This window comes from Phaseolus vulgaris, chromosome 9, assembly GCF_051622355.1.
Source record: "Phaseolus vulgaris cultivar YP4 chromosome 9, ASM5162235v1, whole genome shotgun sequence".
NCBI classification, from domain to species: domain Eukaryota; kingdom Viridiplantae; phylum Streptophyta; class Magnoliopsida; order Fabales; family Fabaceae; genus Phaseolus; species Phaseolus vulgaris.
Genome location: NC_143506.1, coordinates 12,870,707 through 12,940,830, shown reverse-complemented (window position 1 = coordinate 12,940,830; position 70,124 = coordinate 12,870,707). Strand labels below are relative to the sequence as shown.

At 31.8% G+C, this 70,124-nt stretch overlaps 11 protein-coding genes and 1 long non-coding RNA gene across 15 annotated transcripts in view; 3 read left to right on the top strand and 9 right to left on the bottom strand.

Annotated features, from left to right (window-relative positions):
• The window catches only part of LOC137822691 (gamma carbonic anhydrase 1, mitochondrial), a 9,012-nt gene extending 851 nt beyond the window's left edge, over nt 1-8,161 (bottom strand). Inside the window, exons 1-4 of the mRNA XM_068627636.2 lie at nt 7,941-8,161; nt 7,598-7,741; nt 7,253-7,378; nt 7,024-7,175 (exon numbers count right to left, since the gene is read on the bottom strand). Of these exons, the coding sequence (XP_068483737.2) occupies nt 7,024-7,175; nt 7,253-7,378; nt 7,598-7,741; nt 7,941-8,055 (537 nt within the window). The 5' untranslated portion in view covers nt 8,056-8,161. The remainder of the gene's footprint in view (nt 1-7,023; nt 7,176-7,252; nt 7,379-7,597; nt 7,742-7,940) is intronic.
• A 7,856-nt stretch (nt 8,162-16,017) lies between these two features.
• On the bottom strand, nt 16,018-17,812 carry LOC137822714 (phenylcoumaran benzylic ether reductase Betv6). Its single transcript, XM_068627661.2, has 5 exons — nt 17,581-17,812; nt 17,361-17,495; nt 16,803-17,046; nt 16,506-16,709; nt 16,018-16,427 (listed from the first exon to the last, which is right to left on the bottom strand). The coding sequence occupies exons 1-5, from the start codon at nt 17,761-17,763 to the stop codon at nt 16,261-16,263; spliced, it is 933 nt and encodes a 310-aa protein (XP_068483762.2). The 5' UTR covers nt 17,764-17,812; the 3' UTR covers nt 16,018-16,260.
• An 8,660-nt stretch (nt 17,813-26,472) lies between these two features.
• LOC137822784 (uncharacterized) lies at nt 26,473-27,541 on the bottom strand. Its single transcript, XM_090295331.1, has 4 exons — nt 27,323-27,541; nt 27,117-27,235; nt 26,912-27,030; nt 26,473-26,794 (listed from the first exon to the last, which is right to left on the bottom strand). The coding sequence occupies exons 1-4, from the start codon at nt 27,372-27,374 to the stop codon at nt 26,659-26,661; spliced, it is 426 nt and encodes a 141-aa protein (XP_090151457.1). The 5' UTR covers nt 27,375-27,541; the 3' UTR covers nt 26,473-26,658.
• A 7,608-nt stretch (nt 27,542-35,149) lies between these two features.
• LOC137822040 (uncharacterized) lies at nt 35,150-36,123 on the bottom strand. Its single transcript, XM_068626928.2, has 4 exons — nt 35,968-36,123; nt 35,746-35,864; nt 35,526-35,653; nt 35,150-35,437 (listed from the first exon to the last, which is right to left on the bottom strand). The coding sequence occupies exons 1-4, from the start codon at nt 36,017-36,019 to the stop codon at nt 35,314-35,316; spliced, it is 423 nt and encodes a 140-aa protein (XP_068483029.1). The 5' UTR covers nt 36,020-36,123; the 3' UTR covers nt 35,150-35,313.
• Nucleotides 36,124-36,597: 474 nt separating this feature from the next.
• LOC137822038 (uncharacterized) lies at nt 36,598-37,888 on the bottom strand. The gene has a single exon (XM_068626925.2). It carries the CDS (start codon nt 37,886-37,888, stop codon nt 36,827-36,829), a length of 1,062 nt encoding a protein of 353 aa, XP_068483026.1. The 3' UTR covers nt 36,598-36,826.
• An 86-nt stretch (nt 37,889-37,974) lies between these two features.
• On the top strand, nt 37,975-39,993 carry LOC137822039 (Cystathionine beta-synthase (CBS) family protein). Of its 2 annotated transcripts, none has more exons than XM_068626926.2 (6): nt 37,975-38,547; nt 38,869-39,140; nt 39,211-39,289; nt 39,431-39,504; nt 39,593-39,653; nt 39,746-39,993. In XM_068626926.2, the coding sequence occupies exons 1-6, from the start codon at nt 38,472-38,474 to the stop codon at nt 39,886-39,888; spliced, it is 705 nt and encodes a 234-aa protein (XP_068483027.1). In that variant the 5' UTR covers nt 37,975-38,471; the 3' UTR covers nt 39,889-39,993. The 2 variants fall into 2 exon arrangements, with proteins under 2 accessions (XP_068483027.1, XP_068483028.1); XM_068626927.1 differs by having other exon boundaries at nt 38,487-38,779.
• A 3,463-nt stretch (nt 39,994-43,456) lies between these two features.
• Nucleotides 43,457-47,757, bottom strand: LOC137821431 (uncharacterized). Of its 3 annotated transcripts, none has more exons than XR_016515724.1 (3): nt 47,620-47,757; nt 43,787-43,852; nt 43,457-43,676 (listed from the first exon to the last, which is right to left on the bottom strand). It is a non-coding gene; the product is annotated as an uncharacterized LOC137821431 (long non-coding RNA). The 3 variants fall into 3 exon arrangements; XR_011082797.2 differs by having other exon boundaries at nt 43,814-43,852; XR_016515723.1 differs by lacking the exon at nt 43,457-43,676 and having other exon boundaries at nt 43,720-43,852.
• LOC137821430 (protein RADIALIS-like 1) lies at nt 44,407-45,702 on the top strand. Its single transcript, XM_068626021.2, has 2 exons — nt 44,407-44,769; nt 45,487-45,702. The coding sequence occupies exons 1-2, from the start codon at nt 44,531-44,533 to the stop codon at nt 45,512-45,514; spliced, it is 267 nt and encodes an 88-aa protein (XP_068482122.1). The 5' UTR covers nt 44,407-44,530; the 3' UTR covers nt 45,515-45,702.
• LOC137821429 (uncharacterized) lies at nt 47,010-48,176 on the top strand. Its single transcript, XM_068626020.2, has 2 exons — nt 47,010-47,459; nt 47,558-48,176. Exons 1-2 carry the CDS (start codon nt 47,161-47,163, stop codon nt 48,015-48,017), a joined length of 759 nt encoding a protein of 252 aa, XP_068482121.2. The 5' UTR covers nt 47,010-47,160; the 3' UTR covers nt 48,018-48,176.
• Nucleotides 48,177-49,710: 1,534 nt separating this feature from the next.
• On the bottom strand, nt 49,711-51,864 carry LOC137822209 (uncharacterized). Its single transcript, XM_068627107.2, has one exon. The coding sequence runs from the start codon at nt 51,687-51,689 to the stop codon at nt 49,779-49,781; it is 1,911 nt and encodes a 636-aa protein (XP_068483208.1). The 5' UTR covers nt 51,690-51,864; the 3' UTR covers nt 49,711-49,778.
• Nucleotides 51,865-52,611: 747 nt separating this feature from the next.
• Nucleotides 52,612-57,489, bottom strand: LOC137820316 (DNA glycosylase superfamily protein). Its single transcript, XM_068624343.2, has 2 exons — nt 56,153-57,489; nt 52,612-53,014 (listed from the first exon to the last, which is right to left on the bottom strand). Exons 1-2 carry the CDS (start codon nt 57,238-57,240, stop codon nt 52,990-52,992), a joined length of 1,113 nt encoding a protein of 370 aa, XP_068480444.2. The 5' UTR covers nt 57,241-57,489; the 3' UTR covers nt 52,612-52,989.
• A 5,800-nt stretch (nt 57,490-63,289) lies between these two features.
• Nucleotides 63,290-64,080, bottom strand: LOC137821064 (protein RADIALIS-like 3). The gene is made up of 2 exons (XM_068625482.2): nt 63,742-64,080; nt 63,290-63,516 (listed from the first exon to the last, which is right to left on the bottom strand). The coding sequence occupies exons 1-2, from the start codon at nt 64,008-64,010 to the stop codon at nt 63,492-63,494; spliced, it is 294 nt and encodes a 97-aa protein (XP_068481583.1). The 5' UTR covers nt 64,011-64,080; the 3' UTR covers nt 63,290-63,491.
• Nucleotides 64,081-70,124: the final 6,044 nt, after the last annotated feature.

The window sequence follows — 70,124 nt, the reverse complement described above, 5'->3', positions numbered from 1 at the left end:
AAGGAGTGCTTGCCATCCCACGATAAAAATTAATAGACAATGAGATGAGGAATATCTAGGATAACCAACATTGGGAGTTAAATATCTAGCCCAAGCAAAAACTTGTAAAATTAATAAAATTCCACCAACCAGGTCCTAAATTCCACACCACATTCGGAGACTTTCTACGCACTTCACAATAGCACAGTACATCTGCGGTGCAAGTTATAAACTCAAGCCTAATAGGATGTAAAGTTAGAATTATATTATTTTCACCAAGCAATGAAAGTTTTAAATAGTTTGAACCTTATGATAAAACTCAGTACAGTATACAAGGTCACACAGTTCAAGAGCCAATGCAAGAATCATGACAGAAGCAATAAGTAAAAGTTCAAGACAAGTGGTATATGGCACTGGGTTGGGGCTAGTTGATAAGGGAGAGAGTTAAGAATCAAAAGTATTCCCCATAAAAGAAATAAGGTTTTTGCTATGGTCATAACTGAGGTGCCACGGTGATTTATTTATTTTTATCGGCATAGGTGTTGTAGTGATAGGATTGGTTGATGCAATAGAGGTGTTCCTACAAAGGATTCACAAACTTTGTTGATCGGTGAACAAAGCCACAAGCTAAGAAAAAGGCATTAAATGGACTTGTATCAGAGCTTTGGGAACGTCAGAATTTCAAAACATGATCACGGTGATCAAGTACTTTCATTATTGTTTGCACATCAGATTAGGTTAGTATTTGTTTTAAATTGTGTAAGAGTTATAATTTGCAGATTTGCGTATCCTTACTTCCCTCATTTACTTAGTAATATTCATGATTGTACACGTATATACAATATATAATTCTTCCTGTGCAATCAAGTGATAGAGAATTTTGGATTAGAAAAGACCATTAGATTTAATTTTCTACCGTTCTTTCATATTCATGAACTTGTTTGATTCTTTTGGTATTCACCCAACTTATTAACTAGGTAATTCCATCTAGTAACAGCGTTAATTATCCATCTTCTATACTAAGACAGCTTTCGATTTAATATATTCCAAGGTTCTTGCTTTAATTAAGCAACAGTTCACAATTCTATCAATTCCTTGTAGTTATACCAAGTTTCTTAATTTGACAAGTAACAGGTCGTGGTTTGATATATACCAAGTTTTTTATTAAGCAATGGGTAGAGTTTCTTTCTTTCATTACCAAATTTGTTTTGAGTGAGCATATGAAGTTTAGTCTGGTTGTTGAGATCCAATATCACTTCGGTTCAAATTAGTGGTAGTGGAGAAACAAAAATAGCAAGACAATAGCTTTAAGTAGGGTGGTCTTGGATTGGGATTTTTCAAAATCCAATCTAGATACAATCCAAATCCAAATAAATGGATTGGATTTAAAATCCATATCCATTTTAACTATAGATCAAATTTATTTGAATTTTTTTAAAATTTATTTAAAGTGGATTAAATCCACTTAACTTGGCTAATTAGATTAAATCCACTTTGTTAATTAGATAAAATCCATTTTGATATGGACATAGACTAACTTGGCTCGATCAGGGGCCTAAGCCGACATTGGCCCGGGCTCAGACAAATGGATATCAGCCAAGACCCAAACGACTCAACATAGGCACCGGGCCCGCTCAGTTCGACATCAACCCTAGGCCCGCTCGACTTGACATCAGCCCTGGCCCGTTCCTCTAGATATCGGCCCGGGCCTGCCTGACTCGATAACGAACCCGAAAGACTCAGCTCGACATGGGGCTGGATGGACACGACATCGGCCCAGACCCTGACCACTCGAAATCTCGGGCTTGGACGACTATCAACCCAGGCTTGTTCGGCTCGACATCAGTTCTGGCCCCGCTCGACTCGATATCAGCCTTGACCCGGTCATCTGGATATTGGCTTGGGCCTGCTCCGCTCGACATCAGCCCAAGCCCGTTCGGCACGACATCAGCCCGAGCCCGCTCAACTCGACATCGGCCCGGACGACTTGACATCGACCTGGGACCGCTCGACTCGACATCAGCCCTGGCCCGGTCGTCTAGATATTGGCCTGGGCCTGCTTGACTCGATATCAAACCCAAAAGACTCAGTTCGACATTAGGCTAGACCGGCTCAACTAGACAATGGCCTCGGCATTGGCTCACACTGACTCGATTCGACTTGGCCCCGAATGACTCGGTCGACATGGACTTGAGCCGACTTTGCTCAACCTGGGCCCGAATTGTCTTGGCTCAACCTAGATCGGGCCAAGTCAAAATCCAATCCAAAATGCAATTTGGATAATCCAAAAATGAATCCAATCTATATCTAATCCATATCCAATTAAATGGGTTGGATTTAAAATCCAAAAATATGGATTTGGATTTGAGATAAATCCATTTAAATGGATTAAAACTAATATGGATTTGGATTTTGTAATTTGGATACTTTGCCCACCTTTAGCTTTAAGGAAAAACAAGTGAGAAACGGCTTAGAGGAAAATGCTAGAAGCAGTTTCGATTTTAGAGATTAATGTCTAGTTTAGATGAATAATGAAGAGACAGACATAGACTTTGCTCTTTGAGAGTTATACCTTCATTATTATTACTCTTAATTGTAATTTATTGAGATTTTGACATGTATATAAATATTGATGCAGTGTAATGCTTTTTCACTCAAGCATTACACCATTACGACGTGGTATAAGAGCAGTTTAATTCCCGTTCTGCCTGTCTGCTCTTATGGTCAAGCTGCTAGCATGGCATTGTCCACAATTGTCAGCTGCACACTGTTCCCATACATGCGGGTTAGAATTATCTCAATTGTTTGGATAAGCAAGAATGTTGGAAGCAGAATATAAGAATGTCTTCATATTAAAGGCCGCCACTAACCAAGTTAAATCATCTTGAGGCACTAATGCCTCAATTGTTTGTGTCTCTCAATTTACAAACGGACAAAATCCATGGATATTTTATTAGAGTTTCAAACTACATTTCTGGTAGGGTGGTCATGGATTGGATTTTTCAAAATCCAATCTAGATCCAATCCAAATACAAATAAATGGATTGGATTTAAAATCCATATCCATTTTAACTAGATCAAATTTAAATGGATCTTTTTTAAATCCATTTAAAGTGGATTAAATCTAGATTCAATCCATTTTGTTAATTTGATTAAATCTACTTTGTCAAGTATATTAAATCCATTTTGATATGAACACAAACTAACTTGCCTCGATCCGGGCCTAAGCCGACTCAACCTGAACGCGGACCAACTCAAATCGACATCGGTCCGGGCCCGAACGACTCGACATCAGCCCGAGCCCGGACGACTCAACATCGGCCCAGGCCCGGACGACTCGACATTGGCCCAAGTCGAGACGACTTGACATCGGCCCAGGCCCAATCGACTTGACATCAGCCCAGGCCCAGACCCACTCCACTCGACATCGACTCGGACGACAAGACATCAGTCCGGGCCCGGGAGACTAGACATTGACTCCGGCAGGCTTGACTCAACATAAGCCCGAGCTCATTCAGCTCAACATCGGCTGGACCAAATCGACCTGACATCGACTCTGGCATGCTCCACTCGACATCGACCTGGGCTCGTTTGGCTTTGCATCGACCGGAGCCCAGGATACTCGACATTGGCTAAGTCCCGGTCGGCTCGACATTAGCCTAGGCCCAATCGACTCAACATCGAACCGGGCCCGGGAGAATCGACATTGACCCGCGCTTGTTCGGCTCGACATTGGCCCGTGCCCAATCGATTCGACATTGACCCAGGCCCGCTCCACTCGACATGGGTCCTAGGAGACTCGACATTGGCTTGGGCCCGTTCGGCTCAATATCGGCCCGGGCCCATCGACTCGACATCAGCCAGGGCTTGCATGACTCAATATCAACCCAGGCCAGCTCGACTCGACATTGACTTGGGAATGCTAAGCTCGACAACGGCCCGGGCACACTCGCCTCGAAATTGGGTCGGGCCCACTCAGCTTGATATGGGCTCGGGACTGCTCAGTTAGACATCGACCCGAGCCCCCTCGGCTCGACATCGGCTGGATTGTCTTGGTTAACTTGGATCGGGCCAAGTCAAAATCCATCTCAAAATGCAATTTGGATAATCCAAAAATGTATCCAATCTATACCTAATCCATATTCAATTAAATGGATTTGATTTAAAATCCAAAAATATGGATTTAGATTTGAAATAAATCCGCTTAAATGGATTAAAACTAATATGGATATGGATAATTATGGATTAGATTTTGTAATTTGGATTTTTTGCCCACCCTTAATTTCTGAAGATGGTTCTTTACTCTCCTCCATGTCCACTTCTAAAACTCCCCATATCATCATTACCTTCTAAATGGATCTAAGGGTACAACTTATGGGTCAAGTTCCACTATCTCATTCATTAACTTAAATTTGTGTTTTTCTATTAAAGTTCTTAGAAGTGACAATGTCAAAGAATATTTTTTTTCTGACCTATTGCATCAATCTACTTGTACCCCCATACATACATAGTAAACCGCATGCTTTCTGCATCTGTTTTCCTAAAGAGCCAATGTTTTATATCACTCTTGTTGGAAATTAATGTCTAGACTAGATGAATAATAGACAGTGACTATGCAGATAAATAAACATAAACTTCACTCATCATTGCTTTTAGGGAGTTGCACTTTTCATTTGCATTACTCCTAAAGCAATTTTACTTTATAGATGCTGTTAAGTGCTTTTCCACTTGAGCATTTTACAAAAATCTAGCCTTCAACTGAAGGAATAAGAGCTTTATGTTTCAAAACCTATTAGATACTTACGTATCACGGAACATATGGATTAAATTAAAAAGCAAAATAAAAAACTTAAAAAAGAGAGTAAATAGTAAGTACACTGTCAACCAATCACTATGTATAGTAAGTATGTTGACTTTAACAGTAACAACTTCAAAAATAATACCAAAGATGATGTCTATCAGCTGATAGAGTAACATTTCTATATGGCAGTGCTTAGAAAATTAACTCAATCCCCAGAAATTCCGTAAAAATCTAACAACGATAAATGAAATAAACACCAAATTGTAACAATGAGCTAAGCAATATCTAGGATAACCAACCATGGGGGTCAAATATATAGACCAAGCAAAAACTTGTAAAATTAATAAACAATGAGCCAGTAACTGTCTAAGATAGCTTCAGTTTTACAATTGCACCAATTATGTCCTAAATTTAACACCTCATTCAAAGACTTTCTACACGCTTTAAAATACCACAGTACTTTTCAGATGCAAGTTATAAAGCTCAAATTAATAGGATGTTAAGTGAGAATTCTTTAAATAGTTTGAACCTTGGCAAAACTCATAGGTACACAAGATCATGCAGTTCAAGAAACAATGTAAGAATCATGACAAAAGGAATACGTAATAGTTCTAGAGAAGTGGCATATGGATTGGGGCTAGTTAATAAGGGAGGGAGAGAGTTAAGAACCAAAAGTATTCCCCATAAAAGAAATTAGGTTTCTGTTCTGGTCATAACTAATACGTGCCACAGTGATAGGGTTGGTGGATGCAATACAGTTGTTCCTAAGAAGGAATCACAAACTTTGTTGATCAGTGAACAAAGCCACAAGCTAAGATTTGGACTTGTATTAGAGCTTTGGGAACATCACAATTTCATAACATGATCAGTGATCAGGCACTTTCATTATTATTGAACCAGATTAGGTTAGGATTTGTTTTAAATTTTATCAGGAGTTATAATTTGCAGATTTGACTCAAATTTCATAAGAATTTGCTCGTATCTTTACTTCCCTCATTTACTTAGTAATATACAATATATAATACTTCAAGTGACAGAGAAATTTGCATCAGAAAAGACCATAAGATTTAATTTTTTTTTTGGTTCTTTCGCATTCTTAAAATTGTCACAGATTCTTTAGGAATTTGCCCAACTTATTAACTTGGCAGTTATCCATATTCTATTCTAAGATTCTTGTTTCTATAAGCAACAGCATAAAATTTAATACATACCAAGGTTCTTGCTTCAATTAAAGAACAGGTCACAATTCTACCAACTCCTTGAAGTTATACCAAGGTTCTTAATTTGACAAGTAATGGGTTGTGGTTTGATCTATACCGAGGTTTTTACTAAGCAACGGGTAAAGTTTCTTTCATTACCAAATTTGTTTTGAAATATCTCAGCTAAGCATATCAAATTCGTCTGTTGGTTGAGGTCTAATATCCCTTCTGTTCACATTACTGTTAGTGGGAACCATAGCAGTTGAATCGTGATACAAATTATGTATCGGATAGCTTAAATTTTGAATCATGAATTGCTTCGTATAGTGAATTGTGAGATTCATATACATTTTAAAAACGTAACCTATTAAATGTACGACATAAACATGCAAAGATACACTTAATACCAACCACATTCAAAAAGAGTGGTTCTATCTATGTGTATTTACTGCACTGCAGCAAAATGTGTTGATGAGGAGTGGAAGGGAATATAGGCCACTAACCAAGTTAAATTATCATGTGCTTCTAATGCCTCAACTATCTGTGTCTCTCAATCTACTAAGGGTCAAAATCCATGGATATTTTATTTGAGTTTCTGACTACATTTCTGGTGATGGTTCTTTATTCTCCTCCATGTTCACTTCTAAAATTCCTCATATCATCATTACCTTGCAAATGGATCTAAGGGTACAACTTACGGGTCAAGTTCCACTATCTCCTTCATTAACTTAAATTTGTCTTTTTCTATTAAAACTCTTAGAAATGACAATGTCAGAATATTTTTTTCTGACCTATTGCACCAATCTACTTCTACCCCGTACACACATAGTAAACCGCATTGTTTCTGCATCACTTTTCCTAAAGAGTCAATGTTTTATGTCACTCGTTTTTAGTTGTGTTTGTTTTATTTATAATGTCTCCAACAATATTAGATAAGCACTTGTAAGAGCCATCAAATGTGTTTTTCTACTAGCATGACCAAAACACTATCCTAATACTCTTTATTTGAATGCGTGTAGCCAAACAGTAAGCACACACACATACCTCGCCAGAAGGAATCCTTGTATTCTGCCTCACAAGGGCTCCAGCAGCAACCATGGCATTTTTCTCAACAACTACTCCATCAAGTAATACGGCACCCATACCAACAAAAGCCTCATCCTCAACAGTACAACCATGTAAAACAGCACTATGACCTGTTCAGTAAAATCATAAATTCCAATTAAAAACAGAACACAGAACCATTCTTAGTCGTTACAAAAATGTTCCTCACCCACAGTAACATTATCCCCAATAACTGTAGGCAAGACCTTCCCACTTAAATTTGACTTTGCAACATGCACCAGAGAGTTATCCTGTATGTTAGTTCCACTTCCAACTCTGATGCTGTTAACATCACCTGTTCATAAAATGAATTTGGCACAAGATTAACACATTTATCAACAGCGAAGAAAAAGCAAAAAAGGTCACGTTGAATTTACATTAAAAGAACACAGAACATGAAATCTGTTCAATAATAAAGAATGGCATGTTATTCCGTGAATACATTCATTAGCAGAGAAGAAAAAAGTATCTTTGAAATGTTACCACACGTAATTGATCGAATGGGACAGCTTACCTCTCAAGACACATCCATACCAAATGGATGATCCTCTTCCAACTTGAACGTCTCCAATGACGGAGGCACTTGGCGCAACAAATACATCCTTATCAACAACAGGAGCCTTATCAAATATGTTCATGAGAGTTCGATGCCTGGAGACTGAACAGAACAAGGAAGACGATTAATTCAATTGGTGACTGCCTCGTGGAATCTAAGGAGCGTAGAGTTGAAGTGGAAAAGAAGAATGTAAGTGCCGAATCATGAAGAGTGATCAAAGATTGTAACGTGAGAATAAAATGGCATAAATTAGGGCATGGGAATGAGGGAATGAAGAAAAGTAAAGGGGAAAGAGACAAACGCTGTTCTTGAAAGAAGTAACCGCCCTGAAGGCGGGAACCGAGACGATCAATGGCCTGTCCAGTTTCGCGAATCCAGAAACCAACGCTGTAGATCGCTCTCCCAAGGGTTCCCATTTCCTCTACTGCTCTCTGCTTCCGCTTCCACTCCCAACCAAAATGGAACACCAGACTAGAATATCCCTCTTTCCTGGAGAGGGCATTTTGGGGTTTCCATCACTATAACCAAAATGAGCCCGGCCCATCACTAAAGGGGCTGGGCTGGGCTGGGCTGGGCTATTTCCACCACCTGGGCTATGATCATACTTTTCCAATCTTCTTCGGGTATTTCTTCCTGCACCCCTATATTCTATGTAATACCAGAATCATCCTTGATAATTTTGGATGATTCTGAAATAAGGGTTTCGTAAGCAAAGGTATCGAGTTCCGTAAGCAAAATGTTTTTCTTGTATAGGAAATTTAACGGACAAAAAATCATTTCAAAATATTCTTTTTGGAACATATACTTTTAATTTCCAGAACGATAAATTTGGAATTCATAAAATACGTTCTGGAAATATGTTCCATATTTTAGAAAGAATAATCCATAAGTTATTTTTAAAATGGGTAAAATGGTCTTTTTTTATAATGATGGAGTGGAGGAAGTCATTTGATGGGATGCTGGGATAAACACCATCTTCTTCCTCTCTTTGCATAAACAATTTTACTGCTTGCGTTCATGAGAATTTGGACTGTTTTTTCCTACACCTTCATATGTTTTTTTGTCATCCTATATAAAACATGAAAATACCTTTATATCGTGACCTTATTTTCTGAATTACAAAATCTATAAGTTAATCTCGAATTGACAAATAGCTTACAGATTATATAATCTAAAATATTTTTTTTTAAATGATATTTTGAATTCTATAATCCGAAAGTCTGAATTTGTGAGTAGCTTCTGCGTTATGTAATTCGGACATGTATTTGGAAGAAGGCTTCTAAATTACAAATCCGAAAACTAATTTCATATTAAAAAAAACTTTTGAATTATGTAATCTGAAAATTAATCATGCATTTGGAAAAAAATTTATTATATAATCTGGAAGCTAATTACGAATCTAGAAAAAAATATTCAAAATTATGTAATCTAGAATATTAAAAAAGGACATTTTTAAAAATATCAAATATTTATGGAGAGGAGAGAAAAACCCATGGAGGAGGTGGAAGAGGAAACAGTCATTAGAAGATAATGATTGCAAAAAATATTCAGTCTTGCCAGAGAAGCCACATTACCACCCATTAAGACAAAATAAAGAATATCACGCAGTAAGTAGTACAATGCACGCTGCCAAAATTTCTCTTGAGGAAGGTTAGTACCGAGCAACTAACGCTTGTATTTATTAATGCAATTGGGATGTTTCTTTCCAGCTTTCCTTTTTATTAGCTTAATGTTTATCAATTACTTACTTTTTGGGAATTATTGAGGAGCATTCTGCATTGCAATAGTTAAATGAGTGAGATTTGAAATTATAGGAATAAAGTTATTTTTAAAGAAAAAGTGATCCATAATGTGAAAATATTTGTTGTGATTCAATTAAAAGTATGATCTTGATTAACTTTTAAGGTACTAACTGTTTTTTTTTATTGGTGTCTTGATCCTTTGATTTGTATGAAGATAATTGATTGATAAATTGTTTTGATAGGTAACTATGTAGATGATTTATGAAGTTTCTGAAATGTTAGTTGAAGGTTTTTTTTTTGGATTCATGTTTTTTTAAGAATTATTTTTTTATAAGAATTGAAACACTCTTAAAATGATTTTTATTTATTTTTAATAATAATATTTTTTAAAAATTATTTATTTTCCATCTTCTCTAATAAAATTGAGGGATGCATTTCTTTGTTTCTGGATATAACTACACAGTAAAGTAGAATGACTTTTCACTCGGGGGTTTCGAAGAATTGATCGATGGATAGAGCATGTGCGTCTAGTTATTTAGTTTATGCAGTGCAGTTTTTATTTAATTTTTAAACTGTTACACTTTATGTTGGAGGATAATAAAAATTAGAAATACTTACTATAAAGTCGCTGCTACCTTATTCAGTCTATCCCGGCAGTGCTTAAACGGAGTCAGAGGTGAAAATACTTGTGTTTCCGCTAATTAATATATATATATATATATATATATATATATTCTCTTTTTTGTTAATAAACTTTAAATTATTTTTTCACGTCTAAAATTGGCTTACTATAAGAAGGAGAAATATATCCATACATAAAATTTGTATAAATTAATATACATAAAAAATATAACAACATTTACCGTACCCTTTTTGATATAAACTCACAATACAAATCTTATTCTAATTTTTAAATGGATTCTATCATAGTATATCAATTTAAACATTTTATATTCTATCTATTTTACAAGTTTTATGGTATTATAGAAACATTTATATTTTTATAAATGTTCCGACCTATATTATTGTTAGAATTAATCACTGCATTTAAGGTATTATTCAATGTTTGTCATGGTTTTGTCTTTAGAAAATATCTTAGTGAATTATGAGATAAATGTGTATTTAAACTGTCATTGATCTCATTTCTAGATTATATTAAAAATAAATAAAAGCTTTCATGTTATGTATCACTATGCAACTTAAGATATCAGTTAGGCTGAAAACTTTTACAACTTTAAAAGTTATTGAAATATTGAAAATGGTATTATAAAGATGATGGTTGACATTGAAATATTATTTTTATTATTAACTTAAGATTTTTACTATTATAAGAAGGAAAAAGATTTCTTTAACACCTAAACAAATAAAATACATACACTTGATAAACTATTATAATAATATAATAATAAATTAAATTAAATATAATTAAAATATTAGTTTATTGGAGTGTGAAGTATATGGTGTTAAACTATCACTATCCTTATAAGAATTAAGTTATAAATTTAAGATTGTGAATTATTTAATGAACAAAGAATAAAGCAATATTATAAAAATGAGTTGGTAACTTGTATAAAAATATGATCACAATTTAAAAGTAGTAAAGTAATGATGAAGGGGAAGGAGTGAGAGAGCAAAGTATTGTGAGAAGTGGACAATGGTAGATGACTAGAATGGTGTGCCAATTGTGCCAAGCCACCAAGGATGCTTATATATTCTACACCCAAACAGATCAATTGCTGTAATAATAATAACAACCCTCCAACAACCGCAAAACCAAATCACAAGTTTAGTTGTTAAAACTTGACTTAGTTTACGCTAATAATAAAAATTCAATCACATTGTTGAGTTTGTATCATTCATTTATTCTATTATTTGTTTAGCTATTTGATTTAAACATGGCCAGCTAATTTGATGAAGGCACCACCATTGTATTCAACGCCTATCATCTTCTACCCAAAAGTTATTGTCATACCTAAGAGGTGCATGAAATTGGTCTAGTTTTCACAACAAATGGATGAAAGAACTCTAGTTCCAATATTCATCTTCTGGTCTTTCCTTACAATAATCACTCCTACACTCATTCTTTTGTCAGAGAATTCAAAGGCAGACTTCGATTCAAATGGTAAAGACCCTTTTAAGTAACTGCTACTTCTCCTCATTTCTCAGAAGTGATAGTAAAAATTGAGTAGTTTTCTTGCAATTTTGTTGTTCTCACTCTCTTCAATGTGTATATCAAATTTACAGGAAATATAACTGAGGGAATGAAACTAGGAAGAATGATTGGGCAGACAGAGAACTATATCATAAAAACAGCACCAAAGTTGGCCAAGTTTGAAGAGGAATCAGCACCAGCCCCAGAACCATTACCAACTCTGTCACTCTCACATCATAATCATACTCTTATACACAATACAACCCATCATGGGCTTACTCTCTCTTCTCGCAGAATACACTTCAAAGTCAAACAAACAAATATCAGATAAACAACTACTCGGTGACAGTCTGGCTTCCAGGATTTGGATCTCAGATTGTTGTGTCCTCACTCCTTGTGGAAGAAGAACAATTTAAGTTGGTGAGAAACATGATTAATTCATTACATTGTAAATATCTACATATGTTCATACCATGATTCGGAATTGATATAATTTGGTTGGGGTTGGTTGTTCGCAATGAGTATATTTCTTCTATTGTTGAGGTCAAATCAAAACGCTGGTCCCAAGACTAAGTAACCCATTGGAAGATTTTATATGTTTGGAAATTCTATGTATGTAGTAATGAAATGATATTAAGTGTCAATCATATCATCACGAGCAATAGCATTTTGTACAAATACAGAGTTTAATCAACAATTCTGCACTTGCACCGATAAATTCTGATAATTTAATTAAAAAAAATTGATTATCCAGTTTTAATTCAAATGTTTGTGCTTTGATCACAATTGAGCACACCATGATACGTTTTGCTTGCCGAATTAACTGTTCCTTCCTTCCCTCGTCGAAAAAGAAATTCGGTTTTCAATACATAATTGTAAAAGTTTGTTGAACTGCAGCGTAATACTTAAGCTTGCGTGACCATCGATGACACTTTCACTTTCTGATCAAGCATCCATGCCATGATTCTTGATAATTTGAAAGAGAAAATGAGTTGTGATAAAATAATAGTCACCATAATTCATGCTTGATAGCATTTGCCTTAAAGGGACTAGAACAAGGCCCTGTCTGGTACTCTAATGACAGGTATGGTGATGTACCACATATTTCTTAAAGAAGAAATTGAGAGGCAAATAAGGGCTCTGTTAACCACATATTTTACCCATGAAAGTGGTAGCTATTATTCTTTTACCTTGTTCTTGATGAAGAAAAAGGATGGCTCTTAGAGATGTTGCACTAATTTCAGGAAATTTAATGCCTTGACTATCAAAAACAGATTCCCTGTACCCTTCATTGAAGATTTATAGGATGAATTAAATGGTGCAAGTTATTCTCTAAACTGGACTTGAGGAGCAAGTATAATCAGGTTAGAATGGCAAAGATTCATATTCATAAAACAACTTTCAGACTCATAGTGGACATTATGAATAGATAGTTTTACCATTTAGATTTATTAGGTTATTTACTTTCCAAAATGGGTTGATGAATGATATATTTATAAGGCTATTTACTTGTTACCTGGGACTTACCAAACAAATGGATTGATCATTTGTCTTCAGCTGTGTGTTATGGGACGCCGAATAGTCGATAAAACCGAATGAACTTGAACGCAAATGATAGACCACGATTAACTATAATTAAGTCAGTTTAATCATAAACCATAATTAAAGGACAAATGAACCTTCGTCTGAGCCTAAAAGAAGGTCATGACAGCTGAAGTCCAGTATAAGGCTATTAATATCAAAGGGGATCCTGTTTCAGAGGTAATTTTTCTGATATCTAACACACCTACATATTATACTCGGACTGACTTGAGCGTCGGAGCGCCTCCGCAAGTACCACACAACGCCGTTCTTGGAGAAAGACTTGCAGAACGAACAAACGTCGAACACAGGAACCGCAAGAACGAGAATACAAAATCTAGAGGAGTCATTCTTAGAGGAACTCGACCTTGTAAGAACATTGAATTATGGTACAATACCAAATTTCACACAACAACTAGAATGACGCCATTCAAGGCATTGTATATGGTTATCCTCCTTCAATGCCCAATATCACTTTGCAGGGAGATTCTGTAGTGGAAGCGGTTGATTACACCATAAAAACTAGAGAATAGATCGCTAAAATTTTGCACCGCAATTTAAAAAGCTCAAAACAAAATGAAACTATATGCGAATCGGAAACATGTATATAAGGAATTTTATGTGAGAGATTTGATCTACTAAAATATACAACCCTATAAGAAAATGACCACACCATTCCATCCATAACTTGGCTGCAAGATATTATTGACCTTTTTTAGAAAGAATTGGTACAGTAGCCTTTGAGCTCGAACTTTTTACTGGGAAAAGCATGCATGAAACCAAAACTCAATCATTCACAAGAAAATAAGTAGTTACCGTGAAGACAACATTCATGTACCAAAAACAATTTGTTTATTTTTTAAATTTTTAATATCTTTAAAAAATAAAAAATTAATTTAAAAATAACATGATTTATGTAAGTAAATATTTGTGCATGGAACTGAAAATACTTCACCAAAAGAAAAAAAAAATAGCAAGATAATCATACTAAAGAAAAAGAAGTTTATTTACATAACGGGTATAAAATATGAATTACCAGACATTGTTTGTAATATGTATAAAGCCTCCCAAAGAGTTAAAACACACATTAAAGCTGAGTAATTAAATAACAAAAAAGAATTGAATCTAGAGAACTTTTACAAGTTCTAAAGACATTAAATATTAAATAAAATCATACCTAGCTTTTTTTTATGGATATACAGTAGTGAGACTGACAAAATTTAACTATTATGAAAAGTCATTTAAGAGGGAAACATTTTTTAACAAATTAATTTAGTAAAAGATCTAAACTTATATTTGTTATTGTTCCTCTACTCAATTAGATTTCACCTTGATAATCTATGTTAATTTGTATTGCATAGATTCTTCAAATAAAGTTTCAATTCTAATAAAAAATAACACTTAAAGTACCTCTAAAAAACTGCATTAAATTATCTTAGAAGAGAAAATGTGATTATTTGTTACCGCAGAGACGAGGAGATCAATGGTTTGAGGATGGGTTCTATCTAGTGACAATATCTACGTTGCACGAAAAGTTGTCTCAGCTTATTCAAACTCTCATTTTTTATAGACCAAAGTGGGTTCTCTCAGTCACGCACTAAATTCACATGCAAGGTTCACAGGTTGACAGGTTTCCTTTGTTAGAATTGTAAGCCTTAAACAAGAGGGAGTGAATAGTTTTCAAACGTTTTTTCAAAGTTTTGAAGATATGAAGAAAGTCAAAGAAGAATCACAAGGAATCAAAGAAAAGAAGATAGAAATCATTTTTAGTTGAATTTCATAAATTCAACCGGTTGTTTTTATCATCAGAGTATAAAAACAACTAAAAACAGATATACTAGAGTTACGCATGAACCAACAAAGTCCTTCCAATGGACCGTGGGAGAATTTTTCCACAACCATGTATGTGATTAGCGAATTAATTAATGAATGAACTAACAAAAACTATCTACAATTTGCAATTCATTGAATGCGCTTATTCACTTTAGCAAGGCAATAAAAAGATTTTCATTTAGATTCCGCGAGTGAATTAAATTCAACAATATTAGTTTTTGGAAGGCAACTAACTATTTCAGTAGAGTAATACCAGTATCCTTTTGTATATCTTTCTAATTTTAATACCTATCATAAAAAAAGTGGATTATTAACAAAGTATTATAAAAGGATTTATAATTATTCAAATCCATAAAAAACATGAAATATTGCTGTTCTTTATAGGTTTATTGGAAAAGCGAAAAATAAATCATGTTTTAAAAAATACAGTTTTTGCTTTACAAGAATACATTAAAATTTATGTTTAACAGACACCACTTTCGCTTTTTATATGTTATCATGTTCCTTGTAACGCGCAAGAAATGCAATCAACTTGAAATCAACTAAGTGATATATGAAAGTTCACAAAAAATAGCTTTAAAATAAGAGATTGTGGTTAACAAAATTACTTTTGTTACAAAAAAAAGTAAAAAATTATCATAAATAAGACATTTGATTAGTTTAAACATTCCATCCTTGAGAGAATATCTGAAAATTCTCAAAAAGTTTATTCTATTTTACAGGAAAAATGATACATTTACAATCTTGCTTTAGTATATACCTTTTTTTTTTCTTTCTAAAATTTCAATTTTTTATGAAATGAGAAAAATACTTTTTTTTTATATCCTGAATTAGAAATTGTATAGTAAAACATATTGTTATATCATCCTCATTTTGCAGGGCATATTTTATTACAAGAGAGTAATTGTTTTTCGTTATATTCAGAGAGAAATTGAAAATTTTCTTTCTCTTAATAACTATATTTTGATAATCTTACACGAGAAATTTCAGTTATCTATATTAGTTTTGTACTATTACTCTGTTACTGTTACCCAACAGAAAGAACAAAAGCAGAGGCAGAAACACAGTAGTTAGCGCATGCATATGGTAAGTATATATATTATTTTTGAGCTACTCGAGTAGTTATTAAAAAGTATGAAGATAAGACTGATGGAACATTTGACATAAAACACAATCTTCCACTCTCCTCCCTCTTTTTAGATCTGGGGATGATACATGGTAAAACATTAATCAACAGTTTTACAAAGCAAAATAGCAGCAACAAGTAGCAGAAGGCAGAGATAAAACTCCAAGCGACTTTCTTGTTTTAATTCTCAAGCGAACTGACCAAGGATTTCTTCCACGGTGGTGTACTTGACATCGGGGTACAACTCAGAAGCCTCAACCCCAAAAGAAGGCTCAATCTCAAAGTTGGTGTGGTCACCCTTCACAAACACAGAGTGGTTGATGGATAGTATCACATTGATTGGAATAGGCGCCTCTGCAACAAAAGAGAATATCAACATCAATACGATACATCAAGGATCAAATATTTTGCGCATTTATATTTTGAACACACCTTCAATGTCCTTGAGAAGCTTCTCCTCTGGCACGTAAATCTTTTCGAGGGTCTTGCCAATCTTCTTCTCCCACAAGGCCACAAGCTCGTTGAATGAGTAGGTGTTCTGAGGGGGCCTGAGGTAGAGAATCTTGTTCAACGTCCTAGGGTCATCCACGGCTCTGATAGTGTAGGTTCCAATGTCCTCTTCCTTGTTGAAAATTGCTACGAGTATTCAAGAAAATTATACACGTTAACTAACAACTAATGATATTTTTTATGTATGTGGTGGTAATAGAATGTACGTAAGTTAATTACCTTTAGGGTTTCCATCACCGAAGATAACGACTTTGTCTTTAGGTGGAGGTGGAGCGAAGACTCCTGGTTGAGCTAACGTGGGCAGAAAATAGCCTGCGAAGTAGTTGCTGGAAACGTACGTGTAGGGGATTCCTTCTTCCTCAATGCTACGCCGAATTTGGACTTTGATTGCGAACGCAGATTTTGCAGGCTCCACTGCATGCACACGATCCACATCGTTCCCGAATTCAGAAGGGAAAAACCTCTGCCAATTCAAAAATCATACACACTTGATCAAAAAAGTTAATCTATTCACCAATAATTATATCTTTGCATTAATAACGTTCTTGTACAATTTCATCCTTAGCATCTGAATCTTTGATGTTATAGTTAATAATATTAATAAGCGTACTAGAAAAATAAAAGCAGAGTGGGAAAGTTCATGCTTCTAAAAATGAAAATATTTCACTCACCAAAGGTTTTTTTGTTTGTTTAACAAAAAACATAAAGAATAAAAAGAAAGAAAGAGAAAAAGCATATAAAGAAACAGGATGTAGAGGATTGGAGTGGGGAGAGAACCTTAACGTTGCCAGCCTCCTTAATGGCAGCGATGATCTTGACCTGATCGGCAAGTTGCAAGTGACCCACAGTGGATATGACCACATCTACCTGCTTTATGGCTTTCACCAAGGTTTCATGATCGTACAGATCCCCCTGCCATTGTCATATCAAACGGTGGTTAATTAATCAAATAACATTGTCAGTGAAGTGAACAGGAGAATGAAGGATGATATCTTACAGGGACCAGATTAACGCCCAGAGCCTTAAAATGGTCGATGAGTTGAGCCTTGGCGGGGTCAGAGACGGTTGATTCTCTCACCAAAGCAAAAGTTGGGTGCCCAGACTTTGCGCTTGCTTCCACAATATGTTTACCGATGTAGCCGGTGCCTCCGATGATCAAAATCTTGCTTTTCTCGGCCATTCTTCCACTTCTAACTCTCACTCTACACCTTTACTTCACTTTGCTTTGCAACATGCTTTGTGCTCAGCCTTTCTTTAATAATACCAAACCAACACCGCAAATTACGTTACTACCCTTTTCTTTGCAACTACCACTAATAATCCCAAAATCCACGTCTTTCCACTGCTTAGCTATCTGTGATAAAACTCAAGTATTTTCATAATTAAATATACACTATGATTTTTTAATTCACAAAATAACTATTTTTTCAAAAAACAAAAAACCTGGTGCCTGTAAAAATAAATTATTTTGATTTCAATCATTTAATTTCTTTTTCTCTTTCTAAAATTAAATATAATATTTTTATGACACTGGTTAAAAAACTGAAATTAGGGACAAAAAAAACTTTTCCAAACACCCCGCACATGGAGCGAACAGTAGGATGTGAATTTCGTTTTAGATTATACTGGTCTTTTATAATTTTTTTATTAAATAACAAACAAGTCAATGGAAGTTAAAATTATGCATCCTCCTCTAACTTTTAAAAAATAAATAAAGATAACAAATTAATTTAATAGAAATGTATTTAATATACTAACTTTATTTTATAAAAAAAATTAAGGTTTACATTATAATCTTCTGTCCATACGTGATCCTATAATTAAAAAAACTTAAATTTTTTTTATAATATACTCAAAATGGTTATGATACTATATTAAAAAAAATAATATAAAAAACAAAAAAGTAAAATAAAAATGAAGAGAACTAAGCATATGGTAAATATATACCAACATCCCAACTAAAAAAAAATGTAAAATAAAAAGTTAATAAAGTTATAATAAAAAAAATTGATATTAATTTTCCTGTAAAAGTTTTATATTTATATCATTTCATAGATGAAAAAATTATTATTTAATTCTGCCAAAACTAAGAAAACGATGAATTTTTTTTAAAAAAAAAAATCCTTTCAGGAGAAGAAATTACTAAAGTGAATAATTTAATATAAAAACTAAATTTCTGGATATCTAGAAGTATTGGTATATTTTTCTCCGAAAAGCTATCTTATTTTCTTTCTTTCATATTTATTTTCCTCCTCGTGGAAAGAAAGCGTTAAACTATCTGTTTCATTGAGCTAAAGGATGACTAAAGTAGTCTTCATTCTGCAGTGGGTGTCATCCACAGAATCTTCATTTCAAAGCAAAAGGAGTTGGTGGGTTTTAGTCCTCACTCGAGGTTGGTGGAATACCACTTTTCATTTCAATATTTCATAACCACACCTTTCGGCACTATATATTAATCATTTTTTCTCTGTATATACCCAACAAATACATCAACAGCATCTTCGAATCAATAATCAAACTAAAGTATAAATGTATACAAAAGAACAAAAACAATGTTAAGTTAATTGAAAATAGACGGGGTTTTTTTTTTTCATAAGTGGTGTAATTTTGATACTACATCATATAAATGAATAAATTTTATAAGAATTATATAATTGGGAAAGTTGTCCTTGCAAAAATTACTTTAAAATGAAAAGTCGTACTTACTACAAGTTCAATTCAAATTATAAAAAAAAATGGTCTCATTTTTTTTTTCAATTTTTGTTATGGAGTTATACTACCAAACATGTTTTTATTAATTGTGTAATTCTTTTATGATTTATTTGAAGTAGTGTTTGGTAGTAAGTGTAATAATTTTTTGGTGTGAATTTAATTTTAAAAATTTAAAACAATATCATTAAAATATATGTTACTGAAATTATATTTAATTCACATAAATAATTTCATTAATTAATAAAGCTAACTAAATATTTAATTATTTTTTAGAAAAAAATACTTTAAATATATTTAACTACATTAATATTTTAAGTTATCCAAAATATATTCAATTAACATAAAAATAAGTAAATAATTACATCATTTAAATTTATAAAAATTGAAAAACATAAAAAAAATAAAGAATAAGAAAATTAAAAAAAAAACAAAACATTAGAAATCATGCTAAGAAGCACAACTTAAAAAAAACGTACTATCAAACATGACTTCACATAAATTTGAAAAAAAAAAAAAAAAAAACATGTTTGATACTACGACTTTAGCGAAAATCAGATTTTTTTTTTACAAAATTGCACTAGAGCTTAAGTAGGACTTGTTCATTTAAAAATATACCTATCCAATTATATAATTCTTTTAAAATTCATCCATTTATGTAATTTAGCATCAAAATTACATCATATAAAAAAGGTCAAAAATAACATGTAAATGCTACACAACAATAAAAAAGACAAGAGCTGGCGATATTTGACTATTTGCAAGAGACACAAAGATGGTTATGCCAATTCTTCATTGACTCTAAATTTTAATCTGTTATTCAAAGAAATCTAACAGAGGTAAGTAAGAGAACTCGAGAGGTTAAAAAATACAGGATAATTTGGAAACAATTCTAACTATGTTTATGTTAAACCAAAAGTTAATATATTTAATTTAAATTTTACACATTTCCTAATTCTCAACCTTCCAAATTCTTTATAAAAAAAGGTTTACTATTAGAGATATAGAAAAACCAAAAGGTTTTCATAGATAATTTAGTTTTTTAAAATGAATTATACATGTGTTCCGACCTCAAGTCATTGGGCAGCATCACTAGGATCAATCACCGCATCTGAGATATTGTCCGCTTTGGAGGTCGGTGCTTCGTCACGGTTTTGCCCTTAAAAGGCGCCTCTAAAAATGAAGGGAGGAGGAAATATATAAACTGTTATTGGCCTCAATTCCTGAGCGATGTGAGACTGTATTGGCATACGGGAACAACATGAATATAGAATCATAATCGAACTAAATAGAATAATTTTATAAAGATTTTAAATTGTTTGGACCAAACCGTTTTACCAAATGATTAATGTTATAAAGTTATTTGATTGAATTTATGCATGATTCTCTTGGTAATAGTTTAAAAAACTACTTCACCGTTTTTATTTTTGTGTGAATAAACCACCAATTTCATCCTAATATAATATTCTCTATCTTAAATAGAAATTAAAATAAATAAATCACATAAATAATCTATAGAACAAATTAATGAAGAACAAATTAATGGTCTATTCTCCTTACATATTGGATGATAAAGAATTAGGAATCTAAAAAATATAACAAAAATAACATTGAATTGGAATTTTAAAAGTTTAAACAGCCATATTTTGAACATATTTCATTTATAGTGGTTAACCTTCAATTCAACTTTCAATTGGTGTTTGTTTGATGGAGGGTCCCGTAACTTCTAGAAGGAAAACAGGGTTTCTTAGGTTCAATGTATGTGGACAGTTTTAGGATCAAAGGAAAATGTGTTTTTTTCTAAGGATCAGAATGTGACACAACATTGAACTGGTCATGATATATCAAATATTTTATCATCATTGTCCCTAATAAACAAATACAGAGGAAGTAAAGGATAAATCAAGGAAGAAAAACATTTAAAAGAAAGGTAAAAATGAAAAATATTTAGCTTAAGAAAAAAGGGAAGAAAATAGAGACTTATAATATTTTTTATTGTATATTTACTATTATTATTATTATTATAATATTTAAATGTAAAACAAAAAAAATTGTCATTTAATATATTATAGAAATATGTATTTTTTTTTATGTAATTAGAAAACATTATCTGTTGGATTGTAAGGAGGGTGGAAAATGAAAGAAAAAAAAGAGAAAAGGAAAATAAAAAAGGTTATTTGAATTAAAAAAAAATAGTGAAAAAAAGGGGAGAGACAACTGGAAATTGATGTAATAAAAATATATATAAATTTATATAGAAATAAATAAATATATATAATATCAAATTTTGAATTAAAAATATATATTATTTATTATTTAAATTATGTATTTTATTATAATCAAATTCTAAATAAGATTATATTAAAATATAATCGTAATCGATTATACACTTTCCTCTCCTATCTTTCTTCATTTAAGAAGAAAGTTCCTCATCAATAACGATTTTTGTTTTTCATGATTGTAATACTTTATTGTCTCATTTTTTTTAATTTTATCTCAGCACAGTATTTCTAAGTGTTTCTTGGTCTAAAAGCAAATTATTCATAAATTTATAACTACCCAGGTTGTATTTTTATATATTTTATATTTATAAATTTATCATATAACTCATACTTGTTTCTCAAAAATATTTTTGATTAAACAAATTTGTTATTAATTATTTGAATTCAGATGTTTAACTGCAGCTGTAAAGTTTTATATTATATATATATATATAAACTTATATTATTGTTAATTATATAATAGTACATCATTCAAATATTTTCTTATATGTTTTATATACTTTCTTATTTATTTATTTTTTTTTTGAAAAATAAAGATTAACACTTTCCATGTTGACAGGAAGTTTAAATGCGATGATAAAATTGATATAATCTTTACTATTTGTAACATCCAAAATATATCTAACTATATATCTAAAGTGTTATCTATTTTTATATAAATTTAGAATTTTTTTTCAAAACATTCATAATATATTATTAGAATTAGAAATATAAATATTTATAATTCATAGCTCAAAATAAAATTATAAAGTCTTATCGATTCTAGTGGATCTTTATGATCATTTGTTTGTGTATATAATACAATCATCATACTTTAAACACAACAAGAAAAAGTAAGGGTAAGTTAGTTTATTTTATCGACAATAAAAAATGAATTAAATATGAACCACTTGAGGAGTGGTCCAATCCTTATACATAAACACAACTTTTAACTTTCCTCAATAAACATATTTCCAAATATGTCTATACAGAATACTCCTAACTGAACCCAAAGAGAATCACTTAAGACACTCAAGCCTACATCTACAAAGAATACATCATGTGACCATTCCCATACAAACCAAATGATCAATACACCAATCAGAAAATAAGCTAGTGAAAATAAATCTTATAATATACACAATTCAATCAAAAGAGCAAACCAAATTACATTGATCAATTTTTCAATTATTAAATATTCTTCAAATTCAAACATAAAACAATCACATAGATCCCACATGGATCTACATATCCAGGATATTCAACAAATAAAACAACGTCTTCCAGAAGACTCGTATTAAGTCCTACCAGATACTAACATCTGATTCAACACCTAAGACGAATTTACTCTATTTGAAAATCTGATCGGTTAAAAATGTAGTTTGACTCCTCAACTAATACAGAGACATTAATAAAATGTTTTTAGCTTGATTTGAGGTTAATAAAATTTATGATGAAATAAGAAATTTGACTTATTCTAATTTTTCAAACAAGTTTCTCTCAATGTTTCAATGAAGAGATTGAGAAATTAAGGAAGCAAGATTACAACATTGATAAACTTACTTTATGTTCCTCGTGGATATATGAAGCCGCATTATATAAAGATATTATTGATAATTTAAAAGTGTTGTATTTATCATGATAACATCAAAATGGTTAATGGATAAATTTTTGAAACATACAAATAGGCTTCTTATGCTTATGCTTTGGAACTATTGATGAATGGTAAGAAATTCATTCATGCGATAAAATAAGCAAGTCAATTTGCTTATGAAAAACAACTCTTAAGGTTATTTGTTATGTTATTGGTGATGGATACAATGTCCAAATCAAATGTAGTTTTGAATTATACTTTGAAGTTATTGTTAGATGGAGTTTTATAAAAAAATGGAGTTCAATATGTCAAGTATTAAATTTATTAATGTGGCAAAGTCTTAAAACTTTCATAAAATATGAAATTAAATACATCCAAATGTAGTGAAAGTGAATTAGATATAAAAAAAATTTCCTTATTGGAATCTAAAAATTGAAGGTGGATGAAAATGGTGAGGACATTGTCGATATACCACAAAATCTTTTACTTGAAAATAGTGAATCACCTTTATTATCACTGGTTGAGTTTGTCTATCCTTGACTTTTGTATAATATGGTGTCTTCTAAAAAAATTGATTATGAAACAATGTTTTGTCCCACAATTAAATTTGTGGAACAAGTTAATGATGTCATTTTATCTTTAATAAGTGGTCAATTATTTTGTTGTTTAAGTTCAAATACGCTTTGCCAATCGGATGAAGATTGGAAAATTTAAGGTCCATCGAAATTCTTAAATGAAATTAAATGTTTAAGGATACCAAATCATCATCTAAAGTTGAAAGTTTGTGTACCTATCATGTTTTTAAAAAATATTAATCAAGCAAATGATATTTGTAATGAGACAAGGTTGCAAGTTAATGATTTGGACGAAAATATTATTTATGGTTACTGATATTACATAGGAAAAAAATTATGAAAATATATTTATCCCAATAATGAATTTAGTTCTTTCTTTCAAATTTCAAATAAGACAATTTTCAATATGTACCTGTATGGATGTCAGGGGCTGAGTAATATTGATCCACGTCGATACACAATGGTTGCCGTGTCTTTAGCTTTCCAATTCTTCAACTCTCTCTTCCTTTTCGCGTGCTTCGATCGGTCGGCGAGGGTACCTGCGATTGCACTCCGACGCTCAAGTCAGCGCTAGTGCTCAATGAGATTCTTTGATAGTATGAAAACGTACCTTTCCCCCCTCTCAAAAGTTCTTTTAGTAAGTTGACTTGGGCCTTAGCTCTGTGGGCCAAGTAACCAATTGCTAAAGACATGCTTAGTGGTCTCTGGGTCGTGCCTGGTGGCTTCCTGATATCTAGGGAGTGCTCTACAAAATGTGTTTGACTTATTCAACGAAAGTTGTAACCGTTTATTTTCCACCACGTGTAACCATGTTCATTATTTAATTAAGTCATTTAATGTGCAGCCTTTGATTGTTCGGTGCAGACCGGTACACTTGTGTTTTTCAAGAATCAAGAATTAAGGTCCATTGCTTTCCAAAGTTTGAATTTATCTTTTGCAACTAATTTTCACATGATCAACTAAATGCTATTATTTGTAGAAAATGATAACAAATACTTATTTTAATTTAAAATAAAGATAACTAACATATCTAAAAACGCGATGTATAACAAATATTTCAAATTCTTTAAAATCAAAGACATATAACATTCAATCACATATATTAGGTATATTGTAATTATAATATATTTATTTTTTATTTATTATACTTAACTTCGTAATTACTTATTCAATGAAATACAATTTGATGAATTTCACAATGATTTTGAAGTTATTCATAATTTCTTGGATACAAATAATCAAAATTTACATTTACTTTTGATCAAAGTAAATATTTGTTAACTAGACATTGTTAAGATAAAACATTTTCAATCACTACCGGCGACATTATTCTTTCTATATTATTTGTTATTATTCACATTATTAGGGAAGTTAAATTATTTATTACAACTAATGCACAATAATATTGTTAGACAGTTAATTTATTTGTTCAGTCTATTCAAAGCTCAATATATTGCATTAAGTTAAATGATTTTGGAAATAAAATTTGAATAGTAATAAATACTATTATAGATCATTTTACAGTGTATTACTTTTTTTTAATTGCTGTTGTTATCATTATTATTATGATTGAAATAAAAAATAATAGACGTTATTAATTTTTTTAAGTGATATAAAAACTATTTTTATTAGTAATCATTATTTTTCATTCTAAAAAATATTGTGCGTCGCACAAATAAAAATACTTGTTTACATTTGTAAATTTGTCATATAACCTATACTTATTTATCAAAAATACTTTTATTAACAAATTTTTTACTAATTATTTATTTTGAATTAATATGGTTAAGTGCAATTATAAAGTTGTATGATCTATATTCATATATTTAAGCTTGCATTATTTTACTTATATAATAAAATATAATTGAAATATTTTCTTTTATTTATTATTGTTATTTATTGTTTTCTCAAAAACTAAAACTAAGATAAAATTTGAAAAACCAATTCAACTTAAGACAGGTAACTTAAAATTTGGGCAAAAGAAATTAAATGGGAAATTAAAAAAAAAAAGATTATATTAAAATTTTATTTTTTAATGAACTTATTATTGGTTGTGCCTACTATCTTGTCAACCAGATCCAACTTGGACTAAGGTGACCCATTGTATCGGCTACATTATATTGGGCCTGTATCAAGTCCAAATCTGAAGGTTTACTGGCCCATTTATTTGATGGTTAGGGTTTGTATGAATAAAATAAGTTTTTTTTCTTCTATAAATCTATAATTTCAATTTTACTTTCATTAAAATATTTTTCTCTCTAATTTTAAAATATAATGCTTTTAAATTCTCTAATTTTTTTTATAAAAGAAACAAAATTTATTTAATTAGTATTTAAAGGACAACCTTAAAATTAAAGAAACTAAACTTTACATATTTTAAAGAGACAAAACCCATTTCATCTTATTCCATATTCGTGAGTTCTGCATGTAAAAAAAATGTTTAGTTTTAATATACTGATTTAAATTTATTTTAAGTATAAATTTTAAAGTACTTCTAAAAGTTAATGATTTTATTTAATATCATCATATTTTCCACGTATTTTGATTAAATTTGTTTATATGATTATTTTTTATTATTATAGTGAGTTATAATAATAATAGTTATTATAAAAATAATCAGTATCATTATTAAGTATAATTTATTATTATAGGAATAATATTATCAATATTATATTTTTTATGATAATTATTATAATATATTTGAAAATTTAGTATTTTAACTTATAAAAAAATACTAACAAATCAGCAAATAAATAAAATGACATTTTTTTTATAACAAGTCATTTAGGTTTATATATATCCGATAAAACAAAGAAACACAGCAATGTTTCCTTAATCACAAAGTAAACCAATATTGTTTTTTCAGACAAACCATATATATACAGTTGTTATGACAAAACAGAAAGCATTACACAAAACATTAGGAAATATTGATATCACGCCCTAATTCCACTTCTTGTATTAATTTTGGATGATCCCAAGTTAGCCACCTCAAACTGTGAAAGATACTTGTTTGAAGAAGCTTCCATCACTGGTGCTTCATTCAGAAATGCCCAGCTGCTCTTTGTCCACCTGCACTCAAACCAATCATTTTCTAACATTAAAAATAGTACTCCAATTCTGCAATTACAATGCAGTTCTTATTATTATCTATTTTATTAAACTAGTTAATGTAGCAATTTAATTTACCAGCAACTTTTGTTCATAAGCTGCTCCAAACTGCTTGTGTCAACATTCATGCCTAAGGACTCCTTAATGCTGCTGCCCAAGGACTTCTGAGAATTCTCTGAATCTTTGAATGCGTGGCTCTGTCAATTATCCATAATAAACATAAATCTCTGACACTTATTGCAGAGGTGAAAATTAATTGATGTTGTAAATTTAGAAGTAAAACCTGAGTAGTCTGGGAAAATTTGGAAATAGCTCTCAGGTGTTCTAACTCTGTCTCCTTCTTTGCTGTCCAGTAAGCATTAATTTCTTCATTTGTGAGTGATCGATTCCTCTTTATTGTTGCTGAAACAGTAAAAAATAAGAACCCTAGTTAGAAAAATCACGTGTGTAAGTGTAACATAGTATTATGATAACACTTAGTATGCGTACCCGATTCAGGATCCAAGGTTGGAGAATCCCATCCTGCCATAAGAGAACCCATTGTTGCTGAAATTCTTTCTTTGTCTGTCTTTTCCAAACGACCTAATTTCTTGATATGAAGAAAGTTGTATAAGGTATATTATATATATATATATAAGTGGTGGTTTAGTGTGATGACAAAGCTCCGACCTGTTTATCTTATCTCTTGGCAGGTTTTTTATTTGTGATGACAATTGCCAATGTGTCATCCAAAAGTTATAGTTGTTCAGTGATAACGATCATGAAAATCAGCTTCTACACACGCTTATAATTTCAGTGTAAATAAATAAATTCACACAGTTTCAGACAGCACACAGACTTTAGAAAACAAAGCCGCCATCATCGCCGCAGTTTTTTTCTTTTTGAAAATATACTAATTTCTGTAGTTTTAGTTCTTCCAATGTTTTTTGTCTACTCTTTCAACATGTAAAATCTCCCTACTTCACAAATCAATGAAATAATATTTTAATTAATTTACTTTTTAATTTTAAATATTATATTATTATTATAATGTGATGTCAAGAGTATTTTTTATTGTGTGGGAATGTAAAAGAATCTTTTCCCTTCCAAAACAAGTAAACAAGTATTGAGAAAATTAAAGACAAAAAAATATTTATCATTTTTAAAAAAATATAAACTATTGCTTTTAGAGGATTTAAATAAGTTCAAGTACTACATCAATTTTTAAAAATTATTACTTTAATAACTACACAGACATAAGTGTATTTAAGTGTATATATGACTCAGACATATACATGACTAAGTGTAATTTCAATATTGTTTGATTTCAATTAAAAAATATTTTTTTCTTTAATTATAATCTAATATAAGATTCTCAATATATCAACACATTGTAAGAAAATCATGGAATATAAACCAATTTTTAGAAACAAAAAATAATTAGTTGTTATAGTGACTAAATTAGAGACTATTTTATAAACTAAAAAAAAATTGGTTTCTAAATTAGTTTCTATTATTGTTAAATAGTTTTTAAATTGATATCTAATTAGCTATACCAATTATTTAGATTTCAAATTTGGTAGCAAAAACCTTGGTTGTTAAGTAGATATCAATTTAAAAATCATCTAACAATAATAGAAACTAATTTAGAAATAATTTTTTTAGTCTATAATTTAGTCACTAGCAACTAATTATTTTTTGTTTCTAAAAATTGGGTTCTATTTTATGGTTTTCCTAATATTTTTTTTACAATTGTATTTACTTTATGTAAAAAATATTAATAGGTGATAAATGTTTATATTCAATACAAGAAAATCATTAAATAAAAATTAATTTTAGAGATAGAAAATAATTAATTGCTATAGTAATTAAATTAAAGATCATTTTAGAAACTAAAAAAATTATTGGTTTCTAAATTAGTTTCTCTTGGACCATGGAAAGCAATTCCTCTTGGAAATGGTTTCTATGAGTTTGAGTTCTACTTCTATAGAAGACATGCGATGGGCCCTCGGGATGGGTTCCCTGAAGTTATCTCCTGGTTTATTGAGACTGTTTGCCTGGACAAAAGACTTTGTCTCAGCTACCATGAGGAGTACCAAAGCTCAGACCTGGGTTAGAATTTACCATTTGCCTTTGGAGTATTGGAAACCAAGGACAATATTTTCCATCGTCAGAGGCCTTGATACTCCTTTGTCTTTAGATGAGCATACTATGAGAAAGAATAGGGGTATGTTTGCTAGAGTGCTGGTGGATATTGATATGTTGTCCCCTCTTCCTGATCACCTCTTGGTTGAACGTCCAGACTTTGCTTTTGTAGCTGGTGTGGAATATAAATGGCTCCCTCCATTTTCCTCTTATTGTAAGATGATTGGGCACGAGCTTGCTCAGTGTCGGGTGATCCATGACCAGGGTCGTGTTCTTGGGCCTCAACATAAACCTTCTCAGAAGACACCTTCTAATGAACAGGAACAAGGGAGGACCACTATTTCGCCTACCATTGCTGGAATTAATTCTGATCATATTGAAAATCAGGTTGTTTCAAAATTTTGGGCTGACTCTAATGACATGAAGGAGGATGACAGTGATAATGGGGAGGAAACAATTCACACTAAAATAAAACCAGGGAGACCACCTAAGGGGACTGGTAAATCCAGGAAAACTGCTAAGGCAGTTCTCTCTACAACGTCGCAATGAATGTCTCTTCATTTTTTTGGAATGTCAAAGGATTGGGAAACCACAAAACTGTGGAGATGTTGCTTAGTTTACTTAACCTACATAAACCTCTCCTGGTTTTTCTTGTTGAACCCATGATGTCGTACACTAATGCTTTCGACGTCCTTTTCAAATCTATTAATATGCATTTGGTTGCTACGTCTCCTATTGTTAATAAAGTTGCTAAGCTTTGGTGTTTGTCGGTTCCTAATCTTGTCCAAAATTTCTTGGTTAATGATCAATTTATCTCTGTAACTTGTCTTTTGCAGGATAAAAGTTTTAGCTTTGCAGGTGTTTATGGTGCTAACACATACTTGTCTAGACGATTTTTGTGGAGGGATCTTAGTTTCTTCACAGGGCCTTGGTGTATTCTAGGAAAGAAAGTGCTAAGATGTTATGGTTCAAGGATGGAGATCGAAATACCGCTTTTTTCCATGCTGTGGTCAAAAGGAGAAATAATTCTAGTGGGATTCATCGTCTACGGATTGATAATGAGGTTACGGAGGATCTTAAAATCATTGAGGATCATATTTTGGACTTTTATAAAAATCTTTATGCTGAGTCTATTTCTAATGTTCTGGATACTGATAATATGGAAGATTTTATTGGTATTTATATTCCTACGATGGTTTCCTCTTAGGAGAATATGATGTTGATTAAATGTCCTGATTTTTCTGAAATAAAAAATGTTGTTTTTAATCTTAACGGTAATAGTGCTCCTGGTCCTGATGGTTTTGGTGGTGTTTTCTATCATTCTTGCTGGGAAATTATTGGGATAGATGTTTGTAATGTTGTTCAACAGTTCTTTAAACAAAATTGGGTTCTCCCTGGAATAAACAGTAATGTGGTATCTCTTATTCCTAAGATTCAGGGTGCTGATTCCATTAAAGATTACAGGCCAATTGCTGTTGCTAATTTCAAATTTAAAATTATTTCCAAGATACTGGCGGATAGGCTTGCTCTTGTGGTTGCTAGAATCATTTTTCCTAATCAATATGGGTTTGTGCAGGGTAGACAAATTCAGGATTGCATTGGTATTGCTTTTGAAGCTATTGACATGCTTTCTAAAAAGGTTAGAGGAGGTAATGTGGCTTACTAAGTTGATATTCATAAAACTTTTGACACTATGAGTTGGAAGTTCTTATTATTAGTTTTTAAACGCTTTGGTTGTCACCCCTCGTTTGTCAGTTGGATTAGTACAATTCTCCGTTCAGCTATGCTTTCTATCATAATAAGTGGTAGTTTGGTGGGTTTTTTTCCTTGCAGTCGAGGTGTAAGACAAGGTGATCCATTGTCTCATTTACTTTTCTATCTTGCAGAGGAAGTTCTTAGTAGAGGTATCTCTAAGCTTGTGAATGATAAGAAGATTTTAAATATGGCTAGTCCAAAAGGTTATCTCACTCCCTCTCATATTTTGTATGTTGATGACATTTTTATTTTTGTAGGGGGGATATTAAGTCTCTTCGAAATTTGAGTACTTTTCTTAAAACATATGGTGATTTTTCTGGTCAATATATTAATAACTCTAAAAGTAGTTTCTTCACCATGGATAATTCTCCAAGATTTGTTACAAAAATTCAAAATATTCTTTCTTGTAGTCATGGTTGTTTGCCTTTCAATTATTTAGGAGTGCCTATCTTTGTTGGTGCTCCAAAATGTCGATTTCTTCAACCTTTGGCTGATAAAGTCAAATTGAAGCTAGCATCTTGGAAAGGTAAATCTCTTAGCATGATGGGTCGGATCCAGCTGGTCAATACAGTGATTACTGGATTTCTAACTTATAGTTTTAATATGTATAAATGGCCTGTTTCACTTATTAAGCAAGTTAAGCAGTGGTGTCAGAATTTTATTTGGACTGGTGATATTATGAAAAAAGGTATCGCTACCGTTAATTGGGCGAAAATTTGTTCACCTCTTGAGGATGGAGGCTTGAATATTATTAATCTTCATCATGAAAATAATGCATATCTTCTTAAGCTTGCTTGGAACTTTGCTTATAGCAAAAAACCTTGGTCTTTACTCTTGAAAGCCAGAGTTCTTAAATCAAAATACGAGTTTAGAATGGTTTATAGATCCTCCTCTCTTTGGCTTGGAATTAAGCAATTTTATTCTATCATACTTGATTATACTTTTTGGATTGTTGGTACAGGTTCTTTTATTAATTTCTGGAATGATAAATGGTGTTCTACTACTTCTTTAGCAAATATTGCAGGGTTATCCGATGGGGCTAGCATTCCGGATACAGTCTCTCAATTTTGGTCAGGTTATGATTGGAATATTCCCTTATCTTTACAGCAGATGCCGCAGTTTTTTTAATCATATCATGGTTAGAGAGGAACAAGATATTCCTAATTGGACTCTAGATGAGTCTGGTCGTTTCACTCTTAAATCGGCTAAGACTTTTTTCTTGGAACCAGGAGTTCCATGTGGTTGGGGTAAGTTCATTTGGTCTTCATCTATTCCGCCTTCCAAAACTCTAGTACTTTGGAAAAATTTTCATGGGCGACTTCCTACAGATTAGCATATTTAGAATAAGGGTTTGCATATATGTTCTATGTGTACGCTTTGTGAAAAGTATGAAGAATCTATTCAACATCTATTTTTTGAATGTTCTAATGCATTACATATTTGGAGTTGGGTTCGACAGATTTTTCTTACTTCTCATTTCTTTAATAAGGATGATCTTCTTTCTTTTATTAAGAGTGATGGTAGTCCTTTGGTTAAATTGATTAAGCTTGTTGTGACAACCTTTTCTATATGGATGATATGGCGTATGAGAAATTATGCTAGATTTCAGGATAAAATTGAGGTTTCTAAGGCTATTTCGGTAATTAAACATTTAACTTGTCTAGTGGGAAATTCGTCTAAAGCTTCAATGAAGAATGATATGTTGGATTTCAACGTTATTAAGTTTTTTGGTATTAAGACTCGTAGTGGGAAAGTTCTTCGTCCTCTTCCTGTTAGATGAGAATTTCCTTCACCAGGTTGTGACAACCTTTTCTATATGGATGATATGGCGTATGAGAAATTATGCTAGATTTCAGGATAAGATTGAGGTTTCTAAGGCTATTTCGGTAATTAAACATTAACTTGTCTAGTGGGAAATTCGTCTAAAGCTTCAATGAAGAATGATATGTTGGATTTCAACGTTATTAAGTTTTTTGGTATTAAGACTCGTAGTGGGAAAGTTCTTCGTCCTCTTCCTGTTAGATGAGAATTTCCTTCACCGGGCTGGGTTAAAATTAACACGGATGGGGCTGCTAGGGGTATCCTGGTCTTGCTACTTGTGGAGGTATTTTTCGTGGGAGTATGGGAGAATTTATTGGTGCTTTTTCAGGGTTTCTTGAAGTTCAGACTGCTTTGGTTGCTGAGTTTTATGGAGTTATACATGCTATGAAGGAACCTCAAAAGATGGAACTTACTAATGTTTGGCTTGAATGTGATTCTATCTTGGTTTGTGCTGCGTTTACTGCTAGGACTAATATTTCGTGGATGCTTCGTAATCAATGAAATACTTGTCTTAATTACTGTGGGACAATCAGGTTTAGGGTTACTCGTATTTTTCGTGAGGGGAATGCATGTGCTGATAAATTGGCTAATTTAGGGTTCATTCATAGAGAATCATTTCATTGGTATAATAGACTTTCATCTAGTCTGTTCTTAGAATTCTTTATGAATATATATAGTCTACCTATGTATCGTTTTTGTTAACATGTGGGTTTTGGTCTAGTCTCCCTATATTTTTGTATTTTCTTTCCTTTTCTTTTTTTAATAATACATTTTTCATGTGATGACAGATGATTGTTGTTACTTGAGGTGTCAGTCTAGCTGAGATGTCAAGTTACATAGTGATGCCTAACATGAAAGCTTTTATAAAAAAAAATTAGTTTCTATTATTGATAAATAGTTTTTAAATTAATATCTAATTAGCTACCAAGATTATTTTTGTATCAAATTTATAATTTAAATAAATAGTCTCTAATTTAGTCACTATTTAATGATTTTCTTGTATTGATTTATTGGTGTAAGTCACCTATATTTACTATTTGATCAGTCCAATTTTTTTATTAATGTATGATTATTACTTCCTTAATAGTTTGATTACTGATTAAAGTCTTTAATTAATTGCTTAGTGGTTTAATTACTGATTAAATTCCTTAATTAAAACTTACGTTGACACATAAACAATGAATATATGTATCCGAGATGATTAGCAAAGTGTTTGTATTGTCCGTAACCAGGTTCTTTGGTTTAAACAGATTAGTTATGACTATCCGAAGCATAAAGTGTTTGTAGAACTTTGACTTCGATAATCCAATTCACTTATCATTTGATTATTGCAATACGTTATTATGTAAGAATAATTATACTCGATAAAATAATTAGAAAACATAATAATTTTTCTCTCTTGCAGTGAAAACCTCATCAATTTTATTGTGAAAAGTGAATGCTTTGCATGACAAAAGAGCACTTGTTAAAGGAAACATCATTCTCTTCATTATTTATTATCAGATAAAACGTAGGCTTGTAATATTTTTGTTCGTATTTTTCAATAATTTTAAAAAATAATCTGAGTTATTATTAAATATTGTAATTAAAATTTTATAGAAATTACAAATTTAAAAATATTTTTTAATTCTTTTCTTTATTTATTCAATATAAGAGCTATTATAAAATAAATTCTATAATGTTTTAATTTAATTTTAGTGAGTTTGGAATGTGTCACATAACTTTTTTTTTTTCAAATTTTACTCTAACGCAAGAATTTCACAAGTCTACTTTCATTAATATTTTATTTGAATATTGACAAAAATATATATTTTCAAAACAGAAAACAAATTATTCTTGTAATCAAATGATATAAAAAGATATTTTCAATGCAACAATATTCAATGATTTTGGATATTTAAATCACAGTAAAATATTAATTAACTTTATTGAAATTGGAAAAAAAATCATTGAGACTTTTAATTGATATGAAATTTCAGGATAATTTTACTTTAATATAGTTTGAAAAAAATATCAAACATGTTAACATAATATTTAATAAAATTGAGAGTTGGTTTCCATATTTCAGCTAAAATTGAACACATCTTATTTGTTATTAGTTGATAATGGCGCTGAATAATTTGTACAAACAAACCTTCTAACTAAAATTTGAAATATTGAAGACTTTCATATTTTAAAAGTTTAAATTTATATTAGTCTTTTATTTATATTATTATAAATATAAATAAATAAATTTAACCTTTTTATGTTTTATTTCGCAAACATATAATAAAAGGAAATAGGGAGTGAATATATACTACAATCGATAGACATTGAAAACATTCTTAATATGGAAGAAGAAGAAGATTAAAACAAAGCAGTATTCAAGTCCAGCTAATTGAACTGAAAACTGGAAAAAAAATTGTCAGTTCAATTTGTATTAGTTTTTATGGGGAATATTAAATCAAGCTACACATATTGTTATATTGATTTTATTTAATGATATTTTGACAATAAGTAGTGCTATTATTCTAACAAACATTGTTAAATATCATGTGGTGAACAAATTGTATAGGTTACTGAAAAGACTTGTTAATGTTTAGAATAATTTTAACTAAAACATTTTGAACAAAAATGTTTTAAAATAATATACCACAATAATTATATAAATTTAGTAAATAGATTTTACATCTGTGAAACCCAAATTACAGTTCTTATGGAGAATTGTAAGTGTGACAAAATAGAAACCGTTACACATGTGTAGACACCAACTATATATACAAGATAACTGAAGCACTAATTTAATTTGCGGTTTTAAATTTGGTTGATCTGAAGTTGGCTACGTGAAACTGTGAACCATAGTTGTTGGAAGAAGCTTCAATCACTGGCGGTTCATTCAGAAATGCCCAGCTGCTCTTGGTCCACCTGCACTCACTCCACTTATTATTTTCCATATAATTAACCTAACTTATAATTCACCAATTGAGCAATTACAACATGTAACATAATGTACCAGCAATTTTTCTTCACAAACTTCTTCAAACTGTTTTCGTCAACATCCATGTCCAAGGGCTCCTTTTTGCGGTTCAAGCCCACGGTAATTGACACACCACAATTCTCTGAATCCTCCAATTTGGGGGTCTGTTCAGTATCCATAAATATATTGGTAGTTCTTCTATATTCAAATTTCTGGAGTGGTGAAATTTGTAGAGATGTTAATTTAAAAGTGAAACCTGAATAGTTTCAGATAATTTAGGAATAGCTTGGATGTGTTCTGACTCTGTCTTCTCTTTTGTTCTCCAGTAAGCATTAATTTGTTCTTTGGTAAGCGATCGATTCCTCTTAATTGAAGCTGCAATGGTAAAAAGTAAGGCTCTTTAAAAATCACAAGGGTTTTATTATTTCAACACAAAAGGTAAAGTGCATAATATTAGTATAGTAGTTATTATTGGTACCTGATTCAGGATCCAAGGTTGGAGAGTCCCATCCTGCCATAAGAGAACCCATTGTTGCTTAGTTTCTTTCTTTATCGTTATAAACACAAGCTCTATAAGCTATATATATAAGTGCTGATAATGCCTAAGCTCCAGCTTGTTTCTCTGTTTTGTTCTTATCTCTGGGCAAGTTTTTTATTTGTGATAATGGTTACAAATGCTAACGATGAGAATGATCCTACAAAGGACAAACATTACCGCTTGAAGTTCGGGTAGGGCACACACTTCAAGTTTTTAGATACCTCATTAACTGATAGGATAATGAAGACATTCAAATTTTGCCACAATTACTTTTTTTTGATAATTTCAATCTTAATTTAATCACAACAGTCTCATCAATCTGGCGAAGGAAACAAATGTAACTAAATTTTGTGTTCTAAGATTCTTCATATGGGATGTGAAATGCTCGTGCTACCACTTTTTTTATTTGTTGAAGATCCTTCTCAGCGTGGTTTCGTGATTATCAAATTCTTTGGGCATTTTTTCTCTTTTTAGTTTTTAGCGATTAGACAATATACTTTCTGCGATTTGGCTGAAAGATTTTTCAATCAAAGGATAGTCACATTCCTTATGTTTTCTTATTGGAAAGCATTTCACATCAACCCACTGAATATTTTTATCCCTTTGCTGAAGCAGTGCTTTGAAAATTAACACTAAAACAGCTTGTTAACGACTCTATGAGTGGTCATTGCAAGTTACCCCAATAAACAAATATACAATTAAAAATTAACAGCACAAATGCATGGTGTAGACACGAAATTCCAACACAAAAATCCTGGAATGGTACCACCTTTGATGTAAACAAGACTCTGTTTTTTGCTTATTCCATTGCAGTGTCCTTATCATTTGAATTGTCTCCACATCTAACCTTACAACCATGACGACGGGGTTTGTCAGGGTTATCGTGTTCAGAGTCACTCGGTTCAAGAAAAAGTCCCCTAAGACATCTTCTTCGAACCACGGGCCTGTAAGGCACCCTCTCTACCCGGTTTATGCTTACTTCAGCTTTGGGTTTTTCCAAGCACGGTTCTTTCACATCAGGTTGAGGTTGTTGAGGGAGAATAACACGAACACCAGGGTCTCTTCCATTGATAGTACCATGCGACATGATCGAATTGTTGATGCTCTGAATGTTACTGTTCACGTATGTCTTACCCGCTTCATCTTTCTCCGTGGATGTGCTCCTCTTCCCTTCGGGATTGGGCCTCGTTGAGTGAGAACCCGCCACATGCATTGTCACTCCTCTGTTGTCACCGGCCAGAGTTACCACACTCACTGTTTTGTCGTCCACCTTCAGTGTTGGGTTCAGAGCTGAAATGTCATCATCCTTGGTGGGATTTTCCTCGTTGGATAATGATATGGTTGAAACGTTCTCGTTCGTTGGATGTGCTGATGTTGAAGTTGGTGGCACGACCTTTGTGTCTTTCGCGCTGGGAGTCGACGTGGCAAACATCATCTTGCTCTCTGTTGGGTTGGCATTGGATTTAGGCTGGTGGGGTTCGGTTGGTGTTTCTAAAGGGGCGTTGAAATTCTGAGTAGGAGTACTCTCCAACTCCAATTCCTTCACATTTTGCTTTGAAGGTGTTGGAGTTGATGGTGTTGAAGAGGATTCTGAGAGAGAGGACACTGGCGAATCAATGGTCACAGAAGGTGGTGGTGAATGTGATGATGGAAGAGAATCTGACACTTGTTGAGGTTTAGTTTTTGGGGTTACCTGAGGAAGGGGAGGTTGTGGTGGGGTAGAGGCTATTCCAGGAGGACGAAACGGTGGTCGACGAGTGGAAAGAGATTTTGATTTTTGTTTTGGAGGAGAATGAGGTTGAGTGGAAGGACCTGTGATCCAAGGGATCCTAAAACCACACTGCTGTGTTTTGCGTGGCATGGATGTTGGTATGGTTAATATCTGGTGGAAAAACAGATGAGTTTTTTACAAGGTCTTCTATTCTGGCTGATCTTAAAATCCGAAGATTTTACTTCTTGTGTATATATACTGAACAAAGAAGTTATACCTTAGATGCATAGGAGGACTTTCTGGTTTGACTAACCAGTTTTGATTCCCAAACTTTTTCATACTGATTTCCTTATTTGTGCTTTGCTTGAACTTAGAGATTTACGTTTTAATCACACGTTTGCAAACCATTCTTATCTTGCACCCTACGAAAAGAAATTGCAAGCATATTCTTGGCCTCTCAAGCTTGCTGAGATAATGGTTTTAGTCATTCATATCCCACTGTTAATAAATTGTTTTCTTTGAATTTACTCTGGAATATGTAGAAGAGCTACGCTTAAACTAATGATCCGTGAGTCTATAAAGTTGGAGAAAAGAACGAGAAAAACTTGATCCAATAGGTTTGGCAATTCCACGTTTAAGCAACTACAAAGTTCCTTTCTTCATATTCTCCTTCAAGAAAAGCATTCAAAATGCAAGATGCAAGCTACTGTTGTGGTTATATGAAATACCAAAGATGAGAATACTTCGTACCTTCGCCACTTCTAAAGCAGAACCAACCAGTTTCAAGTATTGCTATCAGCAACATCAGGGTACGTAGAATCCTACTCTTGGAGAGAAAAACACACCCTCAACTTACTTAATTTCTCAGCAATGAAGAACGTCCAACATTTTTACGAAATGAAATTAGTGTTTTGAGTTAGTTCTTTATGGAATAAAATTAAACCACTAGTACTACCAATAGTTCTCTGAAACAGTTAAGCTCAGTGACGAAAGTGGGATGCATTAAAACTTTAAAGGCATATCTATACTTGTATTCTAATGGTACTTTGTAATTTTTTTTATGAATTGTAATGGTACTTTTTTGTCACTCCATACATTAGCCAGAACTAATTTTTACTTTGATTGTGCAGAAGTAGAACAAATGCTGGGAGTGTGCAGGATACTGCGACTTTGCCAAAACCCTCCAAGGGGCGCAATATTTCAACCATTCCAAGGAAATGGAATCCCTAACATGAACAAAATATGTTCAAATTTTGGATGTGTCACGTCCTCTTCACTCACGCAGCAGAAAGGATTGGAGAATGTAACAGTGACAGAGGTACTAATGACAAAAGGGAAAGAAAATATCGGTTCCTGGCTTTGGTGCAGAACTGATGATGCTGTTATTAATGCAATGAAAAACGTAAGGTAGTTCAATTTGCTCAAAAGATTCACTCTAAATGGCTCCTATCTAACATTGTATAAGGTTTCAGATGGCTGATAATAACATTGGATCATTGGTGGTACTAAAGCCAGAGGGGCAGCACATAGCAGGGATAGTCACAGAAAGAGGTACATGTGGTTCCTTCCAACACTTTTCAATACCCTTTTGTTGAGATAGAAAATCCATTACCATTTCAAACCAAAATTAAAACTTGTTGCGATTCTGACATAAACTGAACCTCTTTGTTGGATACATGCATGAACTACAAGACTGCTTGAAAAAAATAGTTGCACAAGGAAAATCACCCTTATACACACAAGTTGGTCAAATAATGACTGATGAGGTTATTTTATGCTCTCTCATTTCCAATATATTTGATATCCTGTTCTTGCATTTTCATTGTGAATGATGATGAGGTTTCTCGTGAACAGAATAACTTGATAACGGTGACCTCTGACACCAACATTCTTCAAGCAATGAAAATTATGACAGGTAAGGGTAATTCTCCTATTGGCTTTAAGTGTTCCTTCTTCTGGTATTTTTGCACAGAGTTTAAGGGATCAAAGGTCACTCTTTTCTTGCAGAGAATCACATCCGACATGTTCCAGTTATAGATGGGAAAATTGTTGGTATGATTTCCATTGTAGATGTGGTGCGAGCAGTGATGGAGCAGCAAAGTGGAGAATTGAAGCGACTCAATGACTACATCAGAGGAGAATACTATTAGCAAAACAATTCAAGCACGTGTACCAATTTGGTGATAGCAAATTCATGCATCAAATATAATGCACCTTTATATTTCACAATAAATGGAATTTGATTTTTTTTATCACTTTCTAGAGCATCACTGTACCAAATCCAGATTAACACCTGTTTATTTCCAGGTTTTAAAATAAATGGGAAAAAAATTCCAAAAAACGAAAGATAAAAATTTAAAAAAGAAGTAAAAAAAAACAAAGATCTTAGAGGCCTTAAAACTTCCATGCAAATTCAAACATAAAAAAATTATACTGAAATTTTTTAATTATTAGAAATAAATAATTATATCATAAATATTTTATCAATATTCACTACATAATAAATTATATTATATATATTTACGTCAAATATTTATATCATTAATACTTTATTAATATTTCTGTTTTTTATAACAAAAATAATAAATGTAAAAAAAATTACTAATAATTAATAAATATTTTTTTACTCATTCTTCTTTCCTCTCTTTTATTTCTTTATTTTTATCATCTAATTTAAACAAAACATAAAATTAAATAATTATTTGAATCTACGGAAAGTCTTTTGAGAGAAAATATGAGTGAAAAACCTCACTTAATTGAAAAATAATACACAATACATCATACCAAGGTTGAAAAGGACATTAGCCAGCTCTTACTATTACACTGTGTTGGGAGAATAAGAGGGAGTGATATAAAGAAGCCTTAGACAAAGTTACCATTACTAGATAGTTTAATGCTATTTAAGATAATTTAAAGTCATCTTAATCTACTAATATCCATTTATACCAAATAATTTTTTTCTAAAATAAACAAAAAGAAATAGTTTGAAGTTAAAAAAAGAGAGAGAAAAAGACAAAAAAAAAATACTAAATATTTATTCATGTAAGTGTTATGGTTCAAAATACAAAATAGTGTTATTTATTTATTGATGTATAACTCTTCCTCATAAAAGTAACAAATGAATTTCACAGTTTTTTTATTTTTTTTATTTCTGTGTTCTTTCATTTTTCTTTTTTCTTTCAGCATTCCAGAAGAAAAGAAGTTAGAATTAAATTATATAACAGAAAGGGAAAATAAGTAAAAGGTCTGAAAAGAGATATTTACAGTGTGGTGGAGGAATATGTTTTGGGTTATTCTGTGAGAGTTTTAGAAGAGAAAGATAGATAAAGATTCTAAGACTAGAAGTGTCTAAAAGATGTAGAGTCCCTTTCAGCATGGGGCAGTATCCCCAAACTGCAGGACTTTTTCCAGATATACATCTCTCATCACTTCCCAAACGGAAACACTGGGCATCCCACACATTCTTTGCATTATCTCTCCATTCAAAATCATTTCCTCTAAATTTATTCAAACTGTTTTTACCTTTCCATTCTTAACAGAGTTTAGTTTCAGAACTATAAATATACAAAGTAATTATAATTATTTTATATACTTTTTAAATAATTATTATAAAATTCTATACCTTTACTATATACAACAATCTCCAATTAAATAGTCATAAATTTTTACACCAGCAATGCCTTGTATTAACAGCATGATAACAGGGTGTGAAATGTATTAGAAAGTAAAGTAAAGTCAAGTTTAGTATGCACCAATTGCATTTCAGAAGTCCATAATTAACTATATTTAATTTACTTTTCATGATCTGAAGGTCAGAAGTTTGAAGGTGTTTTTTTAGATGATCATTAGTAACTACAACTTTTAATTGTTTTGTTTGAAGATTACCAAAATAGGATGAGTGGAGTTCTACCAGGTTACAATACTCTCATGATTAAATCATTAAATCAGTTAGAGCATAAAAAATTTGTGTATATAATTATTGCATAGAATAAAAAATTACCTTCTATTTAAGGTTCTTCCATTTTTTGTAAGTTATTTTGATCATCCTTTTTTTTGGAATAATAATAAATTCATCCATTAACTGAAATTTAAATCAAGCACTTATAAAAAATGTTTTTTAAAAATATCTTATTTCCATTGTTTCATATAAACAATATATTGAATAAATAAAGACTCCTATAAAATAGACATATCTACATAAATAATAAAAGATATAAAATCGTATGCCCATTGAAACTCTACTGAGTTAAATTACTCTTTATCAATTAAATATCCGAGAAACATGATGAGATAGACCACATCCGGACAGTACAATAAGTACAATAGTTAAAAATAACTTTGAAAATCCTACGTAAAGGACAAAAAGAAAAAAAAAATTAAGACGTTTTTAATATTCTTTTGTTTATAATGGGAAAAATGTAAATAACTGATTTTACTAAAAATGTTTTTAAAAAATATAAAATTTGAATATCTTCTTCCAACTAGGGCCATTGACTTATCCTTTATGAGCCTTCGATTTCTCACCACTCATATGGCTCCACCATTTGGCTATCATGTACCCAAACCAAACACTCTCTTTTCCAACAACAGTTTTATTCAAATAATTTTAAATAGTGGATTAAAAGAAAAAACCAAAAGAGTAAAATAACACATTTCATCAGGTTTTAAATATTTTCTCACACTTTCTTTTAAAGTTTTCTTCTAAATTAATTGGATTAATTGATCTATCATGTTTTTCATCAAACTCTCGATTATTTGTCGTTTATATGACAAAAAATATCTAACAAGGAGTGTTGGGCCAAGTGATCTTACCCGTTATACCAAGTTTTATAAATTAAAAAGTTTATCTGAGGTTTGATTTTTTTTTAGGAGGTTTAATATTAACTTAGTTTAAAATATATTTCCGTTCCCATTTTGTTCTTCCTGTATCTTTAAAAAAAGTATTTTGATTTTTTTTTCTCAAATTTGAATTATTTTTACTTTTCAAAATCTTTTTTTTTTTTTTACTTTCCAATACGATTTTGATTTTTTTTATTCAAGATCTATATTTTGTTTCCACTAATAAACCTATAGATAAATTAAATTTCTTCCAATATACTTATTTTCTAAATTGAATAAGGAGATGAAGATGTGTATATCATTTTCCTTTTAAATTATTAAAACACTTTTTTAATTTATTAGGTAGCTTAAAAACTTTTTTTTATTATTTATTTTATTTTATTTGAAGAACCATTTCTTTGCTACAAAATTCTTTATTATCTCTCTCAATTGTACGATTCATTAAGATCATATTTATTGTTGTGATTTTCATTTTTGATAAAAAAAATTATTTAAATAATATTTAAAACTTAGTAAGACCAGCTCGTTCGTTGCGTTTAATAATAAATCCTATATCAAATAAGAAAAAGTAAAAGAAAATCACACAAGAACTGTACAATAATTTGTAAAAACAGCAATCTTTATGGTGTTATTTGCCATATGATGTGGTTACAGAACCAAAAAAATTTATATTGTATAAATATCTTTGCAATTTTAAAATTATGATGAACATGCGTTCATAAATACTTGTCTTCATAGATATTCTTAATATTTTGTGCCCATGCTTCGTTTGCTTTGCTCTAGGCAAGAAATAAAACTTACATAAACTTATATATTTATGTAAAAATGGTGATATAATCAATTATTCTATTAAATAAATAAATAATTTAAAATTAACAATTATAAAAACTAAAATGTTTTATCCCTTTTATTATAATAATAATAAATAATTAAAATAACAATATAAAAAGAATAAATAAAATTAATAATAATAAATTGTAGTATGTCCTTTTGTACTCATTCTTACCATCTAAACCATCTCATTTTAAGATTTCTTTGTCTTTTCTTTCTTTTTCCCATCTTGAATTTGCATTGTCAAATTCTGGCACCGAACCAATGACTATTCAACAAAATAACAAGTAACTGTGAGACAACATGTTCTGAAACTGGAAAACAAGAATATAAATAGAATAAATCTGTGTTATGGCTTTGGCAGAGGCAAATGCAAACCATGTTGAAAACAGAGAAGGGTTTCACCTCTCAGCCACGCAAACTCTTTACTTGGGATCTCCCAGCCTGATCAAACAAGTTGTGAAACCCAGAAAATCATCAAGTAAGTTTCAGACTCCAAATATTTTGTTTAAAAATAAAGTCATGAGAAAGTGGTGGCACTATTTTTGATGCAAGTTCTATAAAGTGGTTGATGAGGGTTTGAAGCAATGCAATGGTGATTATTCTGGAATTGAAATGTAAAATATATTAATGGGTGATGGAGAAAGTATATTACCCGTTACAAGTTGCAAAATAAGTGACAGGATTATTATTCTATATTCATGTTAGAAAGAAGCAGAATATGTTAGCCTTACATATTGTTAGCGAATATATATCTGTATTGCAGTGGGAATTGGTATCTAATCCCCACCGCCACCACCACCAGCCTGTAAAAATCTGAAGAAATGATATTAACATTACAATACTGAGTCCAACATCAAATGAAATGGAGCAGGCTTAAAGGTCACAACACAACACAGAGACTCAAATCATAGGTTTATAAGCCTGAAGGGATCAAATCCAAATGAAAGGGTACCTGACCCCGCTACACATACCCGCCAAGGGAATCATATCTTGTTGAATCCGTAAAAAGTATTCGCCAACTTGCACACCACTTCACTCTCCCCTATTTAACCACTCACATCCACAATCTTTTCTCACTACTTCTTACTTCACTCTTTCTAACATACTTAGACACCATTAATGGGTTGGACACGAGAAGAGAATAGACGTTTTGAGGATGCTCTTGCTGTTCATGGCCCTGATGACCCAAATCGGTGGCAACATGTAGCTGATGCCGTGGGTGGAAAATCCGTACAAGAGGTGAAAATGCACTATGAGATCCTCCAGGAAGACGTCATTCGAATTGAGCGAGATCAAATCCCACTACCCAGGTACAGAGGTGCCAGCATCAATGGAAGACAAATTGACAATGAGCAAAGGTAATGCCTTCTTTCTTTCACTTGTTTCCATTTCTGGACACCATCTATCTAGGACAACAAGCATAAAATCTTATGTGTGCTAGTTTCTTCTCATAACAATCAACTTATTAGAATGTGTGTTTCTTTCGTCTTGTGTGTTATCGTCTATTATTCCCCACTTGTATTAGAGGAGGAAATCACTCTTGTTGAAAACCCCGAAACTGGGTAAGAGGTTTTTGGAGATTTCATTAGATTAGGGAGAACCCTTTGCATCTGCATTGCCAATTTCATCAGTCTTTCGAATTCAAAATAGTTTTCTTCTCACTTCTCATTTTTTAGAGCTTTTGATTACAATGATCAGAATGTCCTGAGTTTGTAACAGCAACCCAAAAAACGGTGAATTGTTTTATATTATTATATTGTAAGCAGAGAGCACGTGAAATTTGATCCATCAAGTTTCATGTCACATGCACCTGAGATCTATGGGTTTGGATAATGTCCATCATGATGCTAGTATTATTCATCATTATCAACATGTCGATATGGTATTGGGTAATAATCATTGATTCCTGCATCGAAGTTTATCATTATCCTCGGGGATATTAGCCCTCTCCTCAACTCACCTGTAATCATTGGGTGTAGTTTTTTGGCACATGCAGTTGTCTACTTATTTAGGCACATCTTAAAAGGCTGAATTTGTTCTTATTCTGAATATAAGCTTATTGTTTTCTTCACCAGGAGAATGAGGAATCTGACTCTCCGATGAAGCAACCACTTTAGAACTGTGGAGTTGCAAGTTTCCACGAAGACATGTGCAACTTATGTGGGTGTGCTCACTTGCTGTGTTTCTTTTCCCGTTATATTCACCCCCATTGTAGTTTGTAAGAAATATCATGTGATGTAACTTTGCCAGATATTAAAAATTATTTGTAGTGACAAGTTTGAATGGTTAAACAAGTTAATCATTTTATTTTATTCTTTTAACTACAAGTTAAAACTCAAACATAAACACAATACTAACTGGGTAGTTTTACAAACAGCAAAATCCTCAAAATTCTACAAGAACATTTGATTTAGAACGAGACATAGTAATATTGAGAATATTTTGGTGCTATACCCCATTTTGTTGGGGTGTTTTAAGGTAAGATAAATGATGAATGATAATTTTGATAGAAATGCAAAAATTGAATCTGAACATATGCTGTCTAGCTTCTGTCTTAATTTTCACTTGTACCCATGTATGTATCTTGATTTATCATCAACAATTAATGGTAAAAAGAATATTTTATACTTTGAATAGAGACCACATATAGCAATCAATAAGATTAAAAAAGCCAAATGTGCAGTAGAAGTGAAAAAGAGTTTTTCGCAAGGTGTTATATCCATCAGATCTTCCTCAAACATACTTCGTGTTCGATAGTAACTATTTGAAGTACACCAGTCAAGCTTATGTTAACTATATTTTGTTCTTATAAGGACATATTCACCAGAATTTCTGTTTATTTTTTATTCAACCTATGCACGACGATTAAGTACAATATTGCTTCATAGAATAAATTCGTAATAAATGCTAAAACAAATCATTTTAAGAACCCCAAATATATTTAATTTCGAGAATAACGTAAACAGTGGTGGAGCTTCAACCTTTTCGAGAGCCAAATAAAATTTAATACTTGAGCATTAAGGTGGAAAAAATCATGTACACAATAAGGTTACCGTAGATAGCAAAAGCAAAAGCAATAATAAAGCATAAAAAATTAGAACCATAATGGGTCCATATTAAAACAGAAGAATAAGTCAACGACATATTCAAGAATGTATAAACTCCGCCAGTAATTCTAAGTGGGAGAAAATTTATTCACAGTAACTATGATATGATAGGAATTATTCTTTGATTGTATTTAAAATTTTATCTAGGTAATATCTATCTTAATAAATATATTATTGAAATAAATGTTTAAATATGATTAGAGAACAATACTTATAATATAACATTGTATGTAATTTTTCTTTTTCTAAATATTATCCAAGTATATGAGAAAGAGCAACTATATAATAAAACATAAATTTAGTTTATGTGGTCTTACAAGTGAAAAAAAAGAACCTAAGAAAGTATGTAAATATATATGCGAAAAATATGAATCGAAAATTAGGATTAAGAAATAAAAATGGAGAGCGAGGAAAAGGCAGGACCAAGAAAACGGAAAAACAAAATTTCCAAAGATAAGTAACGAGAACGGGAGAGACGGGGAGGAAAAAAGACGTTATGTGAGGCTAAGATGGGTTGGTGCAGAGTGTATATAAAAAGCGGATTGTAATAAAACAAAGTTGCATTTCGTTGCCACCCTTGGTTCACAACTTCTCAAGGCGTTTCTGCAATCCTTGATTCCTGGGTAAAGGAATAAGGGGAAAATGGCCAAGATATCATTACTTTTGGTGTTTTCGGTGGTGTTGGCTCTGCCATTCCGTTCGATTTTGGGCCAGGAAGATGATTGGAAGAATCTGTTGGGCCAGGGAGGCCTCTCCCAAGACGCATTGGACAAGGCCCGGATGGCTATGGGTGGGGCCGCGGCCCAAGCAGCTGTCAATGATTATTTCGGCTCAGCCCTAAGTGGCGGCGCCTCCTCTGACTCTTCTGACTCTTCTCCTGCCGAGGACGAACCTTACGAAGGCGAAGGCTCATCCTTGGCTGACTTTTTAGACTCCGACAAGTAACAAATCAATATCCAAAATAATTACTCAATATATTTTTTAAATTCTGCCTAATTACGTTTTAATTTCAAACTAAAACTACTCTTATGTGAATCAGCACTGGAACCAACGACAAAGGATCAATAGCAGATTCACCGGTTGGAGCACCAAATGGTTTACCTGAAGACGAGGATGACGACGACGACGACGACGATGATGATTCTTCTCCCGCAGGCGCACCGGAGGGTTCTTTCTCACCTGCAGAAGCACCAGAAAACTCACCCGAGGAAGCACCGTCTACTGAAGCACCAACCAATGCGCCGGTGGAAGCACCATCTACTGAAGCACCAACCAACGCGCCAGTGGAAGCACCTGAATCTGCACCCGCAAATGCACCCGGATTTGATGATCTTGTGGAAGGTGAACGGGCACCAACAAATGCACCTGTGGGGGAACCAGATGAAGATGATGATGATGATGATGACGACGACGATGATGAAGATGAGGGTGATTCCGGGTTTTCACCCAGTATTGCTCCCACACAGGCACCTGAAGGGGAACCATTAGATGAATCATAAGAGAAGAATGTGATACTAATCCATTTTTATTGACATAAACAATTACATACATTTCCTATATTGGAGGGTGATATCTATCTTCAAACTTGAGATGTGATGTAATATAACACCTGTGCTCTTTTTCACCCTTCAATAAATTTACTCACTTCATCCCCATTACTTAATTTTTATAAGAAAAATATAAAATAATTAAGTGAATCAAAGTTTTCAAATAAATAAATTTTATATAATTTATTTTTTAAATTATATATTTTATTATTTTAGTTTAAACGATAATATCATACAAAAATTAAACTTTATTCCCTAATTAATATCCTTATAACACTAGTTATTTGGTAAGCAACCTCTAATATTTTTATGTATCTCTTATACAATTATTTAAACTTATCTCCAATTTCAATTTCAATTTTTTAACTAAATGAATATCTATTATGTTACTATTTTATTCTTTCATATATTGGGCTGAAGAAATTTAATTTGAATCTGAATTAAAAATACACTCTATAGAAAACACTAGTATTTATTTTAAACTAAGGAACAAAATATAAAAATCTTTATCGCTAATACAAATACTAAAATTATTTTGTAAATTAAGAGGTTTAGTGGATATATTTACAACTCGATTAATGGTATCAAAGAATGCTATTTTACCATCACCTCTTTGAATGTCTTTTATAAAAAAGGATGTCTTGTGTTTAATGTCTTACTCCTAGAATTTTGATTATTACAAATATAATGATGGGAATCTAATTAGTTTATTTGTTATCAATAAAATAATTCTTTATTTCAATACATAATTAAATTAATTTATCTAAAATTCATATAAAAATATATATTAATTATTTCCTTAATATTAAATAGTTTTTTAATAGTTTATATAAAATTATCCAATAAAATTTTCAAAAATATTTAACATTTCGTGAATAGTCTTTAAAATTATTTTTAATTCATTATATAGTATTTTAAACCAACACTTTAAATGTCATATTTTAAAATAAACCTTTATTAATTATTAAGAATAAATTTAATTTTCATTTAATAATAATAATTATTATTATTATTAATCATAAATATATTAAATATTAATATTTAAATAATAATCTTAAATTTAAATTAAATAATAATTACCATTAATTAAAATGACTTTTAATAGCATAATTTAATATTAATAATAGCTTCACATTACAACAAATTTATATAACAGGTTAATATTCACTATATTCTTTCTTTTTTATATTGCAAAAGTTTAACTTTTCTAATTGGAGAAAAGTTTTATCGATACTATGAACAACAGTAAATAACATATATTTGAAACTTTTTATAATAATATAATAATATTTTATTTTATTTTTTAAAAACAATATATTAATTTATTAAAATGTGAAGTATATGTTTTTACTTGAGGAAACATCCCTTCTAATTATCATATTGTTCTTAAAAACATGTTTCTAATTGGTTGTTTGTTTGAACGTGAAAAATAAATAATCATTTTGCATATTTTTTTTTCTTCCATTATCTATCTAAGTGTTATAGGTGTGGAAGAATTTTTTTTTTATAGAAAATGATTTTTAGACCCCACATTGCACTAAATATTAATATTTTTAATTTTTTTAATTTTTTTAATTTTGAAAATTATTTAAACATTTTGCATTTTTTCTATATTTTCATTAAGAACACTTTTTTTATTCTTATATATTGATTTATGGATATACACAGAAATGAAAAGATGGTGGCACAGAATGAACACTGTAATGGTGTAGATCACAGAAGAGAGATTGGCATACATGAAAGTGAACTGTTCACGTTACCCTTCTCTCCCCAAGCTTCGTCTCCTTCCTTCTGTGTTCTCTTAAAATCAGTAACATCTTTTCCAAACCGCATCTCCGCCAGAATCACCATTTCTCCTGCAAGAAGCTTCTCCTTACACCTCCCTCTTTGCAATTTTCCAGAAGTGGTTTTAGGAACACACTCACTCTTAACCAAAACCACCCTTCCAACCTCTACCTTTCCCTCCTTCCAAACACCTTCCTTAATTCCCTCACAGACCCACTTCAACACAACCACATCCACATCTTTTTCGAACCTCTGCATCTCTGCCACAACCACCACCGTTGCTGATACTTTAAACGCTGCAATGCAACCTCCTCTGAGTAACTTGGAGCAACTGTTATAAGCCGCTGTCTCTATGTAATGTGGATGAACCTTTTCACCGTTTTCGAGTTCCATGGCATCCTGACAGCGACCAGTAACAAAAAGGTATCTCTTTTCTCCTTTCACGATGCCTTTGTCCCCAGTTCGAAGAAAGCACTTACTAACCATGTTTCTCAGTCTTCCATGAAACACCTCTCTTGTTAAACTAGGGTGGCCAAGGTACCCAGAAGCATTGCTTGGTGAAGCAACCCAAATTTCTCCTTCGACACCATCCTCGGTCGGCTCCAAGGTTTCTTCGTTTACGACCATAATGTCCACGTCTTCCTGTTCCACGTTTCCGAGCCTTGCAACCGGTAACAGTTTGTTGTGAGTTGGAAAATCTGGGAAGCTGGAAGCATAAGCGCCATCATTGTCACTGTGACAGCTCCTCCAGGCAGTGGACACAAAGGTACAATTCTCTGCTAACCCGTAGGAAGGAGAGATAGAAGAAGGGCTTAACCCGAATGGCGAAAAAGTATGAACGAATTCTTCCACCGAGTCTCTATAGATAGGTTCGTTGATGATTATGAGGTTCTTCAAAGTTGATAGGTTGATGGGTAAATCTCTTTGGTGAATCCCTCCACGCTTGATAACCAGTGGCAATGTGAACGACGGAACGGGAGTGCACGTGGCCTTGAATTCGGACAAGAGTTCAAGCCAGAGTCTGGGGCGTTTGATGAACGCGTTTGGGGAGGTGAGAACACACGTGGCACCGGATACAATGGTGAGCAACAGAAACATGAGGCCACAATCATGATACTGTGGCAGCCACGAAACGATTGTGCTGTTTGGATGAAGATCGTAAGCTTTTCTGGCTGTTCTAACGTTGTGAGCAGCTGAGCCAGCAGTGACAAGCACGGGTTTAGGGATCCCAGTGGCTCCAGAAGTGTACTGAACCAAATAGACTTCATCTGCTTTGCAACCACTGTATGTTAGGGAATCACTGTTGTTTACAGTGACGGTGGCTTTACCGTGTTTGAGTTGGTCAATGGAAATCCAGTGGATAGTTTGCAGCATGTGAGCAAGCTTGGTGTTGTTGTTGTGGGGGGAAGAGAGGTAGTGTCGAATGGTGGATATGTAGTGAGAGTGAGCTATGGCAGCTTTGGGTTTGGTCTGAGAAATGGCTCTTATGAGGTGGTGATAATTTTGTTTGGAGAAAGAAGGGTGAGGAGGGACCATAGGTACGCTCAAGAGACCAGCTCTTTGGCACCCGAAAATGAGCTCGACTAGGTCAAGTCCTGGAGAGCAGAGAAGCAGAACAGTGTCTCCTCTTTGCAAAGGACCATGCAGCTGTGATGAGATGAGATGAACAGTGGCATTGAGTTGATGGTAGGTGAGGAGAGTGGTGGAGTGCAAGTCTTGAGCCCAAATGAAAGCTGGTTTGGAGTGGAAAGCTGGTAACCTTGCCCAAACTGGGAGGTATAAGTCAACAACAGGTTGGTCGGGGAAGGAGGGGTCATAATTCTCGTACTGGTATGGCATTTTAGTTTGTTTGTTGTGTTGCTTGCGAAAACTAGTAGCATGATACTTATAGTTAAGATAATAGTGTTAATCTAGTTACGTACTGAGCCACATCATATGATCCACTCTCTGATATTCCAATGGGATGATTATGAAAACTAGAAGGATAAAGGGATATGCGGTTAGAATATCTCACTGTCCCCTCAATTGAAATAGCAAAATCGTCGCTATGTAATTGTTGAGTCTGTGTATTCGCAATTACATCGCCGTCCAGTTAAAAAAAAAACGTTTCTATATTCGCAGCTGTCTGCTAGTACATGTTCATGTCTACGCCTACGTCTTCTCTCTTTATCTTCCTGAATTATTACAAATTATTAAACGCGGACTCTTTTTCAATGTTTGAATAAAGAAAAAGAAAAAACTCTTAAATTTTGACAACGCTATCCCTACGGTAGCTACTGACAAAACTAGAAAACGTTCTGAAAATTTAATAAAACATTTTTTTTAACAAAAATGTAATTAGAAATATTCAAATTTATAAAATAATTAAAATATAATTAATTCTAAAGGAAAAAATTATAGACAGGAAAAAGTTATCAATATTTTTTACACATTTTTCAACTTTTTTTTCTGTAGGCTTAAATTTATCAAAAAATTACAGATTTTCAGAACTCACTTTTAATTTAACAAGGTTCTCCTCTAATTTAAAGTTGAACATACTAAATAAGTACAAATGATGTAATATTAAAGAAATAACTAGAGAAATGAGTGCAACCCAAAATTATTAATTATCCTATGACGAGAAGTGGAGAACTTTTATTTATGTGCTACAAAGATTAAACTATTACGGAGATGTATTAAATTCAGAAGGTATTAAACGGATAAGAATTAGCCCCCTCTTTTTTTACATTAGACGAAGTATAGTATAGGTAACGCAGAGGGCTGATCCAGGAGCAGCAGGATGGAAATACATTAATTACATGAGATGGTCTAAAAGTCCAAAAAACCACATTACCATGCAGCAAAGGCAATGAACCACCGCCCTCTAATCACTCTAGTCCTACCACATGACGACTTCACAACTTGACAATAGGCCTCCAACAACTACAATTACTCATAAATAAAAACAAAATTAAGGAGTGCCCTTTATTAATCTTGCACTGGCTTTATTGAACACAAGGCAAATCATACACTAATTCTTCCATGCTCCCAATGTCCAAGTCTCAGTACTAAGATCTATCATTAAATACACTTCACGTCCTGTCTTTGCAACTTCACGTGTGAGCGACTGCTGACGAAGCCTCATACAAATTCCGTTCGATCACTGTCCCCAAGCACAGGCCGCCCTATAGCACATTCCACAGAACAGAGACAACATAAATATAGCATTAGACAACATAAAAAATTACAACAGAAACGTGTTAACATTACATCAATACTAAATTAGACAACATACACAATTACACATTTGAAGTTGGAGAGAACAGAACGAAATGAAGCCAAATGAAAGAAGCGTACTGTACCTTGAAATTTTCACCTCTCCTTAACAGTGACTGAATTTTGCATATTGTTATAAACTATACATCAATCAGATTTTAGGGAAATACTTGACAGTTGGCATCAAGAAGCACAAGCAAGTACATTACAACACGACCAAACCACGATATAACAAACGGACAAAACATAGCATCAGTAAGTTTACTCCAAAAATTATTTTAAATAAAATACACGCATTCGTAGGAAATATATCAGAACAACTAATGGAAGAAATAACTTCACGTCGTTTTTTTTGTCTTGAATATGTTATGGCAATGATTCCAACGTCAACTTTAACAAACAAAATAATCTAGTGACTGACTATTATAAGTTGAGATTTAGCTTCAGAAGACGGATCACATAAGAGAAACCACAAAATAGAGACGTGAATAATCCAATATAATTACCAGACTACCAAACTAAACACTAACTATTAACATGCAGGGAAGCAATTTTCCAAAATATGATGAAAAGTGACGAAATTCCAAAAATATAACCACCTTGAAGGTCCAATATGTTATGGCAATGATTCCAACGTCAACTTTAACAAACAAAATAATCTAGTGACTGACTATTATAAGTTGAGATTTAGCTTCAGAAGACGGATCACATAAGAGAAACCACAAAATAGAGACGTGAATAATCCAATATAATTACCAGACTACCAAACTAAACACTAACTATTAACATGCAGGGAAGCAATTTTCCAAAATATGATGAAAAGTGACGAAATTCCAAAAATATAACCACCTTGAAGGTCCAATGATCACATCAGATCAATGAATAAAAATAGAGATCCTTACACTGCAATTACACCAAGCCCATCGACTACTAAAAGGCCACACCGACCTAACAAAGCAAAGTTCTCTGGACGCCCACTAATCACCCAAAGGGGGATTTAGATAATTGACAAATAGTTTTCAATTCAAATCACCATCTAGCAAGTCGCAATGAATAAACAGAACAATAGACCTTGAGCATCTCTCTTATGCCTCAACTCCTCTCAAGTTGTAACCACAAGTTATTTTCACTACCTTATCTATTTTAAAGAAAAAAATCAATTTAATGAAACAAAGGAACCACTCCTGTCTTCATGCAACTTAAAGCCTAACTAAAAAAATAACACATTAAAAAATTTATGTTTGATTGATAAATCAAGATCCTCACATCTCTTCTTCCCGTGCAAACAATGCAATGGTAGTATATAGTTCAGCCTAGAAGCTTCCAAGCATTGACTATATTAAACTGTACATACCCATTGTCTATTATGTTTAATGGGGAGTGTTGACTTATTCCCTTCAAGATGAACAAGGCAAAAATGATCTCCTCTCAACATTTTTTTTGGTGGGAAGAAAGCTTAATTGACACAGCAATTCTTTCAATCCCAGCACCACAAATCATATAATGGCCATTCCAGTTTAGGTAATCAAATTTTACTTAATAGTATCACCACTTGAAGTTTTGGTGGTACTAGTTCAATTTTTAAATGTTATACCATACTTTTCATTATGATTCTTGGTTTCATCGCTTTTCACATCCACATACTACTAATGCAAGAAAATGCCAGCAAGTGTTTCTTCCCCTCATACAACCTATAAATACTATATACAATTTGACAGATGTCAAAATTTTCCCGTAATTCAAAAGCTATGAAAAACTATTTCATTTTTTAACTTCCCCGTCATTATCTAATCACATGATTAAAAGATACATAAAGCTGTGCATACACTGCATAACAAGCGAACCAAAAGGATTGCATAAGTTAATCGCATGCAACATATCTTGTCAACATAGATCACCAAGACACAAAAGGCACTAGTTTTCTTCCTTATTAGACAAAAAAAACTATGTTTCACATGACATCTCAACTATCAGGTATTCTACATCGCAGAAGTATGATCAGCCAAAAGCACCGACACAAAAGAGTAATTAACTTAATTGTCATTTTGGTCCCCCATGTATCACAATTATGTGATTTTACCCACTGGAGTTTTAATTGTACCAAGTGGATCCCTCTGAAATTAAAATTGTTTAGCTTTAGTTCCCTGCGTTCTAATTGTGCAAATTGTGGTTTTAGTCACCCAAATATGTCATAAGTCATCTTACATCAACTAATTCCAATTAGTGAAAGGATTAAAACCACACAATTACCATATCAAGAGGATCCAATTGACACAATTGAAACCTAGGGAAACTGAAGTCTCACATTTACTATACCTACCTGGAAACCCATAACGCAGTTGGAACTCGAGGGAGTAAAATCATACAATTGTGAATATTGGATGACCCAAAGTGCAACTAACCGAAGTTTTTAATTTAAACAATAATGTTCATCAACCATTAAGAGCCAAAGGAAAGATAAAGTGTCTTAAGGTATTGCTTTTGTTTTTCCAACAAGCTAGCAGAAAGAGAAAAAGGAGCAGCAAAAAATATCTCAAGGAGTTATAATGTTCAACGACAGTCAACTTAATGGAAATTAAACAAAGATAAAACACGCTAAAATCAAGAAATGTAACCATGAGGTATGAAGGGTTTTCCTAATATGGGAAAAGAAAGAATACAGCAGCATGTCTTCACAAGATGAAAGTGCATATCTCTAACAGAATAATCACTCCACAAGTGTAATTAAGGAAAGAAAAAGGAAGTCTGACCTAGTAAAATTTAATCACCAAGTGATTGTATAACATTTAATCACCAATATAGATAACCATTGCTCATTAGCAGCAGCATTTATTGAGAAAGTACGCCTTTGATAACACATTTTCATAAACAAAATCATTTAATTTAAAATCAAATATCAAATTAAAAAAGGAAATTAATCATCACAGGTAAAATGCATATTCCACATTTTCATTTAATATGAACGAAATATTTACTGGGGCATCAAATCAACACATAAACCACTAAATCAAGCATATGAAAAAGCTGTGGAGCCAGTAATGTCTTACCCGAGATTAAACATACTATTTATGGGGTCGAGAAGCTGCGGCTGTGGAGGATGTTGCTGCTGCTGTTGCTCATGTTGTTGATGCTGGTGGTGATGCTGCTGCTGCTGCTGCTGCTGCAAGCCGGCACCAGTGGCTACTGCCACAGCACTAGAAGGAGTTCCTTTGGCTTCAACAAATCTCCACATATACCACGAAGCAACAGAGCGATAAGGCCTCCACTTCTCACACAAGTGGTCCATCTGCGACGGCCGAGGCAAGTCCTCGAGGTTATAGAGAAGCTGAACACCTTTCCTCACACCCAAGTCATTGATGGGGAGAACATCGGGTCTATGGAGTGAAAAAATCATGAACATGTGAACAGACCACGAGCCAATTCCATTGACCATGGTTAGCATAGTGAAGAGTGACTTATCGTCCATGTTCACAATGGCCGAATCGGACAGTATCCCATTCTGGTACTTCCTCGCCAAATCGTGAAGGTAACTCGCCTTCCGTCCCGAAACCCCAATCTGGCGAAGCTGTTGGGGAGTCAAAGCGAGAACGGTTTCGGGAACAACGCCGTTTTCGCCACCGCAGAGTGCGATGAAGCGCGTGTAGATGGAGGTGCCTGCTTTATACGCGAGTTGCTGGTACAAGATGCTGCGCGTTAGGGCGAGGAAGGGAGTGTGGAAATTGTCGAAGGTTGGGGGTTGGTGAATGTCGATTAGAGGGGAGAGGAGAGGGTCCGCGTTGCGAAGGAATCGGAGCGCGATCTCCACCTCTCCTTCGCACGAGAGTGAACGCGCCACTAAGCGCGGCAGCACCGACATGCCTCGCGAAGGCGGAACGTGCTTGGTGCTCCGGCCACCGCTCTTGCCCGGTTTAGGTGGTTCGGTTTGGGATTCGGATGTGGAAGGGTCCGGTGAGACCTTCCGGATCTTGCGGGGACGGAGGGGGATTTTCGAGGCAGGGGAGTTTGCGTGAGGAAGGACATTGTTTAGTTCGGAGTCCGCCTGAGCGCCGTCGGGGGCGGCTGCGGAAGAGGAGGGAACTGGGTGGGGTTGAGGTTCGATTAGGGATTGTGCTTGACCTAGCGTGTGTTCGCCCATATGTGTGGAGTTGAATTGGAGATTGAGGAAAGTGAATGAAATTGAATGAGTTTGAAGTTGAACGAATGTAATGTGATGATGATGATGATGATAATGGATGTAACTCACTCTCCGTTAATCGAACTGCTTCTAATCATTTTTTTCTTCATTCTCTCTTCAGTTTCGCTGCCTTTCTTCGTCTTGGTCTTCGTCTTGGATCTTAACTTGGTGTGGGTTTTCTTGTTTCTTTCTCACACGCCATCTCGCAATGCGTGCTGCACGTGAACCTTTATATTCCTGTTGGCCCAAAAGGCAGGCCCAACACACTGAAATCAGTCCACGAGGATCCCTTCTTTTTGTGAGTTTGTGCACACCGCTCTCTTTTTTTTTTCTAAATGCGCCTCAATTTTTTGAAAATTATGTTTTTATGACAAAATTAACCTTGTCTTTTTCATAGTAATTGAATTAATATGATACAATTTAATAAAAGTTACTATACCTACCCCTATCTTATATATCAGTTATTATCATATCATATATATAATTGAGATTATTATCTTGTATACTTGAAAAATAATTACTTTGTTGCAATAGATAATGAGCAACAGAATCACGCATCTTTAATATTTTTATTAATTATTAACAACTATTTATCTATTATTTCGTAACTTAATGAAAAAAACATAACATTTACTCATACGAAATAAAAGCATTCATAATCATTTATAGAACACTGGTAATTTATTCAGCACCTCCAGAGTTTCTTTGCTCCAACAACTTCATAATCATTACTATTGAAATTCCAAAAATACTTTTTTTTTAATTTATATTCTAAATTTTATTTGAAAATCATTTTTAATTATAAAATTTAAAATAAATCATTATAACTTTCGAATTCTAAAATTTACTTCCAAATTATATAATTATATAATTTCGAAGTTTTTTTTATAAAAATAAATTTTAAACTATAAAATTTGAAATTAATTTTTAAATTATATAATCCAAAAATTATTATATATACCAAATTATGTAATCAGAAATTATTATAAATTCTAAATTATATAATTGTAAATTCGAAAATTAACTTTATATTCCAAATTTTTAAAGCATCTTTTATTTACATAATTTTTAAAGCATCATTACTATATTACTTATAATCCAACCATCTCTTATTTTATAAAGCATACATTTAATTCAATAAATTGTTTTATTTGAATGAAGGAAATTATATTATATTGATTATATACAGTATATCACAAAATATAATTTTGTGTTACACACCCTAAATATTTTATGAGTATTTTATATAATTTTTCAAAATAAATGATGTCTAGTATTGCAACTTTATTATACTATAGTTTAGAAAATACTCATCAGAGTGACCATATTAATAAATGTAAAGATACAATCTGGATGTGCACATATTTCTCTTTCATAATATCACAGAGTAGTGTATAAAAATAATTAATTTCTTTATGAACCTAATGGCATATAATTGAGTATTTTTTTTAATTTAAATTTTTGAACTTACATAATTCAAATTAAAAATAGAACGGATTTAACTAAGAAAATAAGGATTTAATTAAGGAAGTAAGTCTTGAAAACTTATCCCTTACTAATTCTTTACAAAATACAAATTTAATTGTTAAATCAAAATATATTTATTTTTATAGATATACATAACAAGTTTCAGATAAACTAATTATTTAATATTTTTTAGTTTTTTAGATAAAGTATTTTTAGTTGATGTTTACTCACTAATAAATTATATTGTGTTAAAATAAATAAACTTAATAAAGTATCCATTAGTTTTAAAAATTTATGAAATTTTGTAATTCTGATTTTTTTATTGAGAATAATATATATATATATATATATTAAATTTAATAGTAAATAAAATAACCTTGACATACTTACTTCTTTTTAAAGGAAATCCCCTTTAATGAATAATTCTTCTAAATAGCCTTTTTAAAATGGCTCAAAATCTACTTAATATCAAATAATAAATAAAACCCAAGTCCAAAATATTCATAATTTAATAAATAAATGATAAATATATTAACACGTTAGCTTCATTAAACCCGAGTTATGAAACAATTTGTTTCCATGTATAATAGTTATATTTTTTAGATATTTTTATTATTTTAATTATCAAGTAACACTAAAAAATTATCAAATAAAAACTAATTTTAAAAAAATTATTATTATATTAATTAAATTATATATTATTTTGAAGTTTAAAAACTTTATCAATAAATTAGTTTTATTATTAATAAAATCTATAAACTAATTTTTAAATTAATATTTAATTAACTATCAAGGTTGCAACTACCAATTAATTTAGATTATGAAATTGGTAACTAAAATCTTAATTTAAAAATTATTTTATAAATTTTATTAATAATAAAAAATATTCTAGATATCAATAATTTTTTTAATTTTTAAAATAATATCTAATTTAACTAACTTTTTTTTTTCTCTTTAATTACTTTATATTTAATGATTTTTTTAAATGTAAATAATATAGTTTATTTTTTAAATGGTGGGTATTGGTTGTTAACTTTGCTTTTTGCTTTTAGTAATGTAAGACTTTTCTGTGTACCATAGTATTATCTCAATTAAAGCCAAATGGTTAAATGATGTGCTAACCCTCATAATTGTCTTGAACTTTTCTTTTAGTAATAGTGTTTCGATAATGATCTTTAAGTATTGTTCACTTTTGTTTCTTATATGAACTCTCATTTTTTATGGATTAAGAAATCAGAGTTAGAGTAGGTTAAGGAGGAAATCTTTTTCTTAACTATTATTGATTTTGAATTCTAAATGTCGTGACACCTTTTTTTTTTTATATGCATTAGAACACCAATCAATCAAAGATAAAAGATTAGAGGGTCTCATTAGTAGCATGTATAGTTTGTGTTATCTATCTTTACCATTTTTTCCCTTAAATTTCTCAATAATTTAGAATAAAAATGTTTATAAAATTTTGATTCTAAACAATATAGAATTTTTTTTTTAATGTACCATAATTATTATTAAAGATTGCTTGCTTTTATAAACACATAAGACCTTCAAGGTCAAAGCATGAAATATCTTATAAACATTATACCTAACTTCGGCTGATCCATAATTCAAGCTTAATTACATTTAAACATTATTGAATGTTTTCAAGTATGTACTATTCATGATGAGCATAAGTTTATTTATACTTTAAAGTTTTAATATATATTAGATTAATCTAATCGTATTTCACTAAAAAAAAATCAGTATTATTTATGGATTTTTACCCACGGATATGAGTCTATGGGTAAATTCAGCATTACCTATGAATATTATCTACGAACAACATTACCTACAGACATTACCCACAGATTCTGAATCTGTTGGTAAATTCAGCATTACCTACGAACTATTACCCACAAATCTTATTACCTATAAACTTTTACTTACGAATCTTTATTACCTACCAACTATTACTCACGAATCTCTATTACCTACGAATTATCTCCCACGGATCTCTATTACCTACCACCTATTATCATAATAATTATATACATAATAATAATATTAATAATATTTAATAATATTTAATAATATTAAAAATATTTAACAATATTAATAATAATAATGATATTAAATATATGAAGAATGTTATTAATTTTTATTTTATTAATTATATTAATATTGATAATTATACTAATCATAATATGACAACAAAATTTGACTGGTGTAATGGTTAAAGCTTCAATGGACATTCTTCGAGGGGTGACTTGGTTTCGAGTCTCACCTGCTGCAATTTAGTTCTAACATTAATTATAATTGTCATATCATATATAGTAATTGGCAAAAATAATCATAAAGTTGAAAACTAAAATTTAATCATAAATAATCACATGTTTGAAAATAGAGTATTCGGGTTTTCTTAGTTTTCTTTATTTTATTCTTTTGTAATTCTTTCGTTTTGTCTCAGCATAAAATACTAAACTCTTTTTGGTTGATTCTTTTGTAATTTCACAATGAATTCTGAGATTTTGTGCAGTTAAATTTTTGTCCTTCAAAATCTTATTGTTTGAAATGTGTGGTCTTTTCTGAATTTAATTGTTATTTAGGGAATTGTTTTTAAACACATGTTGATAAATTTTATCTTTCATTAAACTCTTATTTATTTATTTTAACAATATCTTGGACGCATGATTCAAGAGGTAAAAGATTATGAGTAGACACATGGAGACGAATAAAGTACTAAATAAATTAGTGGACACATGTTTCATTAGTAAAGTTCTATTGTCTTTGGCTAACACATGTTTAATCAATTCAATTTTGTTTAGATGATTGAATGAATATATCTATCAACTAATGAAGAATTCATGCTGGAAAAGTTTGAGAATCATCCTGCATATCTTATATAAATGAAACAATAGCTATTAGCTATGCATGAATTGAATTAGGTCATTTTTCCATTAGTTATAAAGATTTAATAATTTAAAATATTTTATATTTAACTAATTATTGAAGGATTATGATATAAATGATTTTTGAACTTTCATCCAATAATGTGGACATGAATTTACCTAAGGTATTGACTTTTTATAATATTATACTTCTAAAGTTATACCATTAATGATTTCTAGTTAGTTGATTACATTTAAAATGAAAGCGAATACAAATTGTTTAGGAAAATTATAATGTCGTAAATATAGATGAAGCCAATTTTTTTTTTTTTTTTTTTTTTAGAAATCACTATGAAACATGACGTCTAAGTTAGTTGATACTTCATACTCAATCAATCATATGTCATCATGTGAAATATAATATACAAGAAAAAAAAAAAGAACAAACAAACATGGAGGACTAGATCAAACTCATGCAAAGAAATACAAAGAAATCTTCTTAGAACAACCTAAGCGAAATGTTATATGGCATATTTATACCAAACATATTCAAGTAGTGTATTGTTCAATCCTAATGAAACAAACTTATGAACATAATTCCCTCTCTAATATATATGAGAAACTTTAAATTCAATAATTTACAAAAAGATAAACAGTTATTCCATCTATTCTGGATAGACACGGGAAAGATACGTCTCAAAGAAAAAACAGAGCATACCAAGATAAAAATCACTTTTCAGTTTCAAACGTCTCTAACCAGTTGTCTCTTTAACATGTTTAATAATAATAATAGATCTCATAATTTCAATAAAAAAAAGACGGATCCAAAAAAAGACTTGACCATTTAATAACGGCATAATTCACATTATATTAATACAATATTCAATTACTCAACTTAAAATCAATTGCCTAACTCAATTTATAGTGAAACTTAAAATCAATTGCCTAACTCAATTTATGGTGTTTGAAAATGGTTAGATTGTCACTAACAGGTGTATTATTTTTTTGCGTACATATGATCAATATACTAGCGAAAAATAAATAAAAAAATTATGCTTGTGTGATGTAGCTTTAGCTAAATATTATCTTAACTTTGTCGGAATAAATTTTAAAAATATAATATCAAACTCTATATATTAAGCGAATCTTATATATGAATAAGAAATATAACATAGTCTCTGATGAAGTAAATATATGATACTAACATTAGTTAACATAAATGGTTGAGAGTTGAATCTTGATGATATCACTTTGAATATAAAGTAAGTCATAGGTTTTATGTGATAAAAGTTTCCTCAACAATATAAATATATATATATATATGAATAAATGAAATATTAACTATATTAAAAAAAAAGTAGCTTTTATGAAAACTAAATACAAAATTTAGTGTTTATGGATATTTTTTTCAAATTTATTTGAAACTTAAGAAATTATAAACCACCACTTTATTAAGAAGTTTGAGCGCTCCAAAAGTTGCTTTTGTTGATTTAGTTTTATAAGATTTCAATTTAATTCTTTTATTTTTGTTATCAATCATCGTTTTATTTTTTGTTTGTAAGATTTATAGAGACTAAAAATATCATCAAATTATAAGCTTTCAAAATATTATTACAACTTATTAGAGTTCTCATGACGCGGACTAAATCATGGAGAGAGAAAGGAATAACATAACAAAATTTGACATCCAATGAGTTTATATGTTTTACTATTGACCGGTTGGCCCCTCTTTGGGACAGTTTCATCTTTACATTTATAGAAACAGAAACACAAAGCACTGATGCTTCGCATATATATGGAATGAAATAAAAAGCAAATAAAATACTTTATAGTACTAAATTACTAATCCCACCATCCACCATATTATTGCTAAATCAACCTTCACTGCAGACTCATGCCCTTCATCCTGCATTATCATAAACACAATCACACTCAAAGCAACAAACAACAATCAAATATCACAGTAATCTTCATACTTATAATTCTCTATCATTGCATACATCTAGTCATGTATGAACAAACTAGTTTTTGTGTATGTGTATGTATGTATACAAGCTTGACACAATACTGCATTGGACCAGTATGTGAGAATTGAATACAGAAACTAAACAATGGTTGATTAAATAATAACCTGTTTTCTGCATCCATGTAACTGTAACCTCTGATGCTGCCTGCCATAGTTGCAACAGTTCGGTAATTGGGAAGGGGCACATGGCCTTCCTCAATCTGCTTCACATCTTCCACGAGCTTCTCATAATGCCTTTTGACATCTTCCACAGTTTTTCCTCCTACGGCCCTGGCAAGGTTGTGCCACCTATCTGGGGTGTCCTTGTCGAAGATGGCAAGGGCATTCTCAAATCTTTTGTTCTGCTTCGGTGTCCAACCCTGGCTTGAGGCCATTGATGGTGTACTACCGAGTAACACTTATGAGAAGCAAGTGTTGTTACAATAGAGTTTTGTGATGATTTTTGAAGGGAACTAGCGTTGGTGCCCTTTATATACTAGTGGGGGTATAGAAAGTGCGTGACTTGATGCTCATGCCAGCCGTTGCTTTCCGAACAAAACAGTGGGACACATTCTGAAATTCCTAGATACGGACGTGGTTTTCTTTAACTTTTCATTTTGAATGTCTTTTTTAAAAGCGTAATTAACCTCTGTGAAATATAAGCAAATATCTAACGCAGATTTTGCCTTAATCGAGGAAGGTGTTGTCTCCTGTGATTTTCACTCGTTCTTGTGAATTCCTTGTCACATCACATCACATGCATGCCTCACAGTTACTGAATTTTAGTGGCATTATTTGGACAGAATTTAACATATGACACCGTTTTGATTTATTGATGTGATCCTCGTGGATTTTCATGTTCACGCTATCAGTTCCCACACCCCACCCCTGTCTTGGCATGAATATAATGCCTTAAACTACGGATCTAAACTGAACTAGACTATTAGTTGAGATAGACGCAAACTGGCACCACCACATTTGGTAACACATTCTGTTAGACCACATCGACTAATAAGGAAAAAAAGTACACCTCTTAATACAATTATGCAAAGAAAAATTATCTCTACCACGTTTGCAACGCTTACTTGTTATAACATTTTGCGTTTTTTTCTATTTCTTTTACACAATAAGGACGTGATTTGTTGGTTGTAGAACGTTTATGCTCCCTACCCCACGAAAGAATAATGTCTGTAGATGATAAAAGGAGCTTCTTCAACCCAAAACCATGACAGCCAAGATTCGACTGTTACTTGATCTTGATCTTTGTAGTTTGGATATAAAGTTACAACATTTACTATATCCATTATGGAGTAGGATCCTGGTTTCTAAGTGTGGTGATTGAAAAGAAACAAAAAAGCCTTCAATACGGTGGAAAGATCTTTGGAAGAGACAGCCTTAATAAGTGGTTTGAGGTGGATAGGAAAACTAGAAAAGTTCAAACACTATATTTTGGTTGGATAGGTAATTTGGGGGGAAAACTTTAGTAAAAGGAGTTCAAAAGATTGTATCTTTTCTCTGAACAAAAACAACACCAAGAGGAGGGTATACTGTTAGATCAACTTATATAGTGTTATTCATCCAAAAACTTAGCCAAATCAGGTAGATAGTAGCTTTAGAAGTATGTGGAAGGAGAAGATTCTCCGAAGGTAACATTTTTTGCTTGAAGATTATAAGTACAGATTGCTAAACGAGTGAGAACCTGAAGAGGAGAAGGTATTGTTCAAGGAAATGAAGCTATGTGTAATGATGAGAAAGAGTGAATCCAATATTTCCTCTTGCAGAAAAGCAGCATTTGTTTAGGATCATTAATGCTGCTATAGTTGAGCAAAGATTAAAACTGCACTATCTATAAACCATAACATCATAATTGCCAACATAATATGGTGAGTTGTAAATAATTTAGTTCACAATCACATGGAGGGCTAGAAATCACATGGAGGAATTTTGACTGTGATGAAAAATGTTGCTGGTGGTATTAATCTGTGTTTCCAGCCTTGTTATACAATGGACTTTTCATCCAGGGGATTGTGTCCTCACCATGTGAATGGTGTTATTAGAAGATCAGAATAGAGAACCAAATAATGTTAGGAACTTACTGATGAACTTTTTACTCCCAGAATTCATTTTATTATAATTTTATATTTATGATTAAATTTATATTTATAATTAAATATAACTTAATTCAATATATTATTTTTATGCAAGGTGGATGTAAAAAGAATACATTAGTGTCACACCATCTTTTCCCATAACTTTAAGAAGATTCTTAAAAGGATTATGATAGTTTCACATCCATCACATTTTATTCTATGGAGCATGGTTCATTTACACTATTTCTCTCTTTTTTACACTCATCATAGAACTATATAAATTATTATTTTGTTAAGTGTTGGAGATCCCACATCGACTAGAGATGAGAGCCTTTCATAGTATATAAGTGGGTGCAAACCTCAACCCTATGAGCCGGTTTTATGGGATTGAGTTAGGCTTAAAGTCCACTTCGTAATATGGTATCAGAGCCATTTCGAACCTATCCTAGCGAGTATTTGTTGGGCCTATCGTGCCGCTATCGGACCACCCATAATATATAGTCTCACGCACGAGCTTCTATCTATCACTCTCGGCGTGAGGGGGAAAGTCCACTTCTTAATATTAAGAAATAGAGTTGTAAATGATGCTGAATGATAGGCTGAGGTAATATCACAAAGAGCAAAAGTGGAGTGAAGGATAGATGATTTTTTAACAAAAAGATTTCACACATTAATTATTAAAATGAATAAAATTTTAAAAAATTATAAAATTAGGAAGTTGGGTTAAAGTGTCACAATGTTATTATGAATAAGTGGTGTGAAAAATGAATGTAACATGACTTTAATGACTTTAACGTATAATCAAAATTCAATTATAATCATAATATCTTGACATGACTATAACGTATCATCACAACAATACTTGTATGCAATTCTCAGTCTCAAGGTTGTCAAAAACATCATTTCGTATATCGATTTGGAGTTAAAGATTTAGGGAACATGCCTGTGTCTGCAAAGGATTATATTATATTTTGGTAACTTAGATGAAGCATAAGAGAAAAAAAAAAGGGTGAGAACTGTATTTGATTTTTTTTTAATGAAACATTAACAACTCTTAATATTATTATTTTAATATTTTTCATATCATTTAATTACAAATTTACTCTTTATTATATATATTTATATCTAAACCCATTATATCAAGAGTTACATAGAATTCTATGATAGCGTTTGGATTAGGGGATGCACGCGCACAGATGTGAGAGTGCATCCCTTGTTTATATCCAGAGATGAATGAGGGAGGAAGAGCGCAGAGAGGGGAAGATAAATACTTTTGGGTGTTTTGCATAATTGAAGAGAAACAACAATGAAAGAAGAGAAAGCCACATAAGCATTAATAAATTTACATTTTTACCCTTCATATATAATAAAAAATCATTTAAATTACTTAATTTTATTTAATTTTATTCTATGTAAACTGTAAATATCCAAAAAATATTTAATATATTCATAATAAAAATAAAAAATAAAAAATACTTATATACCTTAAAATATAAATATATTTATAATAAAAAATGTATTATTATAATAAGAAAAGTAATTATCATTTATTTCTGATTTTTTTATACACAAGCGTAAATTTGTAATATTACAATTTACATAATTAAAAATAATTCAAAATATTCTTACAACCATCAAATTACTCACATATTTCAATAAACTTTATTCGGACATCCACTCTAACATATTCTAATCCAAACACCCTCAACTTTCTTCTCAAATCTTCACACTTCCACTTCCCATATCCTCAACTTTCCCCACCCAATCCAAACAAAGAATAAGAGATTTTTTTTATCAGCAATAAAAAATAAATAAATGGGAACCACTTCAGGAGTAGTACAACTCTTGTATATAAAGATCTAGTGTCTTACCAACCTTCAACCAAGGAACACATTTCATCTTAAATAAGGAACAACCAAAGCAACTCAACAATAAAATATTGTCAAACTATATTTTCCTTCTTTTTTTTTATGACCCGTACGTCTTTGAAGATCTAAATTTGCACGGTATAGAGGACAGGTGGGTCCACGAAATCAGTCCATAATCAGCAGCTGTTTCCTCACTCTAATGTGTGCTTCAAAAAGCACTTCATTTTCATCTTCCACATCACTGAATTGTGTTCATGTTAGTGTATATTCAAGCTAACAATAACAACATAAAACAAACTTAACAGTCAAGTTGCAAGGGACTCCACAGCTTCTATGAAAAGTTTCTGCTTTTCTTAATTATCTTATGCCCAAAGCACCAAAGTGGCTAAATTGCTTTTCCCCTTCAAGTTTTGTAGCTGTATTGTCACACACTACTTATATTTCTTGCTCCTCGTTAGGTGTTATGGTTTATACAGTTCCAACTATGTCAGCAATAATGCACTTTCAGTATATATTAACACATCAGTTATATAGTTTTTTTCATTACTTATGTTCAATGGGAGAGACTTGTGTGCAGCGTGGCTATTTTTTGGTTTATCAATTGAAGAAGGAAAAAAAAGGTGAAAAGCTTGCTAGGTGCATGTTGGCGTTATCTTAAAGTTAATCTTGTCGCAGGGAAAATGAGTAAATAATAAAGGTTAGAAATGAGAAGCGTAGGGAAAGTGAACCCGAGAGATTAGACATAGGACAACTTTCCATCTGTTTTACATTAACATAATGTAATCTCAAATCTAATCTTACAAGGTCAGCAACCGAAAGTGCATCCTAAAAAATGGTTTATTTTAATTTGAATGAAAGCGACATCACAGAAAAAAAATAGAGAATGAATATGCCTTTTTGCACTTCTCTTCATGAGGGTGGATATGCGTGGTATAAGAAAATATAGGGTGATGATATTAAAAAATATTTTTCCAAAATATAATAGGATAATTATACCTTTATAACTCATATTTTTTTATACAATTACATTACAATTTTTAATATTATTATTTTTAATATTTTTTTATATCATTTAATTTTAAATTTACCTTTTATTATATATATTTATTTTTAAACTCATCATATCAAAAATCATATACAACTCTATCGATTTTCAAAATACCATTTTTCAATATAATAACTCATATATATATAACTTGAATTGGTGGCTGAATTGAAATCTTTCAGTTATGATATGTCGAAAACTTTGCATCAAATTCTAGTTGAAAAGAAAAATATTTTTGTACAAAAATATGGATTCAATGTAAAGACACGAAATAATTGTATAGTGAGATGTTAAGAAGTGCGCTTTAAGCCTAACTCAACCTCATAAAACCGGCTCAATGTGGGATTTTCAACACACCCCTCACGCTGAGGCTACTAACTCGTGCGTGGAGATATATGTTATAGGTGGTCCAACGGCCCGATGACGGGTGACCTAATAAACCCAACAAATACTCGCTATGATAGGCTCGAAATGACTCTGATACCATATAAGAAAATGATAAAAAATGGTAAGAAGAAGAGATGTTTCTTATTCTCTTATGTGTATATTACATCACTTAATGTATAGGAAATATATAGGAATTTTCTCTCCCCAAATTACAATCTAATTAGGTCATGAGATTCTATAATTATTAAATTAATTGCATATAATTGAGTACAATAGTCAAATATTACATACAATAATGACATATAATTTGATAATTATTATTTCCTTATGAGAGTCATCTATTTATAACTATAATAGTCAGTCTTGTTTTGTTTGTTTGAAGATTAATTTAAGGATGTTGTTTATTGAAATGGTATATATGATGATTGACATAGGTTGTTAAAAATATAGAAAATAGAATAGATGTGTACCACTTTATTTGATCCATAGGAAGGGATGAGGTGATGCTGATACATTAAGAATCCTTATCATCCACGCATAACCCTCACCCGAATTTATCTCTGAAGAGCTTCCCTTTCTGTTTCAGAAGCTTTATGATCACTCCACTACCCATTCAAGTTGGCATTGGGGGCCACTGCATTCATTTCTAACCAACCACAGATTGGTATCCATGCTTACATTCCAAAATCTAGATGCTTTCAAAGGTTTAGTCAAAGGTCTTCTACGTAGACAATGGATCTAATTCTGCGACACCAAAAAACAAATATCAATGTTTAGTCAAACTCACTAACTAAACTACATTAATTTCGCCTGTTATCTGCTGCTAATAGTATTTTACAGACATAATTAACGCCAAGATAATTAATTGTCAACTAGAATCTAAAGGTTTCCATGGTACATATTACCTTCTATCTCTTGTGCTAAAACAAAGTGTGCATTATTCCACCCTCTACTTGCTCTGTCAAAACTGAGAATACACTGCTTTCAATTCATGTAAGCAGACAAGAAGAGACCATACAAAGGGAAAAAAAAAGTATTTTCACATCACCCTTTTATTATACAACTCCTTTAAATATAAATAAAATAATAATAAAAGTGGTTGTAATTTAATTGTATATT

Bases quoted from the DNA above. Each gene is read 5' to 3' on its own strand.
- LOC137822714 (XM_068627661.2), bottom strand. From the start codon at position 17,763: ATGGCCGAGAAAAGCAAGATTTTGATCATCGGAGGCACCGGCTACATC. The intron at 17,496-17,580 runs GTAAGATATCAT...TGACAATGGCAG, and splicing joins TGGGCGTTAATCTGGTCCCT to GGGGATCTGTACGATCATGA. The intron at 16,710-16,802 runs GTAATTAACTTA...GAATACTCGTAG, and splicing joins CGGTGATGGAAACCCTAAAG to CAATTTTCAACAAGGAAGAG.
- LOC137822784 (XM_090295331.1), bottom strand. From the start codon at position 27,374: ATGGGTTCTCTTATGGCAGGATGGGATTCTCCAACCTTGGATCCTGAA. The intron at 27,031-27,116 runs GTTTTACTTCTA...GATAATTGACAG, and splicing joins AATTTTCCCAGACTACTCAG to AGCCACGCATTCAAAGATTC. The intron at 26,795-26,911 runs GTAAATTAAATT...GTTTGAGTGCAG, and splicing joins CTTATGAACAAAAGTTGCTG to GTGGACAAAGAGCAGCTGGG.
- LOC137822040 (XM_068626928.2), bottom strand. From the start codon at position 36,019: ATGGGTTCTCTTATGGCAGGATGGGACTCTCCAACCTTGGATCCTGAA. The intron at 35,865-35,967 runs GTACCAATAATA...TTACCATTGCAG, and splicing joins AACCTTGGATCCTGAATCAG to CTTCAATTAAGAGGAATCGA. The intron at 35,654-35,745 runs GTTTCACTTTTA...GATACTGAACAG, and splicing joins AATTATCTGAAACTATTCAG to ACCCCCAAATTGGAGGATTC.
- LOC137822038 (XM_068626925.2), bottom strand. From the start codon at position 37,888: ATGCCACGCAAAACACAGCAGTGTGGTTTTAGGATCCCTTGGATCACA.
- LOC137822039 (XM_068626926.2), top strand. From the start codon at position 38,472: ATGAGAATACTTCGTACCTTCGCCACTTCTAAAGCAGAACCAACCAGT. The intron at 38,548-38,868 runs GTACGTAGAATC...TTGATTGTGCAG, and splicing joins TTGCTATCAGCAACATCAGG to AAGTAGAACAAATGCTGGGA. The intron at 39,141-39,210 runs GTAAGGTAGTTC...ATAAGGTTTCAG, and splicing joins TTATTAATGCAATGAAAAAC to ATGGCTGATAATAACATTGG.
- LOC137821430 (XM_068626021.2), top strand. From the start codon at position 44,531: ATGGGTTGGACACGAGAAGAGAATAGACGTTTTGAGGATGCTCTTGCT. The intron at 44,770-45,486 runs GTAATGCCTTCT...TTTCTTCACCAG, and splicing joins CAAATTGACAATGAGCAAAG to GAGAATGAGGAATCTGACTC.
- LOC137821429 (XM_068626020.2), top strand. From the start codon at position 47,161: ATGGCCAAGATATCATTACTTTTGGTGTTTTCGGTGGTGTTGGCTCTG. The intron at 47,460-47,557 runs GTAACAAATCAA...TATGTGAATCAG, and splicing joins GACTTTTTAGACTCCGACAA to CACTGGAACCAACGACAAAG.
- LOC137822209 (XM_068627107.2), bottom strand. From the start codon at position 51,689: ATGCCATACCAGTACGAGAATTATGACCCCTCCTTCCCCGACCAACCT.
- LOC137820316 (XM_068624343.2), bottom strand. From the start codon at position 57,240: ATGGGCGAACACACGCTAGGTCAAGCACAATCCCTAATCGAACCTCAA. The intron at 53,015-56,152 runs GTAAGACATTAC...AATGTGCTATAG, and splicing joins AATAGTATGTTTAATCTCGG to GGCGGCCTGTGCTTGGGGAC.
- LOC137821064 (XM_068625482.2), bottom strand. From the start codon at position 64,010: ATGGCCTCAAGCCAGGGTTGGACACCGAAGCAGAACAAAAGATTTGAG. The intron at 63,517-63,741 runs GTTATTATTTAA...ATGATAATGCAG, and splicing joins TACATGGATGCAGAAAACAG to GATGAAGGGCATGAGTCTGC.